The sequence below is a fragment of the Phalacrocorax carbo genome, unplaced genomic scaffold (genome assembly GCF_963921805.1).
Source record: "Phalacrocorax carbo unplaced genomic scaffold, bPhaCar2.1 SCAFFOLD_32, whole genome shotgun sequence".
NCBI classification, from domain to species: domain Eukaryota; kingdom Metazoa; phylum Chordata; class Aves; order Suliformes; family Phalacrocoracidae; genus Phalacrocorax; species Phalacrocorax carbo.
Window position 1 is genome coordinate 2,487,269 of NW_026990280.1, and position 68,944 is coordinate 2,556,212.

General features: G+C 45.1%; 1 protein-coding gene across 1 annotated transcript; it reads left to right on the plus strand.

Moving 5' to 3' along the window:
- The first annotated feature begins 4,742 nt into the window (after positions 1-4,742).
- Positions 4,743-30,419, plus strand: LOC135310941 (protein ELYS-like). Its single transcript, XM_064440066.1, has 24 exons — positions 4,743-4,863; positions 6,070-6,323; positions 9,092-9,272; positions 10,679-10,886; positions 12,157-12,273; positions 13,235-13,319; positions 13,790-13,800; positions 15,312-15,451; positions 17,891-18,023; positions 18,111-18,292; positions 18,767-18,909; positions 21,489-21,579; positions 21,667-21,756; positions 21,919-22,063; positions 22,815-22,930; positions 23,698-23,791; positions 25,272-25,395; positions 25,525-25,581; positions 26,795-26,941; positions 28,129-28,316; positions 28,488-28,632; positions 28,727-28,840; positions 29,852-29,999; positions 30,085-30,419. Exons 1-24 carry the CDS (start codon positions 4,743-4,745, stop codon positions 30,219-30,221), a joined length of 3,171 nt encoding a protein of 1,056 aa, XP_064296136.1. The 3' UTR covers positions 30,222-30,419.
- Positions 30,420-68,944: the final 38,525 nt, after the last annotated feature.

A 68,944-nucleotide genomic window follows, 5' to 3' on the forward strand; every position in this document is an offset into this window, starting at 1 on the left:
CTCGTTGAAAGTGTGTGCGTGAGGTCTGAATTCAACCTTCGTACACAGGTGGTGAATAGAAGTTTCCCCAGTGACTGATTCAGAGCAGGGAATTAAGCTCTCACTCTGCACTGCGCTTTGGAGGAGGAGCGGGTTTGTGCCCCTTCTCTGAGTGGAAGGTGCGCTGAGGGATATTTCGCCCTTAGGGAACCTGAAGTTAAGCCAAAGAATGTCGAGCGAGTCCAAAACACTGCTTAAGCCTTTGGAACATCCCGGCTATAGTCACTGAGGCAAATGAGTACTTTAGTTGAGAAACACTTATGCTGGGTAAAATGAGAGGGTGAGAGGCTTTTGCTGCTTCAAATAATCATGGAAATGTAATTTTAAATGTGGTTCTTAAGATGAGCTAAGTCTGCATTTCTTTTCTTAACAGGACCAAAATTTTGAGCCTGTTCCCAGAGTGAAAAAGAGCACAGGAATTCCATGGAGTTTCATGGTGGAGGTGAAAGATCCCAACCCAAAGGGTGCTGTGCTGACAAGCAGTGGGAAATATGCAATGCCAACTCTTGCTGCGTGAGTATGGAATGAATTGGACCGATCAAGAAGTGAACAAGAGAAACCATGCGCAGAAGCGTGAGTGGCAATGCAACCGAACTGGCCAGCGTCTGTAGTTACAGGGGAGGAAGCATTGTCATTGCGGCTTAACCTGAAAATCTGTGATGCTTTCTAATGCTACAGTAGGGTGGTCCTCCTGTTCGTGCCCCTGGAAGTTGGTGAAACTTGTGCTGTGCTAAGAAGCTGTATTTCTGCAAAAGATTTCAGTGGTGTTTGCAGTGGAGTTGTTCTCTTGGAAAGGCTGTTTTGGTTCTGTTTGATGTTGCAAAGGCTCCTTGCAAAATTTAACAGATTGCCACTGGACTGAGATTTCCTCCCTCTGACTTTTATGAAATCCCATGTGTGGAACACACAGAAGTTTTCCCGTGGCTGTAAATTAAGAAAATACTACTGTGTGCTGAGAGGAGTGGCTGTTTTAAAATGCACTTGGTAGCACTTCTGTTGTGCTGCCATGGATCCCCTTTTGTAGAAGGTGTAACATAGACTTCTTCCATTTCTAAAATGTAATTACTCAGCGACTAACTTGATTGGAGACTAACTTGGTGCTGAGCCTGCCATTTACATTTACTGTCTGGTGAAGGAGAGGTGGGATTAATTTCACCTCATTTCTAGCTGTCAAAAAATTATTTTTCTAGTTTGAGCTGGTTTCTTGGTTGATCGAACGAATGCAGAAGGAAAATTCTTCCCCCCTCCCTCTTCTAGGGTTGTGGCTGTAGACAAGTAGTTTAAACCAAAGGCTTACGTTGCAGAAGGCTAATGTGGAGTGAGAGAATTCCATCTGTTCTCTTCCTTTGATAAAATCCAAAGCTTGGAAAAGTATTCCTTGACCCATCTTTAAACTCTTCTCTCCCACCAGGCCCTCTCCCCCTCCAGGGAAGCTTATGTGAGAGGAAAGAAGGAAAAGCCTCCCTTTTTGCCAGAGGAGCCCTCGCCCTCTTCTTCCTCCTCATCCTGCTCTGGTGATCCTAGTCCAGATGAGTTGTTGTGTCTCATTTGAGAAGATACAATGACCGATGCCGCTGTTACTGCCTGCTGCGGAAACAGTTCCTGTGACGAATGTAAGTGCAACTCCCATGGTTGTTAGTTCAAAACATCACACCTGATCTTCTGAAAGCAGAAATAGGAGATCAGGGAATTACTTTGTCACCTGCTCAGTTGAAGACCGAAGTATAGCCTGAATAGGAAAGGACTTTTCTCGCATAAAGGGAAAAAGCAGAGAAGCTTTTTTCCCTTTTTACTTATGTAGTTAAATCCTCTTGACAGGTGGAAGGAGGAGTTTGAGAAGAGTGCCTAACTGCGCAGGTGATTACAGAATTAGATATCAGACGTGTTTAGCTTGTCCACAGCCCTTTCTCTCATCCAAAATATAGAGGCATCTCTGGTGCCTTCCTGTGGTCTGCAGCAAATGGGTAGTTGGGCATTTAATCCACACTCTTCTCCACGGGAGAGCTGGTTAAAAACTTCAGAACTGTGCTGGTTGTAGCTGGGATAGAGTTAATGTCCTTCAGCGTCGCTGGCATAGTGCTGAGGGCACACTGTTGTTTCAGCTGTTGTTAAGTAGCGGCTCCGTGTCGCTAAGTAGCGCCTCTACTAGTCAGGGGCCTCTCCAGCTTCCCGAGCTCTGCCCGACAGGTATGAGTGGCCGCGCCAGGGACCCCTCTGCCCGCCCAGCTCCATCAGGGGTGATGCCCAGGTGCGAGGGCAGAAGGAGGCCCCGAGCCGTGCGTCAGTCGGCCAGAGTGAGTCGGCCAGCGTCAGTCGGCCAGCATCGCCTGCCCGCACTCAGCTGGCTGGCGTCAGTCAGCATCAGCGTCTGTTGTCGGGAGTCAGTCAGGACTTAATCCTGTCGGCACCGCTGACCCCCGTCTGGGGTGTGGGGCTGAGCGCGGTGGTTCAAGTGCCGCCTTAGGCCCGTCAGTCAGGGTGGCTGTGTCAGCCTTGGCTGGCAGCTGTCACCTGCGTTTGGGCACACGGTGCCGTGTCCTGCTCTGCTGAGGGCGGCTCCTCATTCCCTGCCTGCTTCAGCTCGTTTTCCTGCTTCCACGTGCCTGGGCTTTGCTGGTTTAAGGCAGTGAAACGAACTTAATCAGGCTTCCCTTAACTTTGTGTCTTCTGCCTAGTGATCCGTCGGACAGAGCTTTGGAGGAAGAATGGTGACAAGCCCCTGCTGGTGTGGTGGTGTTTTACTGGTGTGGAGGAGAGGATACTTCAGTTGGTGGGAGCGAGTCCCCAAACCCCTGGGCCTGTCGCGTGGGCTGCCAACGTTTCCGCAGCTCCCCTCGTCGGGCGGCTGTTTGCAAGGGGTGTGTTTGAGCACTGGGGGTTCAGCAGCCGCCGGGCCCTGGCCCTGGGCAGCCTGCTCTGGGGGACCCTGCCTGCGCAGGGGCTGGACCAGCTGCCCCCAGGGATTCCGGAAGGCCTTTCTCTCCCTTGTGACTCCGTGACTCTGGAACTGGTGCTGCGAGGGGCCAGCGCTGTGGGAGCGCTGGGAACGTTGTCTTCCCTGGGCTCTGCCTCTGTCGGGACGGCTGCGTGTGCGCTCTGCCCTGAGACACTCGGCGCCTGCGCCCGCCTGTCCAGGTACGCCAAGCAGTGTGCAACAGAGCACACTTTCAGGAGTGACCTGAGGAACTTTTGCTAGCTTTGCCGCGTTGGAGAGGGACTGCAGCTCCTGCCTGCAGGAATAGTCGTGTTGGAGAATAACCATAGGAGGCAGCTGGGTAAAGTGGCTCTAGTGTCAAATGCTGATGTGTCTCGGGTTTGGGTTTTTTCATTTAAAGGGAAATGAAATCTGTGGTCTGCATCAGATACGGGATCGGGGCTGTTGGAGGCTGTATTTCTGGGGAAAATGTCACTGAGCCAGTCATTAATAGTAATTCAAAAAGCTCTATAATTGTGATCTTTCCCTGCTGTTCAACAAAGCGGATGCTGTTTTTCTCAACAGAGCATAGTTTTTCTTCCATTTCTTCTTCTTTGGCTTCTTCCCACTCTTTGTCCTCTTTCCTTAGACAATGTGACCCGAGCAGTGTCAGGCAATGCTGTCCCTTCTCTGACCACCAAGTAACGCTTCCCTGAGATCACTTTAGCTTCCACATCTGGCTGAGCGAAAGAATGACGCCCGTCAGCCTCAGCCTCCCTCCGTGCGAGAGTGAGCCTCTACGTGCACGAGGGAGTCCAGAGCTGACTGAGAGTGCCTTGGGTGCTGCCCTTTCTAAAAGCGAAGGGGTTTCTTGCAGCTCTCCTTGCAAAGTGAGTGTGTGGTTTCACACGTGCATGAGCTAGCAGGACGGCTTACGGCCACAGAATGGAGATGGGCAAATCCCCTCTCCTTCTCCCCGGTGCAGTGTCCTGCCTCCTTCCTTGTGCCGGCTTTTATGCTTGCTGGCTCTCTCTGCAACCCCGTTTCACTCTCTAAGCTGGTGGAAAACTCTCTGCTCTTGTGGGTGCGTTCCCTGTCTGCTTGGGGAGTTAATGTGGCTCCTAAGGAGCTCTAAAACGTGTGCAGGTCAGGGCAAGGGAAGGCACAGGGATACAGGAGCAGAAGGAAGGAGCAGATGGAGAGATGGGGGCAGCAGCAAGGCCTCTCTTTTGGTGGCACTGAAGTGAACCTGGTTTGTGACATCACGTCTGCAGCTGCGACTGACCGTATCTTTAGCTTTTCCTTCAGTAAGCCCGTAACATTGTTGGCCTTTGAATCTGACTTTCATGTACTACATGTCAGTCAACAGTGACATCCCAGAACACTGACTTGGCTGGATGTGATTCTGCTCAAACATGTAATTTCTCAACTTGTTCTTTTTTATTTATTTTCTGGAGCTTTTTAATGCAAAACTCACTCTCTGACTCGTGCCGCCTCGCTTGACTTGACTCCAGTGTCTTGGGCTTTTTTCCCGTGTTGTTTATCCTGTCAGTACCCCTGCGTCCCTTTTTGTTGGTGATCTCGTAGGCATCAGAAAAGCAAAGGATTCTGCTTTTGCTCTGCTGTGAGATCCAAACCTGTCCTGAGTGCCCTTTTGTTAAGGAAAAGAGCCGCAGGAGGTGGACGGGAGATTATTCACGGCAAAGGGATGAAAGTTCTGTCAATCTGAAAAATGTCGATGGCTGTCAGGAGCCTCTTTTTGCATTTTCTTCTCTATTCACAGTGAAGAATGCGAGACCTCGCGGCTCAGGTAACGAGCAGCCTGCTGCCGTTTCCCGAGGTGACCATTCAGGCTCTTGGGGAAGATGAGCTCACCCGAGGTTCTGTGCTGCGTGGGCGGTTTTCCAGAGGTGAGCCTTTTCCTTGAAATTGGGTCTTGCTGTGAAGTTGTTACTGCCTGGAGGTGACCTGAGGCACGGGGTCACAGTATCAGCTGTGTCAGGTTGGTGCTGCTCAGGTGCGTCAGGTTTTGAGAGAACAGAAAGGATGAACTATGACAAAATGATGAAAAATGTTAACATTAAAACATTAGTAGAGTTAAACTTTGAAAGGACAACAGCCTGCGCCAGTCTTGAGCTATTAAAATAACACGGGCAAGTCAGTGAGCCCTCCTCAACTCCTAATTGAATGAAAGGCAGTTTACAAAAAAGTCCTGGTGTGGTTTTGGGCTGTATTTATTTGTACCATCATAACATCCCGTGCAGAACTAGTTCTCCCACAGTGTTAGAGAGGCAACCCCCCCTGCTTTTTCTTTCCTAGCCTGACTAAAAACAGAAGGAAGAGGAAAGCCCTGTTAGGCGCTGCAGCCAGGTTTGCAGAGTATTTAGTAGGACGCAGAGGAGTGTCCCGGGAGAGCTGCTGAGAGCGGCTGAGCAGATGAGGTAGCTGACTTTGTCGGTGATCTGAAGGTAGTGCTGGGGGCCTGCCTGGGTGTCCGGGCACCTGTGAAGACCATGTAGAATCTCTCTGTGTGACTGTAAGTGCAGTAGTTGAGTTAATACTCCCTTTGTGTTGGAAGTAGTTCAGTGAAACTAAATGTGCTAACTTCTCTCTGTGATCAGCGTGTGTAAAAGTTGAAATTGGCTCCCGCAGCGCCCATTTTAAGGTAATTCCTTGTTGAAGTCCAAATCCCTGCCCAAAGTAGGCGTGTGTCGAGCAAAGTTAGTAAAGTAGAAAAGAATTGGCTGAGATTTTGCCATATTTGAATTATGCTTTAGGAGATGTATTCTCATATGTATTTAGATGATTTCTAGCAAAACCAAGCTGAATATGGTATAAAGACTAGAGACCAATCTATTGTAATCTTTATCCCAAACAACCAGAATTCTTCAGTGCAGGAATGCCAAGTCCAAATGCAAAATAATAAGGTGGTTCATTTTACGATGCATTGGTTGAGGATTCAGTGGGTGATTTTCAATAATCGACTGGAATTCGGTAAGGCTCTCTTGCTCTGTGAGGTACTTCTGTTGAAGCAAAGGGGCAGTGATTGTGATTTTCCTGTTGTTTTCAACCCTCTCTTGGGAGTTTGCTTTAGCCAGCCTTTTCTCTTCTTCCAGGGAGAGGTGGCCTGGCCTGGCTGGCGTGTGGCCCTCAGCTGGAGGTCGTGAGCGCTGTGACGGGAGAGCGGCTCTCTGCACACCGTTTCAGTGGAGCCCGTGAGCAGCCTCCCACCATCCGCGTGGTGAAGGAGGTTTCCTGGCAGACGGGAACGGGGCTGCTGGTTGGCTTGAGAGAAGCAGAGGGAAGTGTTCTCTGCCTGTACGATCTTGGAACATCAAGCGTGGTTACAGCAGTACTTCTGCCAGGAAGGGTAGGTCCTTTTTAATGGGGGAAACGTTGTCAGGTGCTGCATAACGCTGTTTCAGGAGCAGCTTTGGAGCGTCTCTTTGCTAGGACGTCCATTTTCTCTATTGTGTCATCATACTGTCACTGCAGAGTGTCCAGTCGAGAGCACCTTGATGTGAAATCGTGGGGTTAACGGTACTGTTATCCTTTGAGTTTGCTGAGAGTCAAACAAGTTTTCTGGTTTTACAGTAGAGCACGTAGTTACCTAATTCTCCACTTTGACAAAAAGGCCTTGAAAACTACCTTTTTTTTTAGCCAGAGTGACAAAGAACTCGTCCTCACCCTGCCTTTCAAGTGTTGGTAACATACATGTCCTGAATGGTTCATTATGTCAGAAATACTGTCTTTAAAATATCTCAGACTTCCATGGCTGTGCTGTAGCTGACTTCGGCACATTCCCAGGAGTCTCGGACTAGCAAGCAGGTGACTTCAGAGCAAAGCACATTTTTCTGTTGACTTAGGATGGGAAAAAACAGGCTTCACTGCGTTACCTGGCAGGTGGTTACAGACTGACTTTCAGCCTGAAGCCCTTGAACCTCTGCTTATTGCATATGGTGCTTGTGCCGGTGGGATACTCTGGTGTAATGTTGCTAATTTTCCCTGCCTTCTCTAACCCATAAACTCAAATGACGTCCTTTCCCCTTGGCTCCTTATCTGAGTGTAGACAAGAGTCACCTTAAGGTAATGGAACATCAAGGTTCCCTCTATCTTTACCACCTTAGAATCTGCGACAGATAAATACTTCCGTATTACTCAGCTTTCCAGAGCGTGGTTTGGTTTGACTTGCTAGAATCCAGGCGGGGTTTGTTTGTCTGTAGCGCTACAGTGTGACTGCTGGCAGTGAGCGTTTGTGGGGTGGTGATTTCTAACGAGCTGAGCTGGGTTGGTGCTCCGCTGTGTGGGTTTGCCGATCGTCCTGATAAATCTCAGCGTTTGAGATGGAAAGGCAAGCTGTGTGCTGACATAGACGTGCAGTCATTCAGACTTGTAAAAGCAAATCTGAATTGACAACATTAACGGTATTAAATTGGTTTATAACGGTTGCATGTTTCAGAGCTCTGGAATGGTATTTTCCCCACTCTTGCTGGTTTGTGTGAGGCAGAAGGGCAGCATGCAGAGTCAGGGAGCTGAGACAGGATTTCTGCGTTCGTTCCCAGAAGGAGCTGGCAGCAGTGTAGGAGAGTGTGCAAAGCCAGTGCCTGGTGCCGTGGGAAAATAGGCAGTTCCAGGAGCTTCTACAGGGAAAACTGAAGCGTTAAAACTGGGAACCTGTATGCAAAAGTGGAAAAGGTGGATTTGGGGCCAGTTGTACAACAACAAAACGAGACCTTAAAAGAAAAAAAGTTAACAGCAACACGGGAACTTTGGCTGATTCCGCAGCACGATAGGTGCAGTGTTTCTGCTTTCCTCCTGAGAGTCATCAAGGCTTGGAACAGCAAGAATTCGAATAATCAACGCACTTTTGGTGGTGCTTTGAGTAGCTGAGAAGATTGGAGATTTCATCTGATTTCCAGGAAGTGTGAAACAATATAAAGTTGTCTCAAATACTGCGGGCACTTCTAGGAGTAGAGTTCTTGTGGCCCAGGGGAAAGGTAAATTCTGTAGCAGATTGCCAGGCAGCGCAGTCACAGCAAGTGCTTGATACGGGAGAGGAGAGAACTTTGGGGCTTCGAGGTTTGGTCAATTTTTCCCCACCTCTGGGGAGAAAAACCAATATATATAAAAAAAGGACTCCTTGTGGTGCTCACTGCTCTGTTCCGTTGTCGTGTAACAGGTTGCTGTTGATGTAAAGCTCCCTGGTGTCACTGTGTGACATTATGCAAGGAGGCTGAAGGGCAGCCCGTGTTCTTTTGTTGTGGAGCCTTAGTGCAGGAGCCCTCACGTGCTGGTGTCTCTGCTGGAGCAGTCAGGGCTGTCCCGGGAGGGGCTGCAGGTGCTGAAAGGTCTGTCTTCATCAGGGCCTTGTACTAAAGCTGCTGGCAGGCGGCTCCGCGTGTTACAGAGCAGCGTGCGCTTCTCCTCAGCCGGAGCTGGCTTTTGGCGAACCAGCTGCTGGGCTTTTTGCCGCTGTTTCGGCACTGAAAACTTTTCTGCTTTCCCTGGTTGCTCTGTTGATTCTAAATGAGGACTGGTGTAACTTTCCCTAAGCTGGTATCTCCCTTCCGCTCTCTGTAACAATACTCCCTTGCCGTGGCAGCGGTGTGTCTCCCCTGCAACTTGGCCGCTGCCGCGTCTGACTGAGAGCCGTGATTTGCCCTAGTGCCTGTTTGGCAAAGAAGGCGTGGGCTGTATCCCAGTGCTGACGGGCTGGGAGCTGTGGGAGAGCGAGAGTGAGTTTGGCCTTTCTTACTCCAGTCCCTTAAATACGGTCAAGTTTCTTGCATTTAACGTATTTTCTGTGTTGTCTTCGAGTTAATGGTTTCTAAGTAGAAAATGGAACTTGGTAAGCTGTAATAATAGACTGCACCATTGCAGTTGGAGTGAGCTCAGCGAAATCCCTGCAGGAAACCCAGTAAACGGAAGGCAGTAACGGATTTTTGTACAGGACATTTTTGGGGGTTGGTTTCTTTGTTTGTTTTGTCTGGATATAATTGGGATCAATGCTGTGTTTTTAAGTCTGAGAAACCTGTATTTACTTTCTTGCTTCTGATGGGCTGATTCTGGCTTCACTTTTGAGTGATTTCTATTTAGCTTGTCAAAGAGCTTAAATACTAACTTGTAGTTTTCCTGTAGGTAACTGCTGTAGAGCCCATAACTAACCCCGGAGGAGCCAGCGTGAGGCCTTGGCACCTGCACCGGGCTCTGCAAGGGTTTTGTGGCGTGGCAGCGGTGGCGACAGATGTTGGTCATCTGCTTGTGGTGGACCTTGGTTTGGATGATCTCTCTTGCAGTCAGAGGGAGAATGAACCATCGGGTGAGCTTGCGGTTTCTAAACTTGAACAGAAAAGTAAGAAAACTTGTGTCTTTTAAATCGACAACACGCATCCCGCTTTGAAGCTACTGCTGTGCAGACGTTTATGACTGCTGATTACAGGTGGCGGTTTGACATCGTCTGGCCCTGAAAGGATTAAAAATGGGAGTGGCTTCATACTCCTCCTAAGGTTACAAATACCCCCTCCCACCAGTGTCCCTCTGTCACGGTGATTCTCGCCAGTGAGGGGTAGGAATCTGACCATCTGAGTCGGTGCAGCTGCCTGACAGGAAGGTGTGTCGGTGTCGTGGTTCAGCCTCAGCTGGCAACTGAACACCCCACAGCCGCTCGCTCACCCCCCCCCCACCCCTGTGGGATGGGGAAGAGAATCGGACGAGCAAAAGAACTTGTGGGTTGAGATAAGCACAGTTTAATGATTACAATAAAATGATAATGATAAATGATTATGATAATAATGACAGTAATGTTAATATAATAAAAGGGAAAAGGAAGGGAAAGGGAAAAACAGGGAAAAAAAACCACGGAAACACAAACAATACAGCTGCTCACCACCCGCCGACCGACGCTGCCCGTCCCCGAGCCGCGATTGCCCCCTCCCTCCCCCGGCCAGCCCCTCCCAGCTAGCATACTGGGCATGACGTTACATGATATGGAATATCCCTTTGGTCAGTTTGAATCCGCTCCCTTAGCTGTGCCCCCTCCCCTCCCAGCTTCTTGTGCTCCCAGCAGAGCATGGGAGGCTGGACATGTCCTTGACTAGTATAAGCGCTACCCAGCAGCAGCCCAAACATCTGTGTGTTGTCTCAACAGGGTTTTTTTCCATGCTAATTTCAAAGCACAGCACTATACCAGCTAGAGTGAAGAAAATTAACTCTATCCCAGCTAAAACCATGACAGTCGGACGTGCCCTATTTCTTGGGAATGTTCTTCTGCTTCTGTTCATTGACTTGGGGCAAAGTTTAGGCTTGTTTTTTAAAGTAAATATGCCTTACCAAAATCCCTGCATTTGACCAAACGGAACCTGTACTTGGTGTACCCGGATTGCATATGCTGTTTTTGCTCTTACAAGAGTGGCCTCGGGAGCTGGTCTCACTTCAAGTAGCTTCACCATGAGGCCCAAACTCCTGATGTGCAGAGCCCAGGAAGAATTTGTCTATGGAGGTTACGCTTTCACCTGGTTTTGAAATAGGAGCGAGGATACCTGTCCAGTCAGAGAGTTCCTATGTGCTCTGAATGCGTACAAAATGGGAAGAGCAGACAAAGTATTGCATCAATGGGTATTTTGCCGGGGACGGTAGAATTAAATCATACATGTTGTCACGTCAGTGTTTCAAATGCAACCTGAATGGCATAACGCATTCCTTTATTGTGTGGTTTTGTGCGTGCAGGTCTAACAGTTGTCACTAGAGCTGCTGCTGGCGTTTCACAAGGAAGAGCAACCGTGACCAGAGCAGGGAGACATCTCTGCCTTCAGTTACAGTGTCCTTCAGGAACAGCAATATCGACCCTGTGCTACATCAGCAGAAGCAACCAGCTCGCCGTGGGTTTTTCCGATGGCTCCCTGTCACTGTGGAATATGAAAACTCTGCAGCGGGAGTAAGTCGGCCTTTGCACTTGGTCACGCCTGGAGGTGCAGGGCTCTCAAGGCTCTGCTTGAGGAGGAAGTCTGTTAATTTAAAGAGCCCTTTTTCAGGGAGGGAAATGTGGAGTGTAATCTTGGCCTGTTTAGGAATCCCCTTCTGAAGTAACCATTGAGCCATACCTGGATTCAGTGGGCCGCCTTCTCCCCAGCGGGCTGGGATTGTTCTCCTTATTGTGCCCGTGGGCTGAGGAACTGCGGAAAGCTCCCTTCTCTGGGTTCTGTCAAGCAGTTAGGGTGTGAGAGAGCTGCTTTCCATAAGGCAGTTTGTTCCACCAGCAGTATTCAGTGACAGCAGGAGTTGTGTGTGTTTCAATGAAAGAGATTGTAGACATTATTTCTCAGAACCAGCTCCTGCAATGAGGGCACCCATTGAAAGGCTGAAGTATGTTAATGATGGGATTGTGGTGATCATATTCTTTAAAGCGTCCAGGTTGAAAGGAGTGAGACGTGAAGGATCAAGAGCTGATCTGTGGCTGAAAAGACATTCTCTCCCACATTTCAGCCTCGACCAAAAGAGGGGATTGACCCATTCCAAGGCAGCGATGCATGGGAATGAAAGTCTGCTTGGAACACTTGGAGGTGGAATAAGGGTCATGTCAAGGGATAAGCAACAGAGAAATTAGGGAGATGATTTCAGCTCTGCCAAAGAGCAATCCCCCCTGGAATATCTGACCCAATTCAGATAGGGATTCACGTAAGCAAATCTGCAGTGACTCACCGGGAACTATTGGTGGCATAAATAGAGAGTGGAGGGACAGTGAGGTGGCAAGAATAGATTGTGAAGGTGCAAAGAAGGTTCAGAAGTCTGGAGGAGAAACGCTTTAGATAGTCCAAGTAAAGAAACAAGACACTACTGGTGTTTGGCGCTGTTTTCAGCTTGTGCAGAAGAGAGGCTGCATTTTCAGTTCAATATTGAAGCAGGCGACAAGAGTAGGAAGAATCTTTTGCCTGGCAGCTGAAGGAATCTTTCATGTTCCTGCTCCGCAGGCAGAGGAGGAGATAAAGCCAGGTTATTGCCCGTGATGGACAGTAATTTCCGCACCTCGTGGCTGTTGCATCAAAAGCAGTCGCTCCCGTGACTCCCTTGTTTGAGATGGGAGTGGGACCTTCTGTGCCTTGAGGAGTAGCACGTCAGGGGCTCTTTGCTCAGAAGATGCTTCTCCCCTTCTACAAACAGGCAGGGCCACCAGGCTCACCTGCTTTCTGTTTTTGTTAACCCTGCAGGCACCACTGTCAGCTTGAAGGAGGAAGGATTCCTGTCTGCGCCGTTACTTTTCAAGAGCCTGAGCATGATCCTCGCAACTGCTGCTACTTGTGGGCTGTTCAGTCGACGCAAGAAAGGTGAATAAAAGCTTACTATCGGCCACTGATTTTTTTTTTTTTTTTGAGTATTTGTTCACCTAGAGTTGACCCACGTGTATTTGTTTTGTTGAATTAGCCGTGCAGGAGATTCTCTCCGGTATGGAAGGGGCTGACGGTGCGATTTGTACAGGATGTAACAGGGATGGAGAGGGACCTACTAGTTCCTCCCTGCTGAAAGGCAGCAAAGTGACAGTGGCTCTATTTCTGTGCTGGCATTCTTAAATGGCTTCCTTTGTTTCCTGATGACTGCTTCACGATTTGCTTGATATTCACACCGTGGTATTAAAATACCATGGAGCGCAGTGGAGGCTGCAGCTCCAGAGCACTAAAGGTGCGGATCCACCAGCCTGCTGCCCCTAAAGGAGGAGGTGACAGCATGGCCGGTTCCCTGGTGCCAGCCTGAGCCTTGGTGAGCCAGCTCAGCTCGCCTGGCAGGGAAGGTGTTCAGCAGCCAAGTCGGTGGTTTCCTGCTGGGCTAATGACTGAAAGGAGGGTGTGGAAGGTGCCGTGTGTGCAGGGGAGGGACTGGAGCTTTGGTGGGAAGGGAAGGGGAGAAAGATCTGCCCCTTTCAGCATCAGCAAGCTATTTACTCAGCTCGGCTGCTCATGGAGTGGCAATCTTTTTCAGTTTGACTGTAAAGCAGTTTTGATTGCGAGCTCTTCAATGCCAAGAACTGTTCCCAACCATTTTTATTCCATAGAACATCTTGAAGCTTCCAGATTGTATGGGTAGCCTTTGCCCCAGAAGCTGTTAGTGTCCAAATTTCCTCCTTTGTGGTTTAGCGGCTAAATGTGACCAATTCTTAGGTTTTGGGAAGGGCTGTTTTTCTTTTCAGCAAGACAGTGCTATTCAGGAAACCTCAGCCTAGATCTAAGGAAAGGGTAACGAGGACTATAAAGCAGCTTTGTAACCAAATGTCATCATTTGTACCTTTTCCAGTGAAGGCGATGCCATGAGTTTACATCTGTTGCAGTTAGCGTTCGCAGACAGGAGGCGCTTGGCTTCAGGACAAGTCATGTACGAGGTAAGACGTGCACGTCTGTGAAAGGATGGAAAGAGTCCTTTTCCCTAAGGGAGTATCAGTGAAGTTGGCAGGGGGAATATTGACCATGACAATTCAGAGATGACTTAAAAAGAAAGAATCTTTTGCTGAGTCTTCCTGGGCACGGCCTTTGTCCATACTTTTTGAAAAGAAGTCGTACAATTTCATACCGCCGTGTCGTGTGTTCCAGCCAGGGCCGTCTGCAAAGAGCCCGTATAAATTCAGTTCCTGAAGAGGCAGCAGCTTTTACAAATAAAATGATTCTTCATTTAAACACCAAGTGAATGGCATGTAGGAAGAGAAGACAGGGCTTTGAGTAGCTCTGTTTAACCAAACTGCAGAGTTGAATAAGGTTCTGTCTGTCTCCCTTCCTTAAAACACGGGCGTACAGCTTTATTCTGTTCCGGTCTTCAGGTTTAAATTCTTGTTTTGCCTTTGAGCTCTGTCAGCAGGACTTCACATGACGCTCACCTGCAGGGTCTCTTCGGTGCTGGTCCTGAAACTTAGTAGCTCTAAAGAGAACTCTTTCTACTTTTTGGCTGCGTTACCTATGAACTCTGCTCTTGAAGCCAGCAAAATACGCAAATACAGTAAAGAGTGGTCTGATTTGGTCAAAAAAGTATAATGTAAATTTTTAGAAGTGGCTCCAAAGAGGTTGTGTTTAAAATAGAGATGAACTAGCCTTATCTCTCTGTTATCTAACAGATAGAAGACGCGTTTTTAGAATGTATAATTTTATGCAGTGTTACGCCTGAAACCCTTGCAAAATCTTTTTGATGGGAAAGTAATCTTAATTCAGAGCATGTCTTTCCTGTTGAGGTGCGGTAGGAGAGGATCTGTGCTCTACAGCCTTGATATTTATTAGTAGTATTTCCTAGAATGGTTAAGAGAAAGCTTGCCTGTTCTCAGAGTAGGTGAGTTAAATGTAACATATCAGGTCATACAAGAATGGATTGTCTCATGCCAGTTCCTTCTAGAGCTCTGAAACTTTAGGAAACTTGGGTAGAATGAGGTACAATCAATTTTTTTATTTTCTGGTAGGTTTTTGGAGATTTTTAGCTGCTTAGCTTTTGGTTTTGTTTGGTTGGTTTTTAATTGTAGAGCTGCTCTTTGTCCACAATCCACACACCCATGTGTTGTAGGGTAGATCATTTGACCAAGTGCTGTATTTGGAAAGACAGTATTTCAGTCAATGCTTGCTTAGCAAATGGTGGTCTCAGAGGTTCCACACAATCCTGCTGGAGTTTCTGTAGGTCTCAGATTAGTTTGCTGACTCTGTAGTAATTCGTGCCCCTAAACGCCTTGCCCACGTGCATGCCATGTCTGCCGGGTTGTTTTGCTGTTGGCTGCACTTGGTGAAGGAAGGGAGGCATATTTCACCCATCAGTCCCTGAGGAGGTGAGAGGAGGAGCTGGCAGGAGCTGACGTGGTTTGAGAGAAGGCTGTGACTCAGTAAGAAGTTCTCATGGCTACTCCCGAGGGATGGGCATTCACTCTAGTGGTGTGTGCCTATAGATAATGCCTCGCAAGAGAGCTTTGGCTGCTGGAAGGCCACGACTCCTCTAACTTCATCAGTTCTGTGATCAAGTCATGGAACAAAGCGCTTTGCATGCCTATGTATGGCATTATTTCAGATCTCTCTTTCTAGATAAATAAGTAGGTTTGTGAAGAAACCGGGATGGTGCAAGGAATTCTGCAAAACACATTTAGAACCAGTAATGCGAGGGAAATGCTCAGTTCTGAAAATGTGCAAAGCTTTTACGACCAAACTTACCCGTTACGGTTTGACACTCAGTTCTCTTGCGTGTCAGCTGTAGTTTCTCTTTGCCATCAGATTAAGTGCCTGGGAGAGATACAGTACAATATGCAGGTTCTATTAGACATAGACGTTCTTTCCTACTGAGGTATAATGTCTGCTTTTCTCTCAGAATGACCTTTCTCTCACCTGTGATTTTTTCCGCAACGTTTGGCATCCTGTGTTGAAAAGTACAGTTTGGATCTGACGGGTGGAGCCTTTCCCTTGAGAGGGCAGGGCAGCAAGGCCAAGTTACTCAGCTGTCAGGCTGTAGAAATCTTTCCCAACTGCATTGACAGAGAAGACAGCGTTGGTGAAGGTTTGTTCCTGATGCCCGTGTTTGGTGATTCTAAACTAAATGGTTTAGGCATCCAAGCAATGAATGCTGTTCCATACCCACAGCCTGAAAGTCTTCAATATCTGTATAGACTAACTTCTTGGGCTTATTTCAAAGGAAAAACTGGGTGCTTAGGTTCTGTGGGACTTGTTAAAATAAACCCTATTTTTCCCTTCAATGCTTGCTGACATGCTGTAGCGATGTATGGTGGGGTCACCTCTATAACGCCTGTCAGTCATTTTATTCCTCCAGATCTCATCTTTGAACAGTAGGATCATCCCCTCCATTGCTTAGGAATGTTCCCTCAACTTTCTTTTTTCCCCTCTTCCAACCTATGCCTGCACCTGCATCCCTCTGGCGGCCGGTCAGGAGTGGTGTTCCCTGGGGCTCGGTCCTGGGGCCAGATCTGTTTGATACCTTCCCCAACCACCTGGATGAGCCGGCAGTGTGCCCGCGTGGCCAGGAAGGCCACCAGCATCCTGGCTTGTATGAGAGATAGTGTGGCCAGCAGGAGTAGGGCAGTGATCGTCCCCCCCTACTGGGCGGTGGGGAGGCTGCACCTCGAATCCTGTGTTCAGTTTTGGGCCCCTCACTACGAGAAAGACACTGAGGTGCTGAGTGTGTCCAAAGAAGGGCAGCGAAGCTGGTGAAGGGTCTAGAGCACAAGGTTTAGTTGGGATCTTAGGAAAAATTTCTTCACAGAATGGGTTGCGAAGCAGTGGAACAGGCTGCCCAGGGAAGTGGTGGCGTCACCATCCCTGGAGGGAGTTAAAAGATGTGCAGACGTGGCGCTGTGGGACAGGGTTTAGTGGTGGACTTGGCAGTATCAGGTTTACAGTTGGGCTCGATGATCTTAGGGGCCTTTTCCAACCTAAATGATTCTACGAGTCTATGATCTGCCTGTGCACTTTGCCCTCTCTGTGTCTAATAGGTTCCTACACCTACGAGCTCTTAAAGCAATAGCTTCTGTCTTCCCTTGTCCGGATCGACAGTTAAAACTCCTCTGGTGTCTTTCATTACCTTGCAATAATGAGATGTGCATCTCTGGGTTTGCACATCCAGTGATGCTCTGAGCACATCTCTGAGCCGGCTGCAGTGATAACTTTCACAGCCTTTTGTTTGGGTGTGTGAATGCCCTTCCCTCTCTTCTTACTGGCCTTAACTTATGTCTGCTGTTACAAAGACGACACTGGCATGACTTTCTAGGCTATTTGTGTTTATTAGCTTTGTCTTAGTCCTGAAGAGTCAGCTTCCACCTCTTTTGGGGTGCCATCCTCTAACAACAGCGTGTCAAAATCTAATGAAAACCCCTTTGATTTTTTTCCACCTGTGTCATGATTCTGAGGAGAGGGCCTTCTAAAACCTTGTCAAAAACAACCAACAGGCGCACCCACCAAAAAACCCAAACCAAAACCAACAAAAAAGGCCCTTTCGGTCCCCTTTTCATGAAGTCTGAGGCACGGAAAAATGCTTGTCATTTTTCTGATGGCTCCTCATTAGCTTTGATCCAGAAACTATTCAAGTTGTGGGCCCACATGAGCTTCTGTTGGATGTGGGTTGAGGTTAGAAATGAAGCTGGCTTCTGATTTATGAAACTAATTGACATCTTCAAAGGCAGTTTCAGCGGCTCACACAAGTGAAAGGGCACAGAAGTTCACGATGAAACACAGTAAAGCGTGGGAGGCTCCCTGAGCAGCCCTGATGAAGTCAGCAGAGAACAGAGACCCATTTTGCCAAATGACCTGTCTCCTGGTTCCCTACTCTGTCAGGGTAAAGGATGCACCCCCCACTTTGCTCACATCTGGAGAATGCCTTCTCCCCAGAGACGACAGACCATGCCACTTCTTGAGAGAACCCGAGTGTAACATGGTCAATGTTTGATGTTAAACCCTTTGTTCCAACCTCCTGTTTGTTGGGGTTGGGTTTTGGTGTTTGTTTTGTGTGATAATTGTGTTCTTTCATTCTGACTGTGCTGGAAAGGAGCTATTCGTAACACTCGTAATCGAGTCGAATCTGGAAATTAATAATGCCAGCTGAGTGATCAAGTGTATACGACAAGTATTTGTATGCTTTCTAAAAGCAGCAATGTATGTTTTCCTAGGGTGGTGGGTTGTTTTTTGGTTTTTGTTTTTTTCTAACCATCTTGATGCACTCTTACTGTATGGGAAACTTGATTACCTGACAATTGTGTATTGGATTTGTCTTAGGACGGACACAGGTTGAACTCGCAAAGGGGGGCAGCATGACTGAAACCTATCACAGAGGTGATGCTATGGTGTACATTTTTAAAATTCTTCTTAGTCAAGTGTTGCGTTTCATGAGTGACGTAACAGAACGAAGCCAAAATAGAAAGTGATGTTTTGAAAATGTCAGATAGATTGTATTTTCTCTCAATAAGAAACAATGTCTTGTCTTTTCCAGTCATATCTCCTGGCACCAGTGTCTCCATCTTCAGCTGGCAAGTGAATACACGTGGCCAGGGAAAACCATCTACTTATTTGGGTGTATTTGACTTTGACTGCTGGTATCAGGCTCAAATGCCAGGCTCACTAAGGTAGGTTTTTATGAAGCTGGTTTCAGTATCCCTCCCCGTAATTCATTGGAAAGTCGGCGTTTAGCTTCTGCACTTGTTTTCTTTCAGGCCAGAAGAATCCCTTCAGGACTGCCCCTATTTTGCACTGTGGTCACTGGACGCTGTGACAAGCACGACTGCTCCAAACCTCCTTCTGGATGTTGTGGTGCAGGAGCGCAGCCTAAGCTGGAGAGTTCCTCCTTCTTATCCACAACCTGAGCTGTGTTTTCATCCAAGCACCTATAATTTTGGTAGGTATTACACGGCTTTGAGTAGTGATAAGCTTAAACCGAGCTCAAATGCCATTTATTGGTTCTCCTGTTCACTGTTTGTCACGCAAAAACCCAACCAAACCGAAACACCCCAACCCCCCACCCACCCAACTGTGATGACGTTGTACTGACCAAGTGTGTGCTGTTGTGACACCTGCCTGACAGGCGGCTGGGTCTGGGGGTTGGGTGCTTCTGTAACGCAGCCCGTGAAGTGGTGCTGGTGATCAGATGAAATGACTCTGGGCTGAAGCTCAAAGCGCAGCACCTCGATAGCCCCAGGGGTAAAACTTCTACACTCAGCCATTATTTTTCTAAAAAAGGCTGTAAGTGATGTCATGAGGAAAACGGGTACTCAGTTGTACCTTTCCAGAGGTTGCTGTGACAAAAATGTAAACTGGTGCTACCATCACGGTGAGAGTATGGAATGTTGTTCAACGTTCATTGTCTCTGCAGATGGCACGTGCCTGCTGAGCTCTGGAGTTGTTCATGTGACGTGCAGCGGCTTCCAGAAGGAGGTGATCTTTTACTGTATCTTTATTGAGAATGTCAAGAGATGGACCTTTCCTAAGCTTTCCATGGCGCTGCTTTCGGTGTCAGGGACCATTTAATGCTCCTCCTGCCCATCCACACGCATAACTGCAATTGTACCCTGCCAGTTTTATCAAATGTAATGTTTGAGGTCCCCTCTTGGGAGTGTAAACCCACCGTTGCCTCCCGTTGAAGCACGATCAGGGCCTGAATGTCTAGAAAGGAAGAGAGCGCTGCTGTAGGAGCAGGAAGAGAAAGTCGGGGAAAGCTGTTCCTTCTCTCTCATCAATGAGTGCAACTGCCTGCGTGGTCCTGAGTTCGGGTTTTGATCCCTGATGAGCTGGGAAAAGGAGGGCAGACTGGAGAAAAGGAAGCATCGTTCCCTCAGAACAACCTTCCCCCCGTCAGTCTCTCAAAGCATGAGGTTCCGTGCAGGAGCTGATGATGGGGGTGTCTCACTCGGATGCGAGTGGCTGCGAACATCCGCTTGCGGCACTGTACCTGATCGTTTGCTTCCAAGGACGTGGGCTGCAGCAAACAATTGCTGTTGGCAGCTCTACCCGATGACTTCCCTGTATTTTCCCTTCATCGGTCGGCTTTTCTGCAGCCTCTCAAAGCAGATCTTCACCTCTGTAGCCTTTGCCTTGTGCTACAGGTGCCCAATTGACTCCTCTGGGACTGCCCTCTTGTTGCTGCAACACCTCAGTCACCTTTAGCTCGTGACACCCGCCACCTTCTCTCTGCTTTATCCCACCGCAGTGACTTCACCCCCCTCCTTCAGAGGTTTCCCATTTGCAGGGCACCAACCTTTCTCTCTCCTCTGAAGGATTTCCATGAGAGATGCAGCCTTTGTGATGAAGAACCCATCTTCACCCAGGCAGGCTCTAAGCAAAATGCTCAGCACGCGAGTCATCAGGCAGAGGAGCACTTGGTAGGAAGGGGAGAGCAGTCTTTCCCTGCCCTCATCTTCCTCTCTACTGGATTCCTCACCAGATCTGTGGGGGTGCGTTGGGGCAAAGAGCCCTTGTGCACAGTGTGGTAGCTAACATGAACGTCTTGGCAGGTTGGCCTGGCCCATAGGCTGTTTCTTTTGCAAACCTGATGTAGGCTCTTCCATTCAGATTGGGTGATCTGATGTCAGCTCCACGTTGGAAATAATTGGGAAGTGCAGAAATTTGTCATACCCTTTGCTGAATTGAGACTAGATCATTCAGAGGCTTGTTAGGGATTTGAGCAGGAATTGCTTGTGAATGTGAGTAAGACAAATCTCAGAATTAGGGACAAGAAGCTTGGTTTGGGGTTTTGTTTGCCACTGTAAGTTGTACTCGGTGTGTTTCCTTGTCTGAGACTGGTTTCAGAAAAAGATGGAAATCTGATGTGTGTATTTGAATGTGCAGAAATGGCTTTGAATGTGATGATTTTATTTAGAAGGGAAAGATACTTCTGAATGTGCTTAAAAAGCCAAAGAAAGAAGCAAACAAAAAGCAAAAGCCCTAAAAAGGAAAATTTGATGAGGGCTCAGTCTTGGGCCCCTCGGGACAAGAAGGACATAGAGTTGCTGGCGTGTGTCCAAAGAAGGGCAACAAAGCTGGGGAAGGGTCTGGAGAACAGGTCTCATGAGAAGAGGTTGAGGGACCTGGGATTGTTTGGCCTGGAGGAGAGGAGGCTGAGGGGAGACCTTATCGCTCCCTGCAACTGCCTGACAGGAGGCTGTTGTGAGGTGGGGGTTGGTCTCTTCTCCCAGGTCACTAGCGATAGAACGAGAGGAAACGGCTTCAAGCTGCATCAGGGGAGGTTTAGGTTGGATATTAGGGAAAATGCCTTCACTGCAAGGGTGGTCAGGCCTTGGAAGAGGCTACCCAGAGAGGTGGGGGACTCACCATCCCTGGAGGTATTGAAAAGACATGTAGACGTGGCACTTGAGGGCCTGATTTAGGAGACATGGTAGTGTTGGGTTGACAGTTGCACTCAATGATCCTAGAGGGCTTTTCCAACCTTAAGGATTCTATGATTCTATGTTTCTATGATCATTTCACCTGGAAGAAGTACCAGAACACCAGCTGCACTAAGCTACTCCTTAACAGTGCACGTCTGTGCCTGCCTGTGCTTTGCCCTTCTGAAGGATCACCACAGCATTAGAACACAGTGTTTGAAGCGCCTAAAACTGAAACCTATTAGAACATCAATGTTTCACTTCTTTTCTGTCATTTTGGGAAATGACAACTTAATGTTTGGGGTGTCGTAACTCCTTCATGTCTTCATAGCCTGGAAAGCTGCTTGATCTTGGCTTCACTGCTTCCATGCAAACGTTGCAGAGTTCTGTTTGTTCTGTCCCCTTCGCGCATTCCTGATGGCAAACTTCTCTGCACCCCATGTGCCATGGGTATAAGCAGGGCATGTTGCTGGGAATAGTTAATTGGAACGCAGTAAATTGAGAGGATAATGCAGAGGCATGCAAATAAAGATTAGAATTAGCCTTTGGGAAGTTGTCATGTCAGGGGGAAAATTCCATGTGCTCCTCACAGCAACAAGCAGCCCAGCCTGTGATGCCTGAGTGAGTGTAGGGTTAGAAACAAGCACTTACTGTTGGTGGTTTGGATGTTGAAAGCAGGTAGGATTCTCCTTTGATTTTGCCTGTTACTTTTAGGAGGAGCAGTTAGAGGCGGTCTTGTCAGCTGCTGCCCAGACAGGTTCTGTAGGGCTTCTGACTGGCTGCATTAAGCTTTGGACATCTAAAGGTAAGACTTGTTATGTTTTTTTTATGTTGCATGGTTTCTTCGTTTGGAATTCTTGATTCATTTCTTTTTTGTTCTCTCTTTTTAAAGAGCAGCCAAGTTCTGCTGCTAATTTACAGTTGGCCCTTGACTGGACGTGGAGCAGAGTGATCTATACAAAAGGCGCATTTGACCGAATCTGTGAGTACTAGTGCAGCCATGCTGCAAACCTAGAATCAGTCTTTCCAGTTGAGCTTATTCAGTGATCTGCTGGTAGATGGTCTTGCCCGCAGATCTGGAAGTGCACTTTGAAACTCTGCAATGGCTCTGTAGGCTAACGATTTCATACCTGTTCTTGAAAAGGTGTTGCGCTGTTTGACGGCTCCTGCAGCTCCACTGACCCGCAGATGTTACAGGCTCTGCAGCACCACCAGTTGCTTTTGAGCAACCTTAGCACAGTCTTGAACTGTTTTCTAACAGAGGCACAAGAGCTCTCTGGAGAAGGTTTGTCACAGTATTTCTAACTCTCTGGTATGTCTTATGAAGATTTGGAACGATGCTGGGGACTGTAATTGTGGAAAGAGGAGCTTCTGTTGGTTTTGCTGATTGGCAGAAAGTCAAATGTAGCGGGGAGAAGGGGCTTAAATGGGAGGGGTTGGGGCTGCCACGTAATGTGCGTTGAGTTCAGGGCAAGAGTTTGTTGGGGAGCTGGTGCGAGTGGGTGGGGAGGCTGCGTTCAGCAAGGAGCTGTGCAAGCACCCGGCTTGAAATTACAGCAACGGGATGTGGCACTGTGACAAATACTCCCTTTGATTGTCAGCTAGCAGTGCGTGATTGCATGCAAATATTGGATTGGAAATTACTAAAATCAGAGAGGAAGCCTAAATGAGTAACATGTAAAGTGAGTTGCATGAGTTTCTGTAGCTGTTTCTATTAGAACTTGTTCCTGGCATATTGAGGAGAAAAGAGAATGTCCCTTTGCTAGAGTAAACGTCTCTGCTACGTGAAGAACAGGTGCCTTATCCATGAGTGGATTTAGTAGTTCCGACTTCACTTCTTTTTATTAAACCTTTAGTGAATCTTCTTCTTTGTAGGGGTTGCTTGTGATTGTGGGCTTTTACTTCAGAGAAGGACGTGATACGGAGTGAAAAATGCACAGGCAAAGATTTCTACCGTGCTATTTTTCTACTTTCTCTTTAGTGCAATGAGGGGAGTTTTATAAAAAACAAAAGAAATTGCACAGCAACAGTCCTCTTAAGCTTCTTTTCATGTTTTGCAGACTTGACAAATAAGCTGGCGGTGACCAGCCTCGCAGCTTTGTATGCACGAGTGCTCCTCTGGTTCTGTGGGTCCCGCCTCCTGCCCGAGGGCTCAGGTAAGCCTAAACTGTCACGCGTCTGTAGCAGTCAGTGCTTCCTATGAACACGTGCTTCCCCATGGTTTTGTCAAGGCTTCATCAATACCAAGTCGTGCCGGTTCAGTGACAGCAGATGCTGAAGTTCTGCTGCTGAAATTGAGATTTCACTGTTTTTTCAACTACGTCGTGCAGAATGATGCCAACAGTTTCTTTCCGGGGTGTTTCTCATAAACAGCAATAAGCCTCTGAGGGAGGGAGTTGCTCGTGCCCACAGCTTGAAATCCTTGGGATTGTAAACAAGTAACTCCTAAAGCACCAACACGGGAATGCTTGATTTTACAGTAAAAGCCTGACGTGCGTGTTTTGAACTTTTTACGGATTGTTTGAGGAAAAAATACACCTTGGAAATAGTTCATCATTTGGATGGGTTATAAATCCTGTTGTCAGCCTTAACTGTCTTACGCATGTTCACGTGACACGTTTAAAAACCCATTTCCTTTGAGAACTGGGGGTTTTTTTTTAGAGTGAACTTCAGCTGACACTACATGTTCTGGATGCTACATCACCTGTAAGCTTGAAATGGCACTTAGGACAAGGAGGAATTGACTCCTGTGTCGTAGGTCTCTTTTAGCAAAGGCAGAAGGAGGCTGGGCTTCTTTCAAAGTCGGAGGCTTGCCTGTGCTTTTGATGCTTAGCTTGTGTGTTCTTCTGTCTTTTTAGTCAAAAACTGTAGGTTGAAAATGTGATATGACTTCTTTAACTTACTTCTTATTTATTGCCTGTAGGTGATGAGATGCGTTTCTCTAGACCTTTCTACAATTATCCTCTGATTCGGAGCTACTACGCTGGTCGTCGACAGCAACTGGAGCGTTTATCAAGGTAGGACGTGCAGGAAAGCTCTAGAGCAGTTCCACTGCAAATTCAGAAGCGGCAGCAAGTGGTTTTTCCATCAGCAGCTGTATTTGCTACGCTTCATGCATTTGCTGGCAACACTCTTGACTGGAGTGATGCGTGTGTCCTGCTGAACAGAGAGGTTCCTTTCCCGTGTTGAAATGTTGATATATACCTCTGCTTAGTGCCCTTTGTTGGTATCATCATTGTTTTGACGTGCACGTAATTCATTGGCAATTCTGTGTCATTTGTTACCACTGGAAAAGGTCGTGTGGTGAGGACAGGATCAGTCACGGCCAGGTCAGCAAGGCACGGCCTTTGCAGAGCAATTGTTCTGGACACAGAAGAAAGCATGTTTTAGAAAAAAAAAAACAAAAACAAAAAACAAAGCAAAAATAATCTCTCTCAATGACCAGTGATAGATGGCGATAAGGGGATAGGCCCAAATCTCCTACTCCCAAGCACCACGGTGTCATTGAAGGAGATGGGCAGAGTCACATGCAGCTGGCACGGCCAGCGCTCTCCTGGCTACTGGATAAAAGTCCCTTCCCCACGGGAACTCCCTTTCCTGGGCTGGCTCACGAGCATAATGGTGATGTGCCTTGGGTTAGGTGAGAACAGATTTTTCTTTGGCAACTGTTCTGTAACCTAAAGAAAGTCCTCAAGTAGCCATGGCTGTGGCACCGTGAACAAGGTGCAGCAGGAGGAGTCCAGGTGGAAGCTGCTCTATGTCAGGCGTTGGCTTTCAAGCTCCTCTTCCTGCGCGTCCTTCTCGGGTAACTCTCGTACAGGCTCACGGGCTCCTTAGAAGCACCACCTCCAGCGTGCTGCTTCTGCTCGTCCTCCTCGGGAAATGAAAGGCTGGCATCGCAGCCCGCAGGAGCCTGCGATGGGCTTCTGAGGAATGCAGTGTTTCACAGGCCAGCCCTCCGTCACTGTGATGGCACGTGCAGAGGCGCAAACGTGCTGCTTCAGGTGATACCAGAATTCAGCTGTGGGCTCAGCTTTCTGACCGTGACTGTCTTTCAGTAACAAAAGCGAGGTGCTGAGACCAAAGCCTGACATTTCCGTGCTGTGGTCTCACCACTGTGTGTGGGAACACTCCCGCTGGGGGCGTGAGGTTTGGGGTAGCTTTGCTTACACTGCCCTTGTATTACAAGTAATGCGGCACAAAAGAAAAACTGAAAACTAAAAGGTCGCTGCAACTTTCCCCTTAATAAGGGAGCTTTTTGGATTCCTATTTGGAGCTCCTTTAATAATTCACTAGGATCTAATGAGCACCTTTCACCTGACTCCGAAATTTCTTTCCAGTCGATTTCAAGTCACGATCGTGCCTTTGTCTGTTTGTTCCTTTCTTGGAGTCGTGGGAGCTTTAGCTGGGTTTGTTTTGGCTGGAGGAAATCTGTGACACCGAGAGGCCGCAATTAGTGTTTTCCTCTGTGCAAATCCTCGCTACGTTTTGTTCCAGAGGCAAACGGGACTCTGACTGCCTGATGATCGATGGGATGGTTTCCCAGTTAGGGGACCGAGTTGAGAAGCTGTGGCGGAGAGATGAAGGAGGAACGGGGAAATACCCACCTCCTAGCTTATGGGTGAGTGTTGTGTTCGCTGAAGGCAACAACAACAGCCACAACAAACCCCAGCCCCAGCCCAGCCCTCCCCCAAAGCCAATGATTTCTCAAAGAGAGGAGTTTTAAAAAGCTTCTACCTTTTCATTCCAGGCACTGATGGAGCTCTATTTGCTAGAAGGCGTTGAAGAAAGCCACAAACATGCAATCGTATCCCTTGGAGTTATTTCTGTTACACCTCCAGTATACGCGCATCAGGGGTCTGAAATGTCTGTCACCTACGTGTTCGATGCATTTTCTAATTTGTGCTTCAAACACACTGCGGATGAACACGTGTAGTTAAGAATTAAGTCGCAGACAGAAGCATTGTTTGATTTCTTTGTACTGTGGATTGTTTAGGAATTTTTGAAATGTTTTGTTGCAAAGTCTTTTCTGATGTGAGAAAACAGGTTTACTAAGCAATGTTAAAGGTAGAAAGCCCCCCTAGATTTTCTCAAAATGTAAACTGTTTTTCATTTTTGAAGCACCCACAGCTGTAGCAAACAGCTGCTTCCTCGAGTGATGCACTGGAATGTGCTGCTTCAGAGCAAAAGGATTTCTGACAGCGGTTTACCAGGACCTGATGTTGCTGAAATCATCCATTTTCCAGCACAGCTAACAGGGCTTGCTTTTGTGCTGTTACAAGTGCGGGCACACAGAATAATAGAGAGAGAGAAGGGAAAAGTCATTGGGCAGAAACTGAATTTTTAAGCTGCCGAAATACACTGTGTTGCTTTGGTTGTTTGTTGCCTGACCCGAGAGGGGAGCCTAGAGAGCAGGGGCTTTAAAGCTGTTGCACCCCGGAGCCCTCTGATGAGAATAGACCCCCCAAAACAGCTGTCAGAAAGAGAAAACGACACTGCCGATGAGTGATCCACATACTGGTTTAAATCCAGTTTTAATCATCCAGAGCTAAGCTGTGCTGTAAGGACACCCTAATTTCACTTGTTTTATATACGCTGGAAAGGAGGGAAGAAACCAGCTGTAGAATTTGTTTGCTTTAATAATCAAGCATTGGCCGTTCTCGTGTTTTGAATGTCCAGCTGGTGGCTCCAGTGACTAAAGAGGGAGCCTGTGTTTCCAACGGGACTGTTTAAATATCAAAAGGCAACCTTTCTGAATGCCTTAGAGAAATCAAAGAGTCTGTCTTTCTGGTTATTTATTCAGAATGCAATTTTGTTGTCAGGACCTGACTATCTTCAGGTTGCAACAGCATGAAACGGCAAGACTAATACATGAGTATTTTCTGCGTCCTACCACTATGATATTCTTATTTCCTTTTATTATTTATTCCTATTATATTAATCATAGGAATAATATTATTTCATTTGATAAATTGTTGGTCTTGCAAATTTATTAGCCTTAATTAGATACTTGATATCAGACAATTTACTTGCTGCTAGACATCATACATTCCTTTCCGAACAAAACAGAAGCTTCCGTCGACTCCTTCGCAGCTGCCTTTGCCATCCCTTCGGGCCTTGTTAAGCTTATTCAAGGATTTTGGCTTCTAGACCACAAGGACTATGAAGTAAGCATGTGACAGTTTAGTTAGGCATACGTTGTAGTACAAGGCTATGATCTAGCAAATGACTTTAAAAACCTGGTGCTTAGCTAACAACAGGTGATAAAACATGGGAAGCTTCTTTTGTAATCCTGCTTCAGCGGCACCTTCAGCAATATGTGATGATCTGCAGTTTGGTTTTAATTGCGTTGACAGGAAGTGGATTAAGACAATGAAGAAGTCAACGTTAATGCTTGACGTGTGACTTGCCAAAGCCGTCTGTTCAGGTTGTTCTCAGCAGAGCAGTCGAGCGCTTTCTCAAAAGCAGTGGTTTGGGTACTTTAAATAGTCAAATGATCATCCTAGCAGCAAGATTTGAGACTGAAGACCGCAAAAGTGACTCTTCAATCTAATTCATGTTCCTTCTGATGCTGAAGGTTGCTCTTTGCCTGTCACAATTTTAATACAACCTGTCTGGGAGAATAACTTGTATTTATAAGAAGTGATGTTTGCCTATGGGGATTTGGTTACCCTAGCCGAGTGTGAATCACTCCTTTTCAAAGACTCTGGTTTTTTTCTGTATGGCTAACTGATTTTTTTTTCCTGCAAATAGTAAAGAATTTATATTTACCTGTCCGGTATCAAGGACATTCACCCTTACTGAAGAAACTTTTGAACGGTTTTGTTGTGTGCTTGTGTGTCCAGTCTGATCCCCTCTATACAAAGAGGATGTGGCCAGGCTGGAAGGAGCCCAGAGAAGGGCCACCAGGATGATCAGAGGACTGGGAAGCTGCCATACGAGGATGGGCTGGGAGAGCTGGGTTTGTTCAGCCTTGAGAAAAGGAGGCTCAGAGGGGATCTCATCCCCGTGTACCAGGGCTTAGGGGGCAGCTACAAAGAAGGTGGAGACTCCCTTTTTACACGGAGTCCCATAGAGAGGACAAGGGGGATGGACACAGGTTGCTCTTGGGGAGATTCCGACTGGCCACCAGAGGGAAATTTTTCACACTGAGGACAGTCACCGTTGGAATAATCTCCCCAGGGACGTGGTTGACTCAGCCACGTTGGACACCGTCAAGAGTCGTCTGGGCAGGGTGCTGGGCCATCTTGTCTAGACTGGGCTCTTCCCAGAAAGGTTGGGCTAGATGATCGCTGAGGTCCTTTCCAACCTGGGATTCTGTGATCTTAGTAAACCTTATCTCCACCTTCGGCAGAACTCCCTGGCCCTGCTCTTTCACCCAGCTACAATCAAACCTGTGTCGTGGCAACACGTGAGAATTCTTCGGTCCCTCATGTGCCAAGGAGAGCACAGGCGAGCCCTCAGATACATGCAGGTGATGAAGCCACCGTTCTCAAGCAGTCGTGAAGAGCGGCTTTTCCTCACTGTGCTGTTGTCCAATAGGTAAAGAAATATATGCCACCATTTTGGCATTGAAATACTGTGAAAGGTGGAGAACAAACACTAGAAATCACAATCCCCTAAATTTCCTTTAAACTCTGAGCACAATAACTGTGGGGCACCTTTTTAGTTATACTATTAATACGCCTTTACATCTCAAAAAATTAACTACAGGTGCATGGCGGAGGCTTGGGCTCTGCTGCAGGAAGACACCGCTCAGTTAAAGGAGGAAGAGCTATTAAAAGACATGTATGACATCTGTCGGGGGATGGGACTAGTGGGAGACTTCCTGAGGCTGCCTTTCACAGACTCTGAACAAGTAAGTGTGGGCAAGAGGAAAATCTGAATCCCTTCTTTGCCAAGAGAAGAGGCAGGGTCATCAGATATGTTTTAAAATGTGTTATTTCTCATAGAAGTGTTTGGAGAAATTTTTACGGATTCATGAGATTCTTTTAGCCCGGCACCTGCAGCGTGCCAACTGTACGGCAGCACCACAGCTGAACCAGGCGATGAACGTTCATCTCATGGTAAGCGTAAAAGTCCTGCCAAGTGTGCCAGTTTCTCTCAGGGGTTACTGACCGGTTTAACAGCGCTCAGTAAGAATCCTGCTTTCTTTATCACACCCTTCTTTGAAATACTTGCAATAAGCCTCTGCACCTTACGTTACAGCTGAACCTAAAAGTTGAACAGAATGTGTCACTACTCCAAAGCTACCCCGTGCAGTTGGAAATTCTGTGTTCCAGGCTGTTGTTGACTCCACTTCGAACAGTTTGTTTGTGTCTGAGGATTAAATAAGTATCTCCTGTCAGCCACTCTTACCATTCAGATATTCAGCGACGTACGTTATGTAGCGTTCAGAAGATTGGAAGTTGTTTGGGTCACTGTGGAATGAAGAGTGTGTTGTATGTCATCGCTGGTATCTCGCACGCAACTCTGGGTGCCAACCCACAGGCAACGTTTGCATCATGGGTTGTTCTTTTTATTATTTCCTCAGGTTATAGCGTGAGGTCTGCAATTCCACAGCTTTTGTTTTACCACTTTTAGGACAGAAATTCTTACCTAACTTCTGAGTCTCAAAGTAGCCAGGTCAAATTCTGTGTTATGTGAACTTCTGTTGTGGTTCTGTGATCCATTTGCTGCTTTCCGGAACCATAGTTCTCCAGGGAAGCAAACTTGTGGGGTGGTTCCGGAAGGTTTAGGTCCTGCATTTGAAAGCTTCCATCCCGGGGGAAGGGGTGTGTAGGTAGCTTTCTCTTCCTCATTTTAATCCTCACTTCCTTTTGTCCAACGTAACCCGCCGCTGCCCTGGAGATTCAGTCACCTGGGGCAGTGGCGTTTCAGGAAAAACAAGGGAAAGGCTGCTGTTTTGTCAGCCGCGTGAAACTTGTGGGTGCTGACAAGCGTGTCAGAATGAGGTTCTGCAGGGTGCCGGCATGGTTTTAACTTAAAGTTGTAGGTTCTGCTATTATTCTAGTCTTCCTTCCACTTGGCTAAATATACAGGGTGAAACTTCTTGCTTTACGCTTTTTGTTCACCAGAATGATCGTGCTCCTCGCTGGAGACAGAGAGCAGTTGCCAGAAATTCTCTCTCAGCCCAGCACGGCAAGACCCTTCCTAGAGGTCAGAGGCAGCTGGCTGTAGAGAGAGCCAAGCCTTACCATCTGCCTTCGTCCGGACCAAGAGAAGGTAATTTTTAGGGGGGGAACATAACGCACAACTCACCATCGCTTTGATTGCACAAGGCTGATCGTTTTTCCCTCGTGCTTTACAGCTGCAAGACCAAAGCCATTCTCAACAGTAACAAAACCAGCTAATGCAGGAAATGTGGATCCAAGGGCACCTTTCAGCAGTCGTGTGTTGGCCAAAGTTAGAGAGTTATGGGTAGGAAATGAGCAGAAACCCAGTTGAGAGAGAGTTTTTCTGTTATGATAATGTTTGTTATGCAAAATACATATATTTATATTATGGTAAATCTGTTTAGAGAATTTAAGAGAGCTGAAACTAAAACAATGATTACCATCAAGCTATTGGTGTACACATCTTGCTAGACTTGATTGTGTGATCAAATAGTGATCTCTTCCCACTTGCTGACACATTTCTGCTTTGTTTCTGCCTCTTTTACTTAAAAATAGGCAGAACGATAAAGAGCAGGAAAGAGGCCAGTAGCTGTCAGATGAGTTTCCTACAGGTGGTGTGGCCAAATCAACCCCAGTTCGGGTATATTTGGCCTTGAGGGCAATGAAGGTCAGTTACTGCCCTTCTCTGCTGTCCTTTTGCCATGAGAAAAGACCAAGACCTTGGGCAGATCGTACTATAAGGGCATGCCCGGCGTGCAAATAAGGCCGCAGATAACTAAGTAGTTTAATCCCCCATCAGAACCCCTTCTCATGGAAGATGACTCTCAGGGTTGTCAGCGCACTCCATTTATTTGCTGCAATTCATCCCTTCCCATGTAACCAACCATAAATAGCTTCTGGTGGGGAAGAAGCAAGCTCCAGGCAGAAGCCAACCCATAGCCTCTTGTGAGTTGTTAGGCAATGCTTGTAACCTCTTAGCCTAGGCCAGTCGGAAAATGCAATGAAAGAATAGAATTTCTCGTCGAAAGATAGCATTTGTTTCTTATGTTGTTGGTACTTTTGTCTTCTGTGCAAAACTTGCAGGTTTCCATCGCAGGAATGCTGTTCTCACCAAAGCAGTCACGATAATGAGTGCCTTTGAGATGCTCAGAGAGAAATGTTCTGCGGTTCCTTCTGAATTACAGCTGTTCCTCAAATAAAAAGCGTTTTCCAATGCACTGTGCTGTGTGGGTGACCCATACGTGAGGCAGAGGGAAAAATGCAGGTGACGGTTCCTGATGTGCCTGTTGGTTCAGGTCACTCACTCCTGGGCTGTGCATCACCCGGCATGGCTCAAGAGCAGGCTTATCCCACAGCAGCCATGGGTGTGGTGTGCCTTGCGTTGAACTTGGTTTAAACCCAGACTAGACCACGACTTATTAGTGAAAGCCCGATCGCTGGTAGTTTGATACTACAATTGTAATGTTAATACACAGAGAGAGAGGGATGCAGGAAGTAGGTGTGTGATTTCTGTGAACACCGACAGCACAAGCGTAGATGACCCTAGGAATCCAGGGCACAGGAAAAGCTTTGCTTCTGATCTAGCCTATTGGTCTCATAGCAGCTTCCTGAAGGACGAGAACGGCACGCTCGTCTCCGCAGGATCCAACAGTGATGTGGGCCAGGTAAGCCTTGAGTCAAAGAACCAACTGGAAGCAGCTGTCAGTAATACACAGTTGTGGGTCAGTCAGTTAGTTTATCTCCCATTATTAACATTCATGTAAATGTAACGAACGGGGGATGATTCCTCCAAGCGTGCACACCTGCCATAGTTCCTTTCTGACATTCATACATGGAAGTTAACACACCGCACCTCTCTAATACATAATCATTGACCTGGCTGGGCACCCCCTTCTTCCATGGGTCTCTATCTCCGCCGCTTAAGTTTAAAGGTACAGTGTGATTTTAATTCACTGCGCATGCTCAAGAGGAGTGGGATGGGGGTCAGCCCTTTCATCCCTCAGTTGAGTCGGGGGTCACTATCTCCCGCTGTTGGAATTACCTTTCCCCCAGTGACTCTGCGTGGGCAAATGTGCAGTTTTTCAGGGCCTTCTGGGGCCAGAAGTTCCCTTTGATCACTGCTGACTGAGTTGGGGCCTTCCCTTCACACCCTTCTTTGTAGCAGGATGTTCCCACTGTCAGTCCTTGAAGTTCTACTGATTTGTATTCTTTTAGGAGGTTCCTGTCAATGGGGCAGTCATTGCTAATAGCCTCCTCTCTGGCCCAAGCATTGTTTATTATCTTGTTAAAATTCTCAGGTGTTACCTTCTCCTCCTGACTCACTCGCTCTCACTGCTATTCTCACTTGAATAGCAAAGGCTATTAAAGACCAAGGGAACAAGCTCAGCCAAGACCTGCTGAGCAGACGCCCAAGCTGCCCACTTCTCGGAGGTCTCCTCTTGTGCCCGCAGTGGTTGTGTCTGCTGGCGCTCGCAAGGTTCCTGCCAAGACAATGCTGCCTGTAAAACCTTCAGGCTTTACATGTTGCTCCTCTGATCTGGAAGACTGACTCAGCAAACAACACAACCATCCAGGACATCAGTATATGCAGCGCCTGGTCCCTCCTGCCTCTCTTTCTGCAAAAAACAGTCACAGGAGAAAGTGCTGGAAAGCAGGCTCACATTCAACCTGTGCAGCAGCAAATCCCCCGCGGGCTAGAGGGGAACTTCTTCCTCGACGTACCCGTTTTCTTTTGGCTAAGTCTGAAAAGCAAGTCTCTTGTGACTGGCCAGACTAAGCCTTTCCTGCTGCCTTAGCACGCCCTGATCTCCAAACACAGTAACAACGGATAATAAAAGCTTGCCTTTTCTCCTTACTGCCGGTTGGGACCATCCACTGCCTGCTTGGAAATCAGGGGTGCACGTGTGCTACTGCTTCGGTTATAAGGTAGGAAGATGCTTGTTTGTATTTCAGAGCCTTGCAAGTATTCATTTAGGGAGTTATCACCATGAGCATGGCTAAGCTGGCTGCTTGGCTTACAGCTGTACGGGGCACAGACAAAAATTGCTCTCAGGCTTGTCCTCTTGCTCAGACATCTAATGAGGCAAAGTCACCGCAGCATGACCGCTTCTAGGGCAGCAGTCTTCTGCCTTGCTTTTGCCTCAGAAACTGGCTGCAGATAGGGGTGGGGTTGTTTTGCCACAGGGTTTGTGAGCCCAGCTTTGCCTCATCCCCCTCCTTCTTCAGCTTGCCTGGCTGTGGCTCCTCGTCCTCCTGCCAGGCTGGAGAGCAAAGAGGGTGGTAACATCTGAAATGCGGGCACTTGTTCTCAGTTGTACCTGTCTCCTACGGGAGAGCTGAGAGACCTTGCTCACAGAAGACGGGCTAGGGAGAACACAAGGCAATCTACATTAGTCAGGTGGTAAGGGGCCAAAATTTCCACCACAGACCACCTCCTCCTGGGTGAAATGCTATTGCCAATGGTGAAAAGCCTCAGTTTTTTTTAAAGGCAAAACCAACAAGGAAACCAACAAAAAAAAAGCTGGATGATTTTTTTCCCCCTCAGCTGGGCTTGTTTTCCCCAGCCCTGGCCACTCTGCAAGGCGATGCTTGTCACCAATATTAGGGTGCAGGAGAGGGCCCAGAACAGGGATGTTGCAGGCAGCACATTTCTTGAGGCTCCCAGTAATGCAGTCGCTGGGGATTGATCAAGAAATCGGGCAGTCGCCCAGAATTTCTATTTTTGCTCTCTCCCCAATTCCCATGACTCTTTTTTCCCTTTCTCTTTCTCCTCTGCCTGACTCCCCGCCTGTATTTCCTGACTCCTGTCTGTCTGTCCTGCAGCCTGTTCCTATGTTTTCCTTTCCCCACACCTCTCTCCCCCGCTCCCTGGCCTTCTCCTTCCTCTGTCACCGCGTCCTGGCCGCCTGTTTCCCCTCTGTGCTGCCGCCTGTCCCCTCTCTCCCGCCTGTATCCCCCGCTCGGCTGGCCCTGCTGCTCTCTGGGCCTGCGGGGGGGCGGTTCCCGCCCAGGGTCGGGCGGCAGGAGGGCGCGCCCCGGGGCATGCTGGGAGCTGTAGGCCTGGGGCAGGGGCTGGGGCCGGGGCAACATGGCCGCCCGGCAAGCTCACAAGCTGTGAGGCACCCGTGGATTCCCTGAGGTGGAAGGCAGTCGAGTGAGTGGGGCTGCAGCAGAGGGAGGGAGGCAGCGAGGGAGGGAGGGATGGACAGACCGAGAGAGACAGAAGTGCCTGAGCTGTGCCATGTGCGTGGCAGTGCAGAGAGCAGGAACTGCGGTGAGTCCTGGGCCCCTGGGATCCTGTCACCCCTCTTCCGCACCCCAGTCCCTCCTGACACCCCTCTTCCCTTTCCCTCTGTGGATTCTGTGGTGGGATATGTAGGTACATATGTATTTATGTGTATGTATGTAATTTATATTATACATAGACATAATACAAATCTTATAACATGAAATACTTGTTTATACATACTTTAATATTTATAAGTATAGAATAGTAGTATTTTACAGAAAAAATACACTGTTCTGTATGTAAGCTATGCCCGGCCCAGCTCAGCCACCCACGGGGTGGGCAGGGGCTGCATTAACAACCCCACACTCCCTCCCGCTGAGCAAATGCCCGCAGGCAGAGAGAGGTGCTGCAAAGGCAACACCCAACTCTTTTAATGAATTTTAATTAGTATTTTCTCCCCCGGAGTGCCCCAGGTCCTCTGCACAAGCTTCTAACAGGGTCACTTGGTCCTGCAGTCTGTGTCTTCCGAGTCAGTGTGAAAACTGTCAGCGTGGCACGGAAGCAGAGTGGAAAAGGTGCCTGCAGAGGTCCAGGGCGTGAGGTCGCGGGGGCCCTTAGGGAGCACAAGAACCTGAGGAGCAGGGAACGCTCCTGGGACAGTTCAATTTCTGGGCAGTGCTGAATCACAGTCAGACCTTCCAGGTGTAGGTACATGGATATAGAGGGAGGGGAATTGTAGGAGAGGAGAAGAAATGTGCTTAGCTGGGGAGCAGCTTCCCTGCCAAAGGGCTATAGGCAGCCCTGTCCTTGAGCGCGTGCCACGCCGGCCTTTCTTCTGCTTTAACTTCCAAACAGCATATGCCTGGGCAGCTGTTCTTTTTCTCCTTCCTTTTGGGTTTAAGTTTCAGCGGCTACAACCGCCGCAGTTGAAGCTAAAACCAGCTTGAGTGTCTGGACTGCAAGTGCATACAATGGCCACATCCTGTAGTAGGCACTACTCCTGGCCTGCTGGTGAAAGACTCGAAATCCTGGTCCGTCTGAGGACTCTGTTGTTGCTGGTAGCGAGTAGTGACAGGGAGGCCGTTCTGTTTCAGTGGCTTTCTAGAGAAGGCAACAAGACGTAATACCAACACAATTGGGTCTTGTGACTGTGGAAGCAGGCTAGAAGACCTGGCCCAACTCTTTGCTGAAGCTTCTGGTAGCTGATTCTTCCTTTCCTTTACTTGCAGCCAAATGAGGTAGAGCAGGGTAAGACTGTCTTGACCACGATAGGTCTAAAGACCTCGCAGGGCAGCCAGAAGGAAGCTGTTGAATGAGGCCTTTGCTGTGGCACTACTCTGTCAGTAGTCAAATGCTAGAGAGGAGAAGGCAGCTCACAAGCAGGGGATGGTGCTGGGCCGGTGGGTCATGGGCAGCCGTAGTCGTTGGCTATGTCCATGTTGGCCTCCCTCTGCACAAAAACCTGCAGCTGGACCCTAAAAGTGAGGTTTGCAGTCCTAACTCTAAGTCTTTGATGTTAAAAGAGGTGTTTGGGTGTTTTAAAGTGAGATTTGGGGACCTGAAAATGAGGCACTGAGCGTTAAAAGGGGCGTTTGGACCCTGAAAGTTTGGCTTTGAGTGTTAAAACTGAGGCTTTGAGTGTTAAAAGAGGGCTTTAGGTCCTAAAATTGAGGGTTTGGCTGTTAAAAATGAGGCACTGAGCTTTAAGAGAGAGGTTTGGACCCTAGCAGTGAGGTTTGTGGTCCTATCTATAAGGCTTTGAGCATTAAAAGAGGGGTTTGGGTGCTTTAAAGTAAGTCCTTGGGACGTGAAAATGCGGGTATGTCCCTAAAAAGGAGGGGTTTGGAGCCTAAAAGTGAGGGTTTGGGATCTAAAATAGAGGCTTTGAGCCTTAAAAGAGAGATTTGGACGTTAAAAATGAGATTTTGCTCCATAAAAGTAAGGGGTTTGGATGCTAAAAATGAGGGTTTGGGAACTAAAAGTGAGGCTTTGAGCCTTGAAAGAGGGGTTTGGACGCTGAAAGTGAGGTTTGCAGTCCCAACTCTAAGTCTTTGATGTTAAAAGAGGGGTTTGGGTGTTTTAAAGTGAGTCTTTGGGTGCTGAAAATGAGGCTTTGAGCCTTAAAAGAGGGGTTTGGACCCTGAAAGTGAAGGTTTGGATGATAAAAATGAGGCTTTGAGACTTAAAATCGAGGGGCTGGACTCTAAAAGTCATGATTTGTACTAGAACGAGAGTTTGACAATTAAAAGTCCGGGTTCAGTGCTAAGAGTGAGGGTTTGGGACCTAAAAATGAGGCACCGAGCGTTAAAAGAGAGGTTTGGACCCTGAAAGTGCGGCTTTGGGTGTTAAAACCGAGGCTTTGGGAGTTAAAAGAGGGCTTTAGGTCCTAAAAGTGAGGGTTTGCTGTTAAAAATGAGGCTTTGAGCGTTAAAACCGGTTTGGCCCCTAAAAGTGAGATTTGCAGTCTTACTCTAAAAGGCTTTGAGGTTAAAAGAGGCTTTGGGTGCTTTAAAGTGCGTCTTTGGGAGGTATAAATGAGGCATTGAGCAGTAAAAGAGGGGTTTGGGCAAAGGAAGTGAGGGTTTGGCTGTTAAAAATGAAGCTTTGAGCATAAAAGAGGGCTTTGGACCCTAGCATTGTGGTTTGCGGCCCTAACTATAAGGCTTTGAGCATTAAAAGAGGGGTTTGGGTGCTTTAAAGTAAGTCCTTGGGACATGAAAATGAGGGTATGTCCCTAAAAAGGAGGGGTTTGGACCCTAAAAGCGAGGTTTGCAGTCCTAACTCTAAGTCTTTGATGTTAAAAGAGGTGTTTGGGTGTTTTAAAGTGAGTTTTGGGGACCTGAAAATGAGGCACTGAGCGTTAAAAGAGGGGTTTGGACCCTGAAAGTTTGCCTTTGAGTGTTAAAACTGAGGCTTTGAGTTGTAAAAGAGGGCTTTAGGTCCTAAAAGTAAGGGTTTGCTGTTAAAAATGAGGCATTGAATTTTAAAACCAAGGTTTGGACCCTAGCAGTGAGGTTTGCAGTCCTAACTATAAGGCTTTGAGCATTAAAAGAGGGGTTTGGGTGTTTTAAAGTGAGTCTTTGGGTGCTGAAAATGAGGCGTTGAGCCTTAAAAGAGGGCTTTGGGCATTAATAATGATGGTTTGGTTCCTGAAAGTGAAGGCCTGGATGCTAAAAGCAGGGGGTTTCTGACCTAAAAATGAGGCACTGAGCATTAAAAGAGGGGTTTGGACCCTGAAAGTGAAGGTTTGGATGATAAAAATGAGGCTTTGAGGCTTAAAATCGAGGGGCTGGACTCTAAAAGTCATGATTTGTACTAGAACGAGAGTTTGACAATTAAAAGTCCGGGTTCAGTGCTAAGAGTGAGGGTTTGGGACCTAAAAATGAGGCACTGAGCGTTAAAAGAGAGGTTTGGACCCTGAAAGTGCGGCTTTGGGTGTTAAAACCGAGGCTTTGGGAGTTAAAAGAGGGCTTTAAGGCCTAAAAGTGAGGGTTTGCTGTTAAAAATGAGGCTTTGAGCGTTAAAACCGGTTTGGCCCCTGAAAGTGAGATTTGCAGTCTTACTCTAAAAGGCTTTGAGGTTAAAAGAGGCTTTGGGTGCTTTAAAGTGCGTCTTTGGGAGGTATAAATGAGGCATTGAGCATTAAAAGAGGGGTTTGGTGCTTTAAAGTAAGTCCTTGGGACGTGAAAATGAGGGTTTGTCCCTGAAAAGGAGGGGTTTGGACCCTAAAAGTGAGGTTTGCAGTCTTAACTACAAGTCTTGGATGCTAAAAGCAGGGGGTTTCTGACCTAAAAATGAGGCACTGAGCATTAAAAGAGGGGTTTGCACCCTGAAAGTGAAGGTTTGGATGATAAAAATGAGTTTTTGAAGCTTAATAGAGGGGTTTGGACGCTAAAAATTACTATTTGGAACAAAACAATGATGGTTTGACCATAAAAAGTCCAAGTTCGATGCTAAAAATGAGGGTTTGGGACCTAAAAAAAAGGCAGTGAGCGTTAAAAGAGGGGTTTGGGTAATAGAAGTAAGGGTTTGGAATTTTAAAAAGAGGGTTTGTCCCTGAAAAGGAGGGGTTTGGACCCTAAAAGTGAGGTTTGCAGTCCTAACTCTAAGTCTTTGATGTTAAAAGATGAGTTTGGGTGTTTTAAAGTGAGTTTTGGGGACCTGGAAATGAGGCACTGAGCATTAAAAGAGGCGTTTGGACCCTGAAAGTTTGGCTTTGAGTGTTAAAACTGAGGCTTTGAGTGTTAAAAGAGGGCTTTAGGTCCTAAAAGTGAGGGTTTGGCTGTTAGAAATGAGGCATTGAATTTTAAAACCAAGGTTTGGACCCTAGCAGTGAGGTTTGCAGTCCTAACTATAAGGCTTTGAGCATTAAAAGAGGGGTTTGGGTGCTTTAAAGGAAGTCTTTGGGTGCTGAAAATGAGGCTTTGAGCCTTAAAAGAGGGCTTTGGTCATTAATAATGATGTTTTGGTACCTGAAAGTGAAGGCCTGGATGCTAAAAGCAGGGGGTTTCTGACCTAAAAATGAGGCACTGAGCATTAAAAGAGGGGTTTGGACCCTGAAAGTGAAGGTTTGGATGATAAAAATGAGTTTTTGAAGCTTAATAGAGGGGTTTGGACTCTAAAAATTACTATTTGGAACAAAACAATGATGGTTTGACCATAAAAAGTCCAAGTTCGATGCTAGAAGCAGAGGGTTTGGGACCTAAAAATGAGGCAGTGAGCGTGAAAAGAGGGGTTTGGGTAATAGAAGTAAGGGTTTGGAATTTTAAAAAGAGGGTTTGTCCCTGAAAAGGAGGGGTTTGGACCCTAAAAGTGAGGTTTGCAGTCCTAACTCTAAGTCTTTGATGTTAAAAGAGGTGTTTGGGTGTTTTAAAGTGAGATTTGGGGACCTGAAAATGAGGCACTGAGCGTTAAAAGAGGGGTTTGGACCCTGAAAGTTTGGCTTTGAGTGTTAAAACTGAGGCTTTGAGTGTTAAAAGAGGGCTTTAGGTCCTAAAAGTGAGGGTTTGCTGTTAAAAATGAGGCTTTGAGCGTTAAAGCCGGTTTGGCCCCTAAAAGTGAGATTTGCAGTCTTACTCTAAAAGGTTTTGAGGTTAAAAGAAGCTTTGGGTGCTTTAAAGTGCGTCTTTGGGAGGTATAAATGAGGCATTGAGCATTAAAAGAGGGGTTTGGGCAAAGAAAGTGAAGTTTTGGCTGTTAAAAATGAAGCTTTGAGCATAAAAGAGGGCTTTGGACCCTAGCATTGTGGTTTGCGGCCCTAACTATAAGGCTTTGAGCATTAAAAGAGGGGTTTGGGTGCTTTAAAGTAAGTCCTTGGGACGTGAAAATGAGGGTATGTCCCTAAAAAGGAGGGGTTTGGACCCTAAAAGTGAGGTTTGCAGTCCTAACTAAGTCTTTGATGTTAAAAGAGGTGTTTGGGTGTTTTAAAGTGAGATTTGGGGACCTGGAAATGAGGCACTGAGCGTTAAAAGAGGGGTTTGGACCCTGAAAGTTTGGCTGTGAGTGTTAAAACTGAGGCTTTGAGTGTTAGAAGAGGGCTTTAGGTCCTAAAAGTGAGGGTTTGCTGTTAGAAATGAGGCATTGAATTTTAAAACCAAGGTTTGGACCCTAGCAGTGAGGTTTGCAGTCCTAACTCTAAGGCTTTGAGCATTAAAAGAGGGGTTTGGGTGTTTTAAAGTGAGTCTTTGGGTGCTGAAAATGAGGCTTTGAGCCTTAAAAGAGGGCTTTGGGCATTAATAATGATGGTTTGGTTCCTGAAAGTGAAGGCCTGGATGCTAAAAGCAAGGGTTTCTGAACTAAAAATGAGGCACTGAGCATTAAAAGAGGGGTTTGGACCCTGAAAGTGAAGGTTTGGATGATAAAAATGAGGCTTTGAGACTTAAAATCGAGGGGCTGGACTCTAAAAGTCATGATTTGTACTACAACGAGAGTTTGGCAATTAAAAGTCCGGGTTCAGTGCTAAGAGTGAGGGTTTGGGACCTAAAAATGAGGCACTGAGCGTTAAAAGAGAGGTTTGGACCCTGAAAGTGCGGCTTTGGGTGTTAAAACCGAGGCTTTGGGAGTTAAAAGAGGGCTTTAGGTCCTAAAAGTGAGGGTTTGCTGTTAAAAATGAGGCTTTGAGCGTTAAAACCGGTTTGGCCCCTAAAAGTGAGATTTGCAGTCTTACTCTAAAAGGCTTTGAGGTTAAAAGAGGCTTTGGGTGCTTTAAAGTGCGTCTTTGGGAGGTATAAATGAGGCATTGAGCATGAAAAGAGGGGTTTGGGCAAAGAAAGTGAGGTTTTGGCTGTTAAAAATGAAGCTTTGAGCATAAAAGTGGGCTTTGGACCCTAGCATTGTGGTTTGCGGCCCTAACTATAAGGCTTTGAGCATTAAAAGAGGGGTTTGGGTGCTTTAAAGTAAGTCCTTGGGACATGAAAATGAGGGTATGTCCCTAAAAAGGAGGGGTTTGGACCCTAAAAGTGAGGTTTGCAGTCCTAACTCTAAGTCTTTGATGTTAAAAGAGGTGTTTGGGTGTTTTAAAGTGAGTTTTGGGGACCTGGAAATGAGGCACTGAGCGTTAATAGAGGGGTTTGGACCCTGAAAGTTTGCCTTTGAGTGTTAAAACGGAGGCTTTGAGTATTAAAAGAGGGCTTTAGGTCCTAAAAGTGAGGGTTTGGCTGTTAGAAATGAGGCATTGAATTTTAAAACCAAGGTTTGGACCCTAGCAGTGAGGTTTGCAGTCCTAACTATAAGGCTTTGAGCATTAAAAGAGGGGTTTGGGTGTTTTAAAGTGAGTCTTTGGGTGCTGAAAATGAGGCTTTGAGCCTTAAAAGAGGGCTTTGGGCATTAATAATGATGGTTTGGTTCCTGAAAGTGAAGGCCTGGATGCTAAAAGCAAGGGTTTCTGACCTAAAAATGAGGCACTGAGCATTAAAAGAGGGGTTTGGACCCTGAAAGTGAAGGTTTGGATGATAAAAATGAGGCTTTGAGGCTTAAAAACGAGGGGCTGGACTCTAAAAGTCATGATTTGTACTACAACGAGAGTTTGGCAATTAAAAGTCCGGGTTCAGTGCTAAGAGTGAGGGTTTGGGACCTAAAAATGAGGCACTGAGCGTTAAAAGAGAGGTTTGGACCCTGAAAGTGCGGCTTTGGGTGTTAAAACCGAGGCTTTGGGAGTTAAAAGAGGGCTTTAAGGCCTAAAAGTGAGGGTTTGCTGTTAAAAATGAGGCTTTGAGCGTTAAAACCGGTTTGGCCCCTGAAAGTGAGATTTGCAGTCTTACTCTAAAAGGCTTTGAGGTTAAAAGAGGCTTTGGGTGCTTTAAAGTGCGTCTTTGGGAGGTATAAATGAGGCATTGAGCATTAAAAGAGGGGTTTGGTGCTTTAAAGTAAGTCCTTGGGACGTGAAAATGAGGGTTTGTCCCTGAAAAGGAGGGGTTTGGACCCTAAAAGTGAGGTTTGCAGTCTTAACTACAAGTCTTGGATGCTAAAAACAGGGGGTTTCTGACCTAAAAATGAGGCACTGAGCATTAAAAGAGGGGTTTGGACCCTGAAAGTGAAGGTTTGGATGATACAAATGAGTTTTTGAAGCTTAATAGAGGGGTTTGGACGCTAAAAATTACTATTTGGAACAAAACAATGATGGTTTGACCATAAAAAGTCCAAGTTCGATGCTAAAAATGAGGGTTTGGGACCTAAAAAAAAGGCAGTGAGCGTTAAAAGAGGGGTTTGGGTAATAGAAGTAAGGGTTTGGAATTTAAAAAAGAGGGTTTGTCCCTGAAAAGGAGGGGTTTGGACCCTAGCAGTGAGGTTTGCACTCCTAACTCTAAGTCTTTGATGTTAAAAGAGGTGTTTGGGTGTTTTAAAGTGAGATTTGGGGACCTGAAAATGAGGCACTGAGCGTTAAAAGAGGGGTTTGGACCCTGAAAGTTTGGCTTTGAGTGTTAAAACTGAGGCTTTGAGTGTTAAAAGAGGGCTTTAGGTCCTAAAAGTGAGGGTTTGGCTGTTAGAAATGAGGCATTGAATTTTAAAACCAAGGTTTGGACCCTAGCAGTGAGGTTTGCAGTCCTAACTATAAGGCTTTGAGCATTAAAAGAGGGGTTTGGGTGTTTTAAAGTGAGTCTTTGGGTGCTGAAAATGAGGCTTTGAGCCTTAAAAGAGGGCTTTGGGCATTAATAATGATGGTTTGGTACCTGAAAGTGAAGGCCTGGATGCTAAAAGCAGGGGGTTTCTGACCTAAAAATGAGGCACTGAGCATTAAAAGAGGGGTTTGGACCCTGAAAGTGAAGGTTTGGATGATAAAAATGAGTTTTTGAAGCTTAATAGAGGGGTTTGGACTCTAAAAATTACTATTTGGAACAAAACAATGATGTTTTGACCATAAAAAGTCCAAGTTCGATGCTAAAAGCAGGGGGTTTCTGACCTAAAAATGAGGCACTGAGCATTAAAAGAGGGGTTTGGACCCTGAAAGTGAAGGTTTGGATGATAAAAATGAGGCTTTGAGGCTTAAAAACAAGGGGCTGGACTCTAAAAGTCATGATTTGTACTACAACGAGAGTTTGACAATTAAAAGTCCGGGTTCAGTGCTAAGAGTGAGGGTTTGGGACCTAAAAATGAGGCACTGAGCGTTAAAAGAGAGGTTTGGACCCTGAAAGTGCGGCTTTGGGTGTTAAAACTGAGGCTTTGGGAGTTAAAAGAGGGCTTTAGGTCCTGAAAGTGAGGGTTTGCTGTTAAAAATGAGGCTTTGAGCGTTAAAACCGGTTTGGCCCCTAAAAGTGAGATTTGCAGTCTTACTCTAAAAGGCTTTGAGGTTAAAAGAGGCTTTGGGTGCTTTAAAGTGCGTCTTTGGGAGGTATAAATGAGGCATTGAGCATTAAAAGAGGGGTTTGGGCAAAGAAAGTGAGGTTTTGGCTGTTAAAAATGAAGCTTTGAGCATAAAAGAGGGCTTTGGACCCTAGCATTGTGGTTTGCGGCCCTAACGATAAGGCTTTGAGCATTAAAAGAGGGGTTTGGGTGCTTTAAAGTAAGTCCTTGGGACGTGAAAATGAGGGTATGTCCCTAAAAAGGAGGGGTTTGGACCCTAGCAGTGAGGTTTGCAGTCCTAACTCTAAGTCTTTGATGTTAAAAGAGGTGTTTGGGTGTTTTAAAGTGAGTTTTGGGGACCTGAAAATGAGGCACTGAGCGTTAAAAGAGGGGTTTGGACCCTGAAGGTTTGGCTTTGAGTGTTAAAACTGAGGCTTTGAGTGTTAAAAGAGGGCTTTAGGTCCTAAAAGTGAGGGTTTGGCTGTTAGAAATGAGGCATTGAATTTTAAAACCAAGGTTTGGACCCTAGCAGTGAGGTTTGCAGTCCTAACTCTAAGGCTTTGATGTTAAAAGAGGGGTTTGGGTGTTTTAAAGTGAGTCTTTGGGTGCTGAAAATGAGGCTTTGAGCCTTAAAAGAGGGCTTTGGGCATTAATAATGATGGTTTGGTACCTGAAAGTGAAGGCCTGGATGCTAAAAGCAGGGGGTTTCTGACCTAAAAATGAGGCACTGAGCATTAAAAGAGGGGTTTGGACCCTGAAAGTGAAGGTTTGGATGATAAAAATGACTTTTTGAAGCTTAATAGAGGGGTTTGGACGCTAAAAATTACTATTTGGAACAAAACAATGATGGTTTGCCCATAAAAAGTCCAAGTTCGATGCTAAAAGCAGAGGGTTTGGGACCTAAAAATGAGGCAGTGAGCGTTAAAAGAGGGGTTTGGGTAATAGAAGTAAGGGTTTGGAATTTTAAAAAGAGGGTTTGTCCCTGAAAAGGAGGGGTTTGGACCCTAGCAGTGAGGTTTGCAGTCCTAACTCTGAGGCTTTGATGTTAAAAGAGGGGTTTGGGTGTTTTAAAGTGAGTCTTTGGGTGCTGAAAATGAGGCTTTGAGCCTTAAAAGAGGGCTTTGGGCATTAATAATGATGTTTTGGTACCTGAAAGTGAAGGCCTGGATGCTAAAAGCAGGGGGTTTCTGACCTAAAAATGAGGCACTGAGCATTAAAAGAGGGGTTTGGACCCTGAAAGTGAAGGTTTGGATGATAAAAATGAGGCTTTGAGGCTTAAAATCGAGGGGCTGGACTCTAAAAGTCATGATTAGTACTAGAACGAAAGTTTGGCAATTAAAAGTCTGGGTTCAGTGCTAAGAGTGAGGGTTTGGGACCTAAAAATGAGGCACTGAGCGTTAAAAGAGAGGTTTGGACCCTGAAAGTGCGGCTTTGGGTGTTAAAACCGAGGCTTTGGGAGTTAAAAGAGGGCTTTAGGTCCTAAAAGTGAGGGTTTGCTGTTAAAAATGAGGCTTTGAGCGTTAAAACCGGTTTGGCCCCTGAAAGTGAGATTTGCAGTCTTACTCTAAAAGGCTTTGAGGTTAAAAGAGGGGTTTGGGTGCTTTAAAGTGCGTCTTTGGGAGGTATAAATGAGGCATTGAGCATTAAAAGAGGGGTTTGGGCAAAGAAAGTGAGGTTTTGGCTGTTAAAAATGAAGCTTTGAGCATAAAAGAGGGCTTTGGACCCTAGCATTGTGGTTTGCGGCCCTAACGATAAGGCTTTGAGCATTAAAAGAGGGGTTTGGGTGCTTTAAAGTAAGTCCTTGGGACATGAAAATGAGGGTATGTCCCTAAAAAGGAGGGGTTTGGACCCTAAAAGTGAGGTTTGCAGTCCTAACTCTAAGTCTTTGATGTTAAAAGAGGTGTTTGGTTGTTTTAAAGTGAGTTTTGGGGACCTGAAAATGAGGCACTGAGCGTTAAAAGAGGGGTTTGGACCCTGAAGGTTTGGCTTTGAGTGTTAAAACTGAGGCTTTGAGTGTTAGAAGAGGGCTTTAGGTCCTAAAAGTGAGGGTTTGGCTGTTAGAAATGAGGCATTGAATTTTAAAACCAAGGTTTGGACCCTAGCAGTGAGGTTTGCAGTCCTAACTCTAAGGCTTTGATGTTAAAAGAGGGGTTTGGGTGTTTTAAAGTGAGTCTTTGGGTGCTGAAAATGAGGCTTTGAGCCTTAAAAGAGGGCTTTGGGCATTAATAATGATGGTTTGGTTCCTGAAAGTGAAGGCCTGGATGCTAAAAGCAGGGGGTTTCTGACCTAAAAATGAGGCACTGAGCATTAAAAGAGGGGTTTGGACCCTGAAAGTGAAGGTTTGGATGATACAAATGAGTTTTTGAAGCTTAATAGAGGGGTTTGGACTCTAAAAATTACTATTTGGAACAAAACAATGATGTTTTGACCATAAAAAGTCCAAGTTCGATGCTAAAAGCAGGGGGTTTCTGACCTAAAAATGAGGCACTGAGCATTAAAAGAGGGGTTTGGACCCTGAAAGTGAAGGTTTGGATGATACAAATGAGTTTTTGAAGCTTAATAGAGGGGTTTGGACGCTAAAAATTACTATTTGGAACAAAACAATGATGGTTTGCCCATAAAAAGTCCAAGTTCGATGCTAAAAGCAGAGGGTTTGGGACCTAAAAATGAGGCAGTGAGCGTGAAAAGAGGGGTTTGGGTAATAGAAGTAAGGGTTTGGAATTTTAAAAAGAGGGTTTGTCCCTGAAAAGGAGGGGTTTGGACCCTAAAAGTGAGGTTTGCAGTCCTAACTCTAAGTCTTTGATGTTAAAAGAGGGGTTTGGGTGTTTTAAAGTGAGTCTTTGGGTGCTGAAAATGAGGCTTTGAGCCTTAAAAGAGGGCTTTGGGCATTAATAATGATGTTTTGGTACCTGAAAGTGAAGGCCTGGATGCTAAAAGCAGGGGGTTTCTGACCTAAAAATGAGGCACTGAGCATTAAAAGAGGGGTTTGGACCCTGAAAGTGAAGGTTTGGATGATAAAAATGACTTTTTGAAGCTTAATAGAGGGGTTTGGACTCTAAAAATTACTATTTGGAACAAAACAATGATGTTTTGACCATAAAAAGTCCAAGTTCGATGCTAAAAGCAGGGGGTTTCTGACCTAAAAATGAGGCACTGAGCATTAAAAGAGGGGTTTGGACCCTGAAAGTGAAGGTTTGGATGATAAAAATGAGGCTTTGAGGCTTAAAAGCAAGGGGCTGGACTCTAAAAGTCATGATTTGTACTACAACGAGAGTTTGACAATTAAAAGTCCGGGTTCAGTGCTAAGAGTGAGGGTTTGGGACCTAAAAATGAGGCACTGAGCGTTAAAAGAGAGGTTTGGACCCTGAAAGTGCGGCTTTGGGTGTTAAAACTGAGGCTTTGGGAGTTAAAAGAGGGCTTTAGGTCCTGAAAGTGAGGGTTTGCTGTTAAAAATGAGGCTTTGAGCGTTAAAACCGGTTTGGCCCCTAAAAGTGAGATTTGCAGTCTTACTCTAAAAGGCTTTGAGGTTAAAAGAGGCTTTGGGTGCTTTAAAGTGCGTCTTTGGGAGGTATAAATGAGGCATTGAGCATTAAAAGAGGGGTTTGGGCAAAGAAAGTGAGGTTTTGGCTGTTAAAAATGAAGCTTTGAGCATAAAAGAGGGCTTTGGACCCTAGCATTGTGGTTTGCGGCCCTAACGATAAGGCTTTGAGCATTAAAAGAGGGGTTTGGGTGCTTTAAAGTAAGTCCTTGGGACGTGAAAATGAGGGTATGTCCCTAAAAAGGAGGGGTTTGGACCCTAGCAGTGAGGTTTGCAGTCCTAACTCTAAGTCTTTGATGTTAAAAGAGGTGTTTGGGTGTTTTAAAGTGAGTTTTGGGGACCTGAAAATGAGGCACTGAGCGTTAAAAGAGGGGTTTGGACCCTGAAGGTTTGGCTTTGAGTGTTAAAACTGAGGCTTTGAGTGTTAAAAGAGGGCTTTAGGTCCTAAAAGTGAGGGTTTGGCTGTTAGAAATGAGGCATTGAATTTTAAAACCAAGGTTTGGACCCTAGCAGTGAGGTTTGCAGTCCTAACTCTAAGGCTTTGATGTTAAAAGAGGGGTTTGGGTGTTTTAAAGTGAGTCTTTGGGTGCTGAAAATGAGGCTTTGAGCCTTAAAAGAGGGCTTTGGGCATTAATAATGATGGTTTGGTACCTGAAAGTGAAGGCCTGGATGCTAAAAGCAGGGGGTTTCTGACCTAAAAATGAGGCACTGAGCATTAAAAGAGGGGTTTGGACCCTGAAAGTGAAGGTTTGGATGATAAAAATGACTTTTTGAAGCTTAATAGAGGGGTTTGGACTCTAAAAATTACTATTTGGAACAAAACAATGATGGTTTGACCATAAAAAGTCCAAGTTCGATGCTAAAAGCAGGGGGTTTCTGACCTAAAAGTGAGGCACTGAGCATTAAAAGAGGGGTTTGGACCCTGAAAGTGAAGGTTTGGATGATAAAAATGAGTTTTTAAAGCTTAATAGAGTGGTTTGGACTCTAAAAATTACTATTTGGAACAAAACAATGATGGTTTGCCCATAAAAAGTCCAAGTTCGATGCTAAAAGCAGAGGGTTTGGGACCTAAAAATGAGGCAGTGAGCGTTAAAAGAGGGGTTTGGGTAATAGAAGTAAGGGTTTGGAATTTTAAAAAGAGGGTTTGTCCCTGAAAAGGAGGGGTTTGGACCCTAGCAGTGAGGTTTGCAGTCCTAACTCTGAGGCTTTGATGTTAAAAGAGGGGTTTGGGTGTTTTAAAGTGAGTTTTGGGGACCTGAAAATGAGGCACTGAGCGTTAAAAGAGGGGTTTGGACCCTGAAAGTGCGGTTTTGGGTGTTAAAACTGAGGCTTTGAGTGTTAAAAGAGGGCTTTAGGTCCTAAAAGTGAGGGTTTGGCTGTTAGAAATGAGGCATTGAATTTTAAAACCAAGGTTTGGACCCTAGCAGTGAGGTTTGCAGTCCTAACTCTAAGGCTTTGATGTTAAAAGAGGGGTTTGGGTGTTTTAAAGTGAGTCTTTGGGTGCTGAAAATGAGGCTTTGAGCCTTAAAAGAGGGCTTTGGGCATTAATAATGATGTTTTGGTACCTGAAAGTGAAGGCCTGGATGCTAAAAGCAGGGGGTTTCTGACCTAAAAATGAGGCACTGAGCATTAAAAGAGGGGTTTGGACCCTGAAAGTGAAGGTTTGGATGATAAAAATGAGTTTTTGAAGCTTAATAGAGGGGTTTGGACGCTAAAAATTACTATTTGGAACAAAACAATGATGGTTTGACCATAAAAAGTCCAAGTTCGATGCTAAAAGCAGGGGGTTTCTGACCTAAAAATGAGGCACTGAGCATTAAAAGAGGGGTTTGGACCCTGAAAGTGAAGGTTTGGATGATAAAAATGACTTTTTGAAGCTTAATAGAGGGGTTTGGACTCTAAAAATTACTATTTGGAACAAAACAATGATGGTTTGACCATAAAAAGTCCAAGTTCGATGCTAAAAGCAGAGGGTTTGGGACCTAAAAATGAGGCAGTGAGCGTTAAAAGAGGGGTTTGGGTAATAGAAGTAAGGGTTTGGAATTTTAAAAAGAGGGTTTGTCCCTGAAAAGGAGGGGTTTGGACCCTAAAAGTGAGGTTTGCAGTCCTAACTCTAAGGCTTTGATGTTAAAAGAGGGGTTTGGGTGTTTTAAAGTGAGTCTTTGGGTGCTGAAAATGAGGCTTTGAGCCTTAAAAGAGGGCTTTGGGCATTAATAATGATGTTTTGGTACCTGAAAGTGAAGGCCTGGATGCTAAAAGCAGGGGGTTTCTGACCTAAAAATGAGGCACTGAGCATTAAAAGAGGGGTTTGGACCCTGAAAGTGAAGGTTTGGATGATAAAAATGAGGCTTTGAGGCTTAAAATCGAGGGGCTGTTCTCTAAAAGTCATGATTAGTACTAGAACGAAAGTTTGGCAATTAAAAGTCTGGGTTCAGTGCTAAGAGTGAGGGTTTGGGACCTAAAAATGAGGCACTGAGCGTTAAAAGAGAGGTTTGGACCCTGAAAGTGCGGCTTTGGGTGTTAAAACCGAGGCTTTGGGAGTTAAAAGAGGGCTTTAGGTCCTAAAAGTGAGGGTTTGCTGTTAAAAATGAGGCTTTGAGCGTTAAAACCGGTTTGGCCCCTGAAAGTGAGATTTGCAGTCTTACTCTAAAAGGCTTTGAGGTTAAAAGAGGGGTTTGGGTGCTTTAAAGTGCGTCTTTGGGAGGTATAAATGAGGCATTGAGCATTAAAAGAGGGGTTTGGGCAAAGAAAGTGAGGTTTTGGCTGTTAAAAATGAAGCTTTGAGCATAAAAGAGGGCTTTGGACCCTAGCATTGTGGTTTGCGGCCCTAACTATAAGGCTTTGAGCATTAAAAGAGGGGTTTGGGTGCTTTAAAGTAAGTCCTTGGGACATGAAAATGAGGGTATGTCCCTAAAAAGGAGGGGTTTGGACCCTAGCAGTGAGGTTTGCAGTCCTAACTCTAAGTCTTTGATGTTAAAAGAGGTGTTTGGTTGTTTTAAAGTGAGTTTTGGGGACCTGAAAATGAGGCACTGAGCGTTAAAAGAGGGGTTTGGACCCTGAAGGTTTGGCTTTGAGTGTTAAAACTGAGGCTTTGAGTGTTAGAAGAGGGCTTTAGGTCCTAAAAGTGAGGGTTTGGCTGTTAGAAATGAGGCATTGAATTTTAAAACCAAGGTTTGGACCCTAGCAGTGAGGTTTGCAGTCCTAACTCTAAGGCTTTGATGTTAAAAGAGGGGTTTGGGTGTTTTAAAGTGAGTCTTTGGGTGCTGAAAATGAGGCTTTGAGCCTTAAAAGAGGGCTTTGGGCATTAATAATGATGTTTTGGTACCTGAAAGTGAAGGCCTGGATGCTAAAAGCAGGGGGTTTCTGACCTAAAAATGAGGCACTGAGCATTAAAAGAGGGGTTTGGACCCTGAAAGTGAAGGTTTGGATGATAAAAATGAGTTTTTGAAGCTTAATAGAGGGGTTTGGACGCTAAAAATTACTATTTGGAACAAAACAATGATGGTTTGACCATAAAAAGTCCAAGTTCGATGCTAAAAGCAGGGGGTTTCTGACCTAAAAATGAGGCACTGAGCATTAAAAGAGGTGTTTGGACCCTGAAGGTTTGGCTTTGAGTGTTAAAACTGAGGCTTTGAGTGTTAAAAGAGGGCTTTAGGTCCTAAAAGTGAGGGTTTGGCTGTTAGAAATGAGGCATTGAATTTTAAAACCAAGGTTTGGACCCTAGCAGTGAGGTTTGCAGTCCTAACTCTAAGGCTTTGATGTTAAAAGAGGGATTTGGGTGTTTTAAAGTGAGTCTTTGGGTGCTGAAAATGAGGCTTTGAGCCTTAAAAGAGGGCTTTGGGCATTAATAATGATGGTTTGGTACCTGAAAGTGAAGGCCTGGATGCTAAAAGCAGGGGGTTTCTGACCTAAAAATGAGGCACTGAGCATTAAAAGAGGGGTTTGGGTGCTTTAAAGTGCGTCTTTGGGACGTGAAAATGCGGGTATGTCCCTAAAAAGGAGGGGTTTGGAGCCTAAAAGTGAGGGTTTGGGATCTAAAATAGAGGCTTTGAGCCTTAAAAGAGGGATTTGGACGTTAAAAATGAGATTTTGCTCCATAAAATTAAGGGGTTTGGATGCTAAAAATGAGGGTTTGGGAACTAAAAGTGAGGCTTTGAGCCTTGAAAGAGGGGTTTGGACGCTGAAAGTGAGGTTTGCGGTCCCAACTCTAAGTCTTTGATGTTAAAAGAGGGGTTTGGGTGTTTTAAAGTGAGTCTTTGGGTGCTGAAAATGAGGCTTTGAGCCTTAAAAGAGGGCTTTGGGCATTAATAATGATGTTTTGGTACCTGAAAGTGAATGCCTGGATGCTAAAAGCAAGGGTTTCTGAACTAAAAATGAGGCACTGAGCATTAAAAGAGGGGTTTGGACCCTGAAAGTGAAGGTTTGGATGATAAAAATGAGGCTTTGAGGCTTAAAAACAAGGGGCTGGACTCTAAAAGTCATGATTTGTACTACAACGAGAGTTTGGCAATTAAAAGTCCGGGTTCAGTGCTAAGAGTGAGGGTTTGGGACCTAAAAATGAGGCACTGAGCGTTAAAAGAGAGGTTTGGACCCTGAAAGTGCGGCTTTGGGTGTTAAAACCGAGGCTTTGGGAGTTAAAAGAGGGCTTTAGTTCCTAAAAGTGAGGGTTTGCTGTTAAAAATGAGGCTTTGAGCGTTAAAACCGGTTTGGCCCCTAAAAGTGAGATTTGCAGTCTTACTCTAAAAGGCTTTGAGGTTAAAAGAGGCTTTGGGTGCTTTAAAGTGCGTCTTTGGGAGGTATAAATGAGGCATTGAGCATTAAAAGAGGGGTTTGGGCAAAGAAAGTGAGGTTTTGGCTGTTAAAAATGAAGCTTTGAGCATAAAAGAGGGCTTTGGACCCTAGCATTGTGGTTTGCGGCCCTAACGATAAGGCTTTGAGCATTAAAAGAGGGGTTTGGGTGCTTTAAAGTAAGTCCTTGGGACGTGAAAATGAGGGTATGTCCCTAAAAAGGAGGGGTTTGGACCCTAGCAGTGAGGTTTGCAGTCCTAACTCTAAGTCTTTGATGTTAAAAGAGGTGTTTGGGTGTTTTAAAGTGAGTTTTGGGGACCTGAAAATGAGGCACTGAGCGTTAAAAGAGGGGTTTGGACCCTGAAGGTTTGGCTTTGAGTGTTAAAACTGAGGCTTTGAGTGTTAAAAGAGGGCTTTAGGTCCTAAAAGTGAGGGTTTGGCTGTTAGAAATGAGGCATTGAATTTTAAAACCAAGGTTTGGACCCTAGCAGTGAGGTTTGCAGTCCTAACTCTAAGGCTTTGATGTTAAAAGAGGGGTTTGGGTGTTTTAAAGTGAGTCTTTGGGTGCTGAAAATGAGGCTTTGAGCCTTAAAAGAGGGCTTTGGGCATTAATAATGATGGTTTGGTACCTGAAAGTGAAGGCCTGGATGCTAAAAGCAGGGGGTTTCTGACCTAAAAATGAGGCACTGAGCATTAAAAGAGGGGTTTGGACCCTGAAAGTGAAGGTTTGGATGATAAAAATGAGTTTTTGAAGCTTAATAGAGGGGTTTGGACTCTAAAAATTACTATTTGGAACAAAACAATGATGTTTTGACCATAAAAAGTCCAAGTTCGATGCTAAAAGCAGGGGGTTTCTGACCTAAAAATGAGGCACTGAGCATTAAAAGAGGGGTTTGGACCCTGAAAGTGAAGGTTTGGATGATAAAAATGAGGCTTTGAGGCTTAAAAACAAGGGGCTGGACTCTAAAAGTCATGATTTGTACTACAACGAGAGTTTGACAATTAAAAGTCCGGGTTCAGTGCTAAGAGTGAGGGTTTGGGACCTAAAAATGAGGCACTGAGCGTTAAAAGAGAGGTTTGGACCCTGAAAGTGCGGCTTTGGGTGTTAAAACTGAGGCTTTGGGAGTTAAAAGAGGGCTTTAGGTCCTGAAAGTGAGGGTTTGCTGTTAAAAATGAGGCTTTGAGCGTTAAAACCGGTTTGGCCCCTAAAAGTGAGATTTGCAGTCTTACTCTAAAAGGCTTTGAGGTTAAAAGAGGCTTTGGGTGCTTTAAAGTGCGTCTTTGGGAGGTATAAATGAGGCATTGAGCATTAAAAGAGGGGTTTGGGCAAAGAAAGTGAGGTTTTGGCTGTTAAAAATGAAGCTTTGAGCATAAAAGAGGGCTTTGGACCCTAGCATTGTGGTTTGCGGCCCTAACGATAAGGCTTTGAGCATTAAAAGAGGGGTTTGGGTGCTTTAAAGTAAGTCCTTGGGACGTGAAAATGAGGGTATGTCCCTAAAAAGGAGGGGTTTGGACCCTAGCAGTGAGGTTTGCAGTCCTAACTCTAAGTCTTTGATGTTAAAAGAGGTGTTTGGGTGTTTTAAAGTGAGTTTTGGGGACCTGAAAATGAGGCACTGAGCGTTAAAAGAGGGGTTTGGACCCTGAAGGTTTGGCTTTGAGTGTTAAAACTGAGGCTTTGAGTGTTAAAAGAGGGCTTTAGGTCCTAAAAGTGAGGGTTTGGCTGTTAGAAATGAGGCATTGAATTTTAAAACCAAGGTTTGGACCCTAGCAGTGAGGTTTGCAGTCCTAACTCTAAGGCTTTGATGTTAAAAGAGGGGTTTGGGTGTTTTAAAGTGAGTCTTTGGGTGCTGAAAATGAGGCTTTGAGCCTTAAAAGAGGGCTTTGGGCATTAATAATGATGGTTTGGTACCTGAAAGTGAAGGCCTGGATGCTAAAAGCAGGGGGTTTCTGACCTAAAAATGAGGCACTGAGCATTAAAAGAGGGGTTTGGACCCTGAAAGTGAAGGTTTGGATGATAAAAATGAGTTTTTGAAGCTTAATAGAGGGGTTTGGACTCTAAAAATTACTATTTGGAACAAAACAATGATGTTTTGACCATAAAAAGTCCAAGTTCGATGCTAAAAGCAGGGGGTTTCTGACCTAAAAATGAGGCACTGAGCATTAAAAGAGGGGTTTGGACCCTGAAAGTGAAGGTTTGGATGATAAAAATGAGGCTTTGAGGCTTAAAAACAAGGGGCTGGACTCTAAAAGTCATGATTTGTACTACAACGAGAGTTTGACAATTAAAAGTCCGGGTTCAGTGCTAAGAGTGAGGGTTTGGGACCTAAAAATGAGGCACTGAGCGTTAAAAGAGAGGTTTGGACCCTGAAAGTGCGGCTTTGGGTGTTAAAACTGAGGCTTTGGGAGTTAAAAGAGGGCTTTAGGTCCTGAAAGTGAGGGTTTGCTGTTAAAAATGAGGCTTTGAGCGTTAAAACCGGTTTGGCCCCTAAAAGTGAGATTTGCAGTCTTACTCTAAAAGGCTTTGAGGTTAAAAGAGGCTTTGGGTGCTTTAAAGTGCGTCTTTGGGAGGTATAAATGAGGCATTGAGCATTAAAAGAGGGGTTTGGGCAAAGAAAGTGAGGTTTTGGCTGTTAAAAATGAAGCTTTGAGCATAAAAGAGGGCTTTGGACCCTAGCATTGTGGTTTGCGGCCCTAACGATAAGGCTTTGAGCCTTAAAAGAGGGGTTTGGGTGCTTTAAAGTAAGTCCTTGGGACGTGAAAATGAGGGTATGTCCCTAAAAAGGAGGGGTTTGGACCCTAGCAGTGAGGTTTGCAGTCCTAACTCTAAGTCTTTGATGTTAAAAGAGGTGTTTGGGTGTTTTAAAGTGAGTTTTGGGGACCTGAAAATGAGGCACTGAGCGTTAAAAGAGGGGTTTGGACCCTGAAGGTTTGGCTTTGAGTGTTAAAACTGAGGCTTTGAGTGTTAAAAGAGGGCTTTAGGTCCTAAAAGTGAGGGTTTGGCTGTTAGAAATGAGGCATTGAATTTTAAAACCAAGGTTTGGACCCTAGCAGTGAGGTTTGCAGTCCTAACTCTAAGGCTTTGATGTTAAAAGAGGGGTTTGGGTGTTTTAAAGTGAGTCTTTGGGTGCTGAAAATGAGGCTTTGAGCCTTAAAAGAGGGCTTTGGGCATTAATAATGATGGTTTGGTACCTGAAAGTGAAGGCCTGGATGCTAAAAGCAGGGGGTTTCTGACCTAAAAATGAGGCACTGAGCATTAAAAGAGGGGTTTGGACCCTGAAAGTGAAGGTTTGGATGATAAAAATGAGTTTTTGAAGCTTAATAGAGGGGTTTGGACTCTAAAAATTACTATTTGGAACAAAACAATGATGTTTTGACCATAAAAAGTCCAAGTTCGATGCTAAAAGCAGGGGGTTTCTGACCTAAAAATGAGGCACTGAGCATTAAAAGAGGGGTTTGGACCCTGAAAGTGAAGGTTTGGATGATAAAAATGAGGCTTTGAGGCTTAAAAACAAGGGGCTGGACTCTAAAAGTCATGATTTGTACTACAACGAGAGTTTGACAATTAAAAGTCCGGGTTCAGTGCTAAGAGTGAGGGTTTGGGACCTAAAAATGAGGCACTGAGCGTTAAAAGAGAGGTTTGGACCCTGAAAGTGCGGCTTTGGGTGTTAAAACTGAGGCTTTGGGAGTTAAAAGAGGGCTTTAGGTCCTGAAAGTGAGGGTTTGCTGTTAAAAATGAGGCTTTGAGCGTTAAAACCGGTTTGGCCCCTAAAAGTGAGATTTGCAGTCTTACTCTAAAAGGCTTTGAGGTTAAAAGAGGCTTTGGGTGCTTTAAAGTGCGTCTTTGGGAGGTATAAATGAGGCATTGAGCATTAAAAGAGGGGTTTGGGCAAAGAAAGTGAGGTTTTGGCTGTTAAAAATGAAGCTTTGAGCATAAAAGAGGGCTTTGGACCCTAGCATTGTGGTTTGCGGCCCTAACGATAAGGCTTTGAGCCTTAAAAGAGGGGTTTGGGTGCTTTAAAGTAAGTCCTTGGGACGTGAAAATGAGGGTATGTCCCTAAAAAGGAGGGGTTTGGACCCTAGCAGTGAGGTTTGCAGTCCTAACTCTAAGTCTTTGATGTTAAAAGAGGTGTTTGGGTGTTTTAAAGTGAGTTTTGGGGACCTGAAAATGAGGCACTGAGCGTTAAAAGAGGGGTTTGGACCCTGAAGGTTTGGCTTTGAGTGTTAAAACTGAGGCTTTGAGTGTTAAAAGAGGGCTTTAGGTCCTAAAAGTGAGGGTTTGGCTGTTAGAAATGAGGCATTGAATTTTAAAACCAAGGTTTGGACCCTAGCAGTGAGGTTTGCAGTCCTAACTCTAAGGCTTTGATGTTAAAAGAGGGGTTTGGGTGTTTTAAAGTGAGTCTTTGGGTGCTGAAAATGAGGCTTTGAGCCTTAAAAGAGGGCTTTGGGCATTAATAATGATGGTTTGGTACCTGAAAGTGAAGGCCTGGATGCTAAAAGCAGGGGGTTTCTGACCTAAAAATGAGGCACTGAGCATTAAAAGAGGGGTTTGGACCCTGAAAGTGAAGGTTTGGATGATAAAAATGACTTTTTGAAGCTTAATAGAGGGGTTTGGACTCTAAAAATTACTATTTGGAACAAAACAATGATGGTTTGACCATAAAAAGTCCAAGTTCGATGCTAAAAGCAGGGGGTTTCTGACCTAAAAGTGAGGCACTGAGCATTAAAAGAGGGGTTTGGACCCTGAAAGTGAAGGTTTGGATGATAAAAATGACTTTTTGAAGCTTAATAGAGGGGTTTGGACTCTAAAAATTACTATTTGGAACAAAACAATGATGGTTTGCCCATAAAAAGTCCAAGTTCGATGCTAAAAGCAGAGGGTTTGGGACCTAAAAATGAGGCAGTGAGCGTTAAAAGAGGGGTTTGGGTAATAGAAGTAAGGGTTTGGAATTTTAAAAAGAGGGTTTGTCCCTGAAAAGGAGGGGTTTGGACCCTAAAAGTGAGGTTTGCAGTCCTAACTCTGAGGCTTTGATGTTAAAAGAGGGGTTTGGGTGTTTTAAAGTGAGTTTTGGGGACCTGAAAATGAGGCACTGAGCGTTAAAAGAGGGGTTTGGACCCTGAAAGTGCGGTTTTGGGTGTTAAAACTGAGGCTTTGAGTGTTAAAAGAGGGCTTTAGGTCCTAAAAGTGAGGGTTTGGCTGTTAGAAATGAGGCATTGAATTTTAAAACCAAGGTTTGGACCCTAGCAGTGAGGTTTGCAGTCCTAACTCTAAGGCTTTGATGTTAAAAGAGGGGTTTGGGTGTTTTAAAGTGAGTCTTTGGGTGCTGAAAATGAGGCTTTGAGCCTTAAAAGAGGGCTTTGGGCATTAATAATGATGTTTTGGTACCTGAAAGTGAAGGCCTGGATGCTAAAAGCAGGGGGTTTCTGACCTAAAAATGAGGCACTGAGCATTAAAAGAGGGGTTTGGACCCTGAAAGTGAAGGTTTGGATGATAAAAATGAGTTTTTGAAGCTTAATAGAGGGGTTTGGACGCTAAAAATTACTATTTGGAACAAAACAATGATGGTTTGACCATAAAAAGTCCAAGTTCGATGCTAAAAGCAGGGGGTTTCTGACCTAAAAATGAGGCACTGAGCATTAAAAGAGGTGTTTGGACCCTGAAGGTTTGGCTTTGAGTGTTAAAACTGAGGCTTTGAGTGTTAAAAGAGGGCTTTAGGTCCTAAAAGTGAGGGTTTGGCTGTTAGAAATGAGGCATTGAATTTTAAAACCAAGGTTTGGACCCTAGCAGTGAGGTTTGCAGTCCTAACTCTAAGGCTTTGATGTTAAAAGAGGGATTTGGGTGTTTTAAAGTGAGTCTTTGGGTGCTGAAAATGAGGCTTTGAGCCTTAAAAGAGGGCTTTGGGCATTAATAATGATGGTTTGGTACCTGAAAGTGAAGGCCTGGATGCTAAAAGCAGGGGGTTTCTGACCTAAAAATGAGGCACTGAGCATTAAAAGAGGGGTTTGGGTGCTTTAAAGTGCGTCTTTGGGACGTGAAAATGCGGGTATGTCCCTAAAAAGGAGGGGTTTGGAGCCTAAAAGTGAGGGTTTGGCATCTAAAATAGAGGCTTTGAGCCTTAAAAGAGGGATTTGGACGTTAAAAATGAGATTTTGCTCCATAAAATTAAGGGGTTTGGATGCTAAAAATGAGGGTTTGGGAACTAAAAGTGAGGCTTTGAGCCTTGAAAGAGGGGTTTGGACGCTGAAAGTGAGGTTTGCGGTCCCAACTCTAAGTCTTTGATGTTAAAAGAGGGGTTTGGGTGTTTTAAAGTGAGTCTTTGGGTGCTGAAAATGAGGCTTTGAGCCTTAAAAGAGGGCTTTGGGCATTAATAATGATGTTTTGGTACCTGAAAGTGAATGCCTGGATGCTAAAAGCAAGGGTTTCTGAACTAAAAATGAGGCACTGAGCATTAAAAGAGGGGTTTGGACCCTGAAAGTGAAGGTTTGGATGATAAAAATGAGGCTTTGAGGCTTAAAATCGAGGGGCTGGACTCTAAAAGTCATGATTTGTACTAGAACGAGAGTTTGACAATTACAAGTCCGGGTTCAGTGCTAAGAGTGAGGGTTTGGGACCTAAAAATGAGGCACTGAGCGTTAAAAGAGAGGTTTGGACCCTGAAAGTGCGGCTTTGGGTGTTAAAACCGAGGCTTTGGGAGTTAAAAGAGGGCTTTAGGTCCTAAAAGTGAGGGTTTGCTGTTAAAAATGAGGCTTTGAGCGTTAAAACCGGTTTGGCCCCTAAAAGTGAGATTTGCAGTCTTACTCTAAAAGGCTTTGAGGTTAAAAGAGGCTTTGGGTGCTTTAAAGTGCGTCTTTGGGAGGTATAAATGAGGCATTGAGCATTAAAAGAGGGGTTTGGGCAAAGAAAGTGAGGTTTTGGCTGTTAAAAATGAAGCTTTGAGCATAAAAGAGGGCTTTGGACCCTAGCATTGTGGTTTGCGGCCCTAACGATAAGGCTTTGAGCATTAAAAGAGGGGTTTGGGTGCTTTAAAGTAAGTCCTTGGGACGTGAAAATGAGGGTATGTCCCTAAAAAGGAGGGGTTTGGACCCTAGCAGTGAGGTCTGCAGTCCTAACTCTAAGTCTTTGATGTTAAAAGAGGTGTTTGGGTGTTTTAAAGTGAGTTTTGGGGACCTGAAAATGAGGCACTGAGCGTTAAAAGAGGGGTTTGGACCCTGAAGGTTTGGCTTTGAGTGTTAAAACTGAGGCTTTGAGTGTTAAAAGAGGGCTTTAGGTCCTAAAAGTGAGGGTTTGGCTGTTAGAAATGAGGCATTGAATTTTAAAACCAAGGTTTGGACCCTAGCAGTGAGGTTTGCAGTCCTAACTCTAAGGCTTTGATGTTAAAAGAGGGGTTTGGGTGTTTTAAAGTGAGTCTTTGGGTGCTGAAAATGAGGCTTTGAGCCTTAAAAGAGGGCTTTGGGCATTAATAATGATGGTTTGGTACCTGAAAGTGAAGGCCTGGATGCTAAAAGCAGGGGGTTTCTGACCTAAAAATGAGGCACTGAGCATTAAAAGAGGGGTTTGGACCCTGAAAGTGAAGGTTTGGATGATAAAAATGACTTTTTGAAGCTTAATAGAGGGGTTTGGACTCTAAAAATTACTATTTGGAACAAAACAATGATGGTTTGACCATAAAAAGTCCAAGTTCGATGCTAAAAGCAGAGGGTTTGGGACCTAAAAATGAGGCAGTGAGCGTTAAAAGAGGGGTTTGGGTAATAGAAGTAAGGGTTTGGAATTTTAAAAAGAGGGTTTGTCCCTGAAAAGGAGGGGTTTGGACCCTAAAAGTGAGGTTTGCAGTCCTAACTCTGAGGCTTTGATGTTAAAAGAGGGGTTTGGGTGTTTTTAAGTGAGTCTTTGGGTGCTGAAAATGAGGCACTGAGCATTAAAAGAGAGGTTTGGACCCTGAAAGTGCGGTTTTGGGTGTTAAAACTGAGGCTTTGAGTGTTAAAAGAGGGCTTTAGGTCCTAAAAGTGAGGGTTTGGTTTTAAGAAATGAGGCACTGAGCTTTAAGAGAGGTTTGGACCCTAGCAGTGAGGTTTGTGGTCCTATCTATAAGGCTTTGAGCATTAAAAGAGGGGTTTGGGTGCTTTAAAGTAAGTCCTTGGGACGTGAAAATGCGGGTATGTCCCTAAAAAGGAGGGGTTTGGACCCTGAAAGTGAGGGTTTGGGATCTAAAATAGAGGCTTTGAGCCTTAAAAGAGGGATTTGGACGTTAAAAATGAGATTTTGCTCCATAAAAGTAAGGGGTTTGGATGCTAAAAATGAGGGTTTGGGAACTAAAAGTGAGGCTTTGAGCCTTGAAAGAGGGGTTTGGATGCTGAAAGTGAGGTTTGCGGTCCCAACTCTAAGTCTTTGATGTTAAAAGAGGGGTTTGGGTGTTTTAAAGTGAGTCTTTGGGTGCTGAAAATGAGGCTTTGAGCCTTAAAAGAGGGCTTTGGGCATTAATAATGATGGTTTGGTTCCTGAAAGTGAAGGCCTGGATGCTAAAAGCAAGGGTTTCTGACCTAAAAATTAGGCACTGAGCATTAAAAGAGGGGTTTGGACCCTGAAAGTGAAGGTTTGGATGATAAAAATGAGGCTTTGAGGCTTAAAAACAAGGGACTGGACTCTAAAAGTCATGATTTGTACTACAACGAGAGTTTGGCAATTAAAAGTCCGGGTTCAGTGCTAAGAGTGAGGGTTTGGGACCTAAAAATGAGGCACTGAGCGTTAAAAGAGAGGTTTGGACCCTGAAAGTGCGGCTTTGGGTGTTAAAACCGAGGCTTTGGGAGTTAAAAGAGGGCTTTAGGTCCTAAAAGTGAGGGTTTGCTGTTAAAAATGAGGCTTTGAGCGTTAAAACCGGTTTGGCCCCTAAAAGTGAGATTTGCAGTCTTACTCTAAAAGGCTTTGAGGTTAAAAGAGGCTTTGGGTGCTTTAAAGTGCGTCTTTGGGAGGTATAAATGAGGCATTGAGCATTAAAAGAGGGGTTTGGGCAAAGAAAGTGAGGTTTTGGCTGTTAAAAATGAAGCTTTGAGCATAAAAGAGGGCTTTGGACCCTAGCATTGTGGTTTGCGGCCCTAACGATAAGGCTTTGAGCATTAAAAGAGGGGTTTGGGTGCTTTAAAGTAAGTCCTTGGGACGTGAAAATGAGGGTATGTCCCTAAAAAGGAGGGGTTTGGACCCTAAAAGTGAGGTTTGCAGTCCTAACTCTGAGGCTTTGATGTTAAAAGAGGGGTTTGGGTGTTTTAAAGTGAGTTTTGGGGACCTGAAAATGAGGCACTGAGCGTTAAAAGAGGGGTTTGGACCCTGAAGGTTTGGCTTTGAGTGTTAAAACTGAGGCTTTGAGTGTTAAAAGAGGGCTTTAGGTCCTAAAAGTGAGGGTTTGGCTGTTAGAAATGAGGCATTGAATTTTAAAACCAAGGATTGGACCCTAGCAGTGAGGTTTGCAGTCCTAACTCTAAGGCTTTGATGTTAAAAGAGGGGTTTGGGTGTTTTAAAGTGAGTCTTTGGGTGCTGAAAATGAGGCTTTGAGCCTTAAAAGAGGGCTTTGGGCATTAATAATGATGTTTTGGTACCTGAAAGTGAAGGCCTGGATGCTAAAAGCAAGGGGTTCTGACCTAAAAATGAGGCACTGAGCATTAAAAGAGGGGTTTGGACCCTGAAAGTGAAGGTTTGGATGATAAAAATGAGTTTTTGAAGCTTAATAGAGGGGTTTGGACGCTAAAAATTACTATTTGGAACAAAACAATGATGGTTTGCCCATAAAAAGTCCAAGTTCGATGCTAAAAGCAGAGGGTTTGGGACCTAAAAATGAGGCAGTGAGCGTGAAAAGAGGGGTTTGGGTAATAGAAGTAAGGGTTTGGAATTTTAAAAAGAGGGTTTGTCCCTGAAAAGGAGGGGTTTGGACCCTAGCAGTGAGGTTTGCAGTCCTAACTCTAAGTCTTTGATGTTAAAAGAGGGGTTTGGGTGTTTTAAAGTGAGTTTTGGGGACCTGGAAATGAGGCACTGAGCATTAAAAGAGAGGTTTGGACCCTGAAAGTGCGGTTTTGGGTGTTAAAACCGAGGCTTTGGGAGTTAAAAGAGGGCTTTAGGTCCTAAAAGTGAGGGTTTGCTGTTAAAAATGAGGCTTTGAGCGTTAAAACCGGTTTGGCCCCTAAAAGTGAGATTTGCAGTCTTACTCTAAAAGGCTTTGAGGTTAAAAGAGGCTTTGGGTGCTTTAAAGTGCATCTTTGGGAGGTATAAATGAGGCATTGAGCATTAAAAGAGGGGTTTGGGCAAAGAAAGTGAGGTTTTGGCTGTTAAAAATGAAGCTTTGAGCATAAAAGAGGGCTTTGGACCCTAGCATTGTGGTTTGCGGCCCCAACTATAAGGCTTTGAGCATTAAAAGAGGGGTTTGGGTGCTTTAAAGTAAGTCCTTGGGACGTGAAAATGAGGGTATGTCCCTAAAAAGGAGGGGTTTGGACCCTAAAAGTGAGGTTTGCAGTCCTAACTCTAAGTCTTCGATGTTAAAAGAGGTGTTTGGTTGTTTTAAAGTGAGTTTTGGGGACCTGAAAATGAGGCACTGAGCGTTAAAAGAGGGGTTTGGACCCTGAAGGTTTGGCTTTGAGTGTTAAAACTGAGGCTTTGAGTGTTAAAAGAGGGCTTTAGGTCCTAAAAGTGAGGGTTTGGCTGTTAGAAATGAGGCATTGAATTTTAAAACCAAGGTTTGGACCCTAGCAGTGAGGTTTGCAGTCCTAACTCTAAGGCTTTGATGTTAAAAGAGGGGTTTGGGTGTTTTAAAGTGAGTCTTTGGGTGCTGAAAATGAGGCTTTGAGCCTTAAAAGAGGGCTTTGGGCATTAATAATGATGTTTTGGTACCTGAAAGTGAAGGCCTGGATGCTAAAAGCAAGGGGTTCTGACCTAAAAATGAGGCACTGAGCATTAAAAGAGGGGTTTGGACCCTGAAAGTGAAGGTTTGGATGATAAAAATGAGTTTTTGAAGCTTAATAGAGGGGTTTGGACGCTAAAAATTACTATTTGGAACAAAACAATGATGGTTTGCCCATAAAAAGTCCAAGTTCGATGCTAAAAGCAGAGGGTTTGGGACCTAAAAATGAGGCAGTGAGCGTTAAAAGAGGGGTTTGGGTAATAGAAGTAAGGGTTTGGAATTTTAAAAAGAGGGTTTGTCCCTGAAAAGGAGGGGTTTGGACGCTGAAAGTGAGATTTGCGGTCCCAACTCTAAGTCTTTGATGTTAAAAGAGGGGTTTGGGTGTTTTAAAGTGAGTCTTTGGGTGCTGAAAATGAGGCTTTGAGCCTTAAAAGAGGGCTTTGGGCATTAATAATGATGTTTTGGTACCTGAAAGTGAAGGCCTGGATGCTAAAAGCAGGGGGTTTCTGACCTAAAAATGAGGCACTGAGCATTAAAAGAGGGGTTTGGACCCTGAAAGTGAAGGTTTGGATGATAAAAATGAGGCTTTGAGGCTTAAAATCGAGGGGCTGGACTCTAAAAGTCATGATTAGTACTAGAACGAAAGTTTGGCAATTAAAAGTCTGGGTTCAGTGCTAAGAGTGAGGGTTTGGGACCTAAAAATGAGGCACTGAGCGTTAAAAGAGAGGTTTGGACCCTGAAAGTGCGGCTTTGGGTGTTAAAACCGAGGCTTTGGGAGTTAAAAGAGGGCTTTAGGTCCTAAAAGTGAGGGTTTGCTGTTAAAAATGAGGCTTTGAGCGTTAAAACCGGTTTGGCCCCTGAAAGTGAGATTTGCAGTCTTACTCTAAAAGGCTTTGAGGTTAAAAGAGGGGTTTGGGTGCTTTAAAGTGCGTCTTTGGGAGGTATAAATGAGGCATTGAGCATTAAAAGAGGAGTTTGGGCAAAGAAAGTGAGGTTTTGGCTGTTAAAAATGAAGCTTTGAGCATAAAAGAGGGCTTTGGACCCTAGCATTGTGGTTTGCGGCCCTAACTATAAGGCTTTGAGCATTAAAAGAGGGGTTTGGGTGCTTTAAAGTAAGTCCTTGGGACATGAAAATGAGGGTATGTCCCTAAAAAGAAGGGGTTTGGACCCTAAAAGTGAGGTTTGCAGTCCTAACTCTAAGTCTTTGATGTTAAAAGAGGTGTTTGGTTGTTTTAAAGTGAGTTTTGGGGACCTGAAAATGAGGCACTGAGCGTTAAAAGAGGGGTTTGGACCCTGAAGGTTTGGCTTTGAGTGTTAAAACTGAGGCTTTGAGTGTTAAAAGAGGGCTTTAGGTCCTAAAAGTGAGGGTTTGGCTGTTAGAAATGAGGCATTGAATTTTAAAACCAAGGTTTGGACCCTAGCAGTGAGGTTTGCAGTCCTAACTCTAAGGCTTTGATGTTAAAAGAGGGGTTTGGGTGTTTTAAAGTGAGTCTTTGGGTGCTGAAAATGAGGCTTTGAGCCTTAAAAGAGGGCTTTGGGCATTAATAATGATGTTTTGGTACCTGAAAGTGAAGGCCTGGATGCTAAAAGCAGGGGGTTTCTGACCTAAAAATGAGGCACTGAGCATTAAAAGAGGGGTTTGGACCCTGAAAGTGAAGGTTTGGATGATAAAAATGACTTTTTGAAGCTTAATAGAGGGGTTTGGACTCTAAAAATTACTATTTGGAACAAAACAATGATAGTTTGACCATAAAAAGTCCAAGTTCGATGCTAAAAGCAGGGGGTTTCTGACCTAAAAATGAGGCACTGAGCATTAAAAGAGGGGTTTGGACCCTGAAAGTGAAGGTTTGGATGATAAAAATGAGTTTTTGAAGCTTAATAGAGGGGTTTGGACTCTAAAAATTACTATTTGGAACAAAACAATGATGGTTTGCCCATAAAAAGTCCAAGTTCGATGCTAAAAGCAGAGGGTTTGGGACCTAAAAATGAGGCAGTGAGCGTTAAAAGAGGGGTTTGGGTAATAGAAGTAAGGGTTTGGAATTTTAAAAAGAGGGTTTGTCCCTGAAAAGGAGGGGTTTGGACCCTAAAAGTGAGGTTTGCAGTCCTAACTCTGAGGCTTTGATGTTAAAAGAGGGGTTTGGGTGTTTTTAAGTGAGTCTTTGGGTGCTGAAAATGAGGCACTGAGCATTAAAAGAGAGGTTTGGACCCTGAAAGTGCGGTTTTGGGTGTTAAAACTGAGGCTTTGAGTGTTAAAAGAGGGCTTTAGGTCCTAAAAGTGAGGGTTTGGTTTTAAGAAATGAGGCACTGAGCTTTAAGAGAGGTTTGGACCCTAGCAGTGAGGTTTGTGGTCCTATCTATAAGGCTTTGAGCATTAAAAGAGGGGTTTGGGTGCTTTAAAGTAAGTCCTTGGGACGTGAAAATGCGGGTATGTCCCTAAAAAGGAGGGGTTTGGACCCTGAAAGTGAGGGTTTGGGATCTAAAATAGAGGCTTTGAGCCTTAAAAGAGGGATTTGGACGTTAAAAATGAGATTTTGCTCCATAAAAGTAAGGGGTTTGGATGCTAAAAATGAGGGTTTGGGAACTAAAAGTGAGGCTTTGAGCCTTGAAAGAGGGGTTTGGATGCTGAAAGTGAGGTTTGCGGTCCCAACTCTAAGTCTTTGATGTTAAAAGAGGGGTTTGGGTGTTTTAAAGTGAGTCTTTGGGTGCTGAAAATGAGGCTTTGAGCCTTAAAAGAGGGCTTTGGGCATTAATAATGATGGTTTGGTTCCTGAAAGTGAAGGCCTGGATGCTAAAAGCAAGGGTTTCTGACCTAAAAATGAGGCACTGAGCATTAAAAGAGGGGTTTGGACCCTGAAAGTGAAGGTTTGGATGATAAAAATGAGGCTTTGAGGCTTAAAAACAAGGGGCTGGACTCTAAAAGTCATGATTTGTACTACAACGAGAGTTTGGCAATTAAAAGTCCGGGTTCAGTGCTAAGAGTGAGGGTTTGGGACCTAAAAATGAGGCACTGAGCGTTAAAAGAGAGGTTTGGACCCTGAAAGTGCGGCTTTGGGTGTTAAAACCGAGGCTTTGGGAGTTAAAAGAGGGCTTTAGGTCCTAAAAGTGAGGGTTTGCTGTTAAAAATGAGGCTTTGAGCGTTAAAACCGGTTTGGCCCCTAAAAGTGAGATTTGCAGTCTTACTCTAAAAGGCTTTGAGGTTAAAAGAGGCTTTGGGTGCTTTAAAGTGCGTCTTTGGGAGGTATAAATGAGGCATTGAGCATGAAAAGAGGGGTTTGGGCAAAGAAAGTGAGGTTTTGGCTGTTAAAAATGAAGCTTTGAGCATAAAAGAGGGCTTTGGACCCTAGCATTGTGGTTTGCGGCCCTAACGATAAGGCTTTGAGCATTAAAAGAGGGGTTTGGGTGCTTTAAAGTAAGTCCTTGGGACGTGAAAATGAGGGTATGTCCCTAAAAAGGAGGGGTTTGGACCCTAAAAGTGAGGTTTGCAGTCCTAACTCTGAGGCTTTGATGTTAAAAGAGGGGTTTGGGTGTTTTAAAGTGAGTTTTGGGGACCTGAAAATGAGGCACTGAGCGTTAAAAGAGGGGTTTGGACCCTGAAAGTTTGGCTTTGAGTGTTAAAACTGAGGCTTTGAGTGTTAAAAGAGGGCTTTAGGTCCTAAAAGTGAGGGTTTGGCTGTTAGAAATGAGGCATTGAATTTTAAAACCAAGGTTTGGACCCTAGCAGTGAGGTTTGCAGTCCTAACTCTAAGGCTTTGATGTTAAAAGAGGGGTTTGGGTGTTTTAAAGTGAGTCTTTGGGTGCTGAAAATGAGGCTTTGAGCCTTAAAAGAGGGCTTTGGGCATTAATAATGATGTTTTGGTACCTGAAAGTGAAGGCCTGGATGCTAAAAGCAGGGGGTTTCTGACCTAAAAATGAGGCACTGAGCATTAAAAGAGGGGTTTGGACCCTGAAAGTGAACGTTTGGATGATAAAAATGAGTTTTTAAAGCTTAATAGAGGGGTTTGGATGCTAAAAATTACTATTTGGAACAAAACAATGATGGTTTGACCATAAAAAGTCCAAGTTCGATGCTAAAAGCAGAGGGTTTGGGACCTAAAAATGAGGCAGTGAGCGTTAAAAGAGGGGTTTGGGTAATAGAAGTAAGGGTTTGGAATTTTAAAAAGAGGGTTTGTCCCTGAAAAGGAGGGGTTTGGACCCTAAAAGTGAGGTTTGCAGTCCTAACTCTGAGGCTTTGATGTTAAAAGAGGGGTTTGGGTGTTTTAAAGTGAGTCTTTGGGTGCTGAAAATGAGGCTTTGAGCCTTAAAAGAGGGCTTTGGGCATTAATAATGATGTTTTGGTACCTGAAAGTGAAGGCCTGGATGCTAAAAGCAGGGGGTTTCTGACCTAAAAATGAGGCACTGAGCATTAAAAGAGGGGTTTGGACCCTGAAAGTGAACGTTTGGATGATAAAAATGAGTTTTTAAAGCTTAATAGAGGGGTTTGGACGCTAAAAATTACTATTTGGAACAAAACAATGATGGTTTGCCCATAAAAAGTCCAAGTTCGATGCTAAAAGCAGAGGGTTTGGGACCTAAAAATGAGGCAGTGAGCGTGAAAAGAGGGGTTTGGGTAATAGAAGTAAGGGTTTGGAATTTTAAAAAGAGGGTTTGTCCCTGAAAAGGAGGGGTTTGGACCCTAGCAGTGAGGTTTGCAGTCCTAACTCTGAGGCTTTGATGTTAAAAGAGGGGTTTGGGTGTTTTAAAGTGAGTCTTTGGGTGCTGAAAATGAGGCTTTGAGCCTTAATAGAGGGCTTTGGGCATTAATAATGATGTTTTGGTACCTGAAAGTGAAGGCCTGGATGCTAAAAGCAGGGGGTTTCTGACCTAAAAATGAGGCACTGAGCATTAAAAGAGGGGTTTGGACCCTGAAAGTGAAGGTTTGGATGATAAAAATGAGTTTTTAAAGCTTAATAGAGGGGTTTGGACGCTAAAAATTACTATTTGGAACAAAACAATGATGGTTTGCCCATAAAAAGTCCAAGTTCGATGCTAAAAGCAGAGGGTTTGGGACCTAAAAATGAGGCAGTGAGCGTGAAAAGAGGGGTTTGGGTAATAGAAGTAAGGGTTTGGAATTTTAAAAAGAGGGTTTGTCCCTGAAAAGGAGGGGTTTGGACCCTAGCAGTGAGGTTTGCAGTCCTAACTCTGAGGCTTTGATGTTAAAAGAGGGGTTTGGGTGTTTTAAAGTGAGTCTTTGGGTGCTGAAAATGAGGCTTTGAGCCTTAAAAGAGGGCTTTGGGCATTAATAATGATGTTTTGGTACCTGAAAGTGAAGGCCTGGATGCTAAAAGCAGGGGGTTTCTGACCTAAAAATGAGGCACTGAGCATTAAAAGAGGGGTTTGGACCCTGAAAGTGAAGGTTTGGATGATAAAAATGAGGCTTTGAGGCTTAAAAACAAGGGGCTGGACTCTAAAAGTCATGATTTGTACTACAACGAGAGTTTGGCAATTAAAAGTCCGGGTTCAGTGCTAAGAGTGAGGGTTTGGGACCTAAAAATGAGGCACTGAGCGTTAAAAGAGAGGTTTGGACCCTGAAAGTGCGGCTTTGGGTGTTAAAACTGAGGCTTTGAGTGTTAAAAGAGGGCTTTAGGTCCTAAAAGTGAGGGTTTGGCTGTTAGAAATGAGGCATTGAATTTTAAAACCAAGGTTTGGACCCTAGCAGTGAGGTTTGCAGTCCTAACTCTAAGGCTTTGATGTTAAAAGAGGGGTTTGGGTGTTTTAAAGTGAGTCTTTGGGTGCTGAAAATGAGGCTTTGAGCCTTAAAAGAGGGCTTTGGGCATTAATAATGATGGTTTGGTACCTGAAAGTGAAGGCCTGGATGCTAAAAGCAGGGGGTTTCTGACCTAAAAATGAGGCACTGAGCATTAAAAGAGGGGTTTGGACCCTGAAAGTGAAGGTTTGGATGATAAAAATGACTTTTTGAAGCTTAATAGAGGGGTTTGGACTCTAAAAATTACTATTTGGAACAAAACAATGATAGTTTGACCATAAAAAGTCCAAGTTCGATGCTAAAAGCAGGGGGTTTCTGACCTAAAAATGAGGCACTGAGCATTAAAAGAGGGGTTTGGACCCTGAAAGTGAAGGTTTGGATGATAAAAATGAGTTTTTGAAGCTTAATAGAGGGGTTTGGACTCTAAAAATTACTATTTGGAACAAAACAATGATGGTTTGCCCATAAAAAGTCCAAGTTCGATGCTAAAAGCAGAGGGTTTGGGACCTAAAAATGAGGCAGTGAGCGTTAAAAGAGGGGTTTGGGTAATAGAAGTAAGGGTTTGGAATTTTAAAAAGAGGGTTTGTCCCTGAAAAGGAGGGGTTTGGACCCTAAAAGTGAGGTTTGCAGTCCTAACTCTGAGGCTTTGATGTTAAAAGAGGGGTTTGGGTGTTTTTAAGTGAGTCTTTGGGTGCTGAAAATGAGGCACTGAGCATTAAAAGAGAGGTTTGGACCCTGAAAGTGCGGTTTTGGGTGTTAAAACTGAGGCTTTGAGTGTTAAAAGAGGGCTTTAGGTCCTAAAAGTGAGGGTTTGGTTTTAAGAAATGAGGCACTGAGCTTTAAGAGAGGTTTGGACCCTAGCAGTGAGGTTTGTGGTCCTATCTATAAGGCTTTGAGCATTAAAAGAGGGGTTTGGGTGCTTTAAAGTAAGTCCTTGGGACGTGAAAATGCGGGTATGTCCCTAAAAAGGAGGGGTTTGGACCCTGAAAGTGAGGGTTTGGGATCTAAAATAGAGGCTTTGAGCCTTAAAAGAGGGATTTGGACGTTAAAAATGAGATTTTGCTCCATAAAAGTAAGGGGTTTGGATGCTAAAAATGAGGGT

Coding starts and splice junctions, on each gene's coding strand:
- LOC135310941 (XM_064440066.1), top strand. CDS start 4,743: ATGCGAGACCTCGCGGCTCAGGTAACGAGCAGCCTGCTGCCGTTTCCC. Junction 18,293..18,766: donor TCCAAGCACCTATAATTTTG/GTAGGTATTACA, acceptor TTGTCTCTGCAG/ATGGCACGTGCCTGCTGAGC. Junction 22,064..22,814: donor GAGCTCTCTGGAGAAGGTTT/GTCACAGTATTT, acceptor AGTCCTCTTAAG/CTTCTTTTCATGTTTTGCAG.